The sequence below is a fragment of the Canis aureus genome, chromosome 23, assembly GCF_053574225.1.
Source record: "Canis aureus isolate CA01 chromosome 23, VMU_Caureus_v.1.0, whole genome shotgun sequence".
Lineage (NCBI taxonomy): Eukaryota > Metazoa > Chordata > Mammalia > Carnivora > Canidae > Canis > Canis aureus.
Genome location: NC_135633.1, coordinates 29,562,907 through 29,633,989, shown reverse-complemented (window position 1 = coordinate 29,633,989; position 71,083 = coordinate 29,562,907). Strand labels below are relative to the sequence as shown.

At 49.9% G+C, this 71,083-nt stretch overlaps 1 protein-coding gene across 1 annotated transcript; it reads left to right on the top strand.

Moving 5' to 3' along the window:
• The first annotated feature begins 27,765 nt into the window (after positions 1-27,765).
• LOC144295184 (guanylate cyclase D-like) lies at positions 27,766-67,626 on the top strand. The gene is made up of 19 exons (XM_077867628.1): positions 27,766-27,820; positions 29,517-30,275; positions 32,595-32,890; positions 34,910-35,264; positions 38,503-38,587; positions 39,211-39,307; positions 39,394-39,522; positions 40,830-40,910; positions 44,063-44,239; positions 44,470-44,626; positions 44,903-45,052; positions 48,579-48,727; positions 51,780-51,943; positions 52,355-52,547; positions 58,722-58,896; positions 59,898-59,996; positions 61,024-61,118; positions 62,881-62,966; positions 67,287-67,626. Exons 1-19 carry the CDS (start codon positions 27,766-27,768, stop codon positions 67,393-67,395), a joined length of 3,411 nt encoding a protein of 1,136 aa, XP_077723754.1. The 3' UTR covers positions 67,396-67,626.
• The last annotated feature ends 3,457 nt before the right edge of the window (positions 67,627-71,083 follow it).

The following is a 71,083-nucleotide window of genomic DNA, read 5'->3' as shown; positions in this document are numbered from 1 at the left end:
ATTGCAGTTAAAATCCATCTGGATAATCTGGGATAAGCTCCTTCCCTCAAGATCCTTATCCTAAACAGAAGAAAAAATAAACATGTGGGACTACATCAAACTAAAACCCTCCTGCGTAGCGAAGGAAACCATCAACAATGTGAAGAGGCAGCCACTGAATGGGAGAAAACATTTGAAGGTCATATATATGAGAAGGGGTCAATATTCAAAGTATATTACACATAAAACAACAAAATATATACCTCCTACAACCCAGTAATGAAATGAAACAAAACAAAAACAGTCTGATTAAACAATGGGCAGAGGATCTGGACAGACATTTTTCCAAAGCAGACCTACGGATGGCCAATAGACACATGAGAAGATGTTCTACATCACTCATCAGCAATGACATGAAAATCAAAACCATTGAAATAAACCATGAAATATTAGCTTGTACCTGTTACAATGGCGATCATCAAAAAGACAAGAAATAACAAGTGTTGGTGAGGATGTGGAGAAAGGGGATCCTTGTGCACTGTTAGTGGTCATGCAAGCTGGTGCAGTCACTGTGGATAATAGTATGGACGTTCCTCAAGAAATTTAAAATAGAACTACCTCATGAGCCAGCAATGCCTCTTCTGGGGATTTATCAGATGAAAACGAAAACACTAACTCGGGAAGATATATACGTCCCCTTGCTCACTGCAGCATTATTTACAATAGCAAAGATGTGGAAGCAACCCGGGTGCACTGATGGATGGATGGATAAAGAAGGTGTGGTGGATCTATAAAAAATGGCATATGTTTTGGCCATAAAAAAGGAGGAAATCTTGCCATCTGTGACAACATAGAGGGGCTTTAAGAGCATATGCTTAGTAAGTCAAAGAAAGATAAATACTGCAAGATCCCATTTATGAGTGGAATCTAATTTTTTCTTTTCTTTTTTTTTTTTTTTTCATTTATGAGTGGAATCTAAAAAAACACACCTCCACCCCCCCCCCCAAACTGAACTCATAGATACAAAGAAATGATTGGTGGTTGCCAATAGTGGGTAGAGGTGGGTGAAATGGGTGAAAGTGGGTCAAAAGATACAAAATTTCATTTATGAATTCCTGGAGATAAAATGTACAGCACGGTGACTATGGTCAATAAAACTGTACTGTATATTTGAAAGTTGCTAAGAGGATAGATCTTAAGAGTTCTCATCACAAGAAAAAAAATTTGTGACTATGTATAAGGAAGGATGTTAATTTGACTTATTGTGGCGATCATTGACAATATATACAAATACCAAATCATTATACCTGAAACTAATACAATGTTACATGGCAATCATGTCTCAATAAAAAAGCTTACTTTATAAATAATAAGATAAAAATAATTAAGGAGAGCCTGAGTGGCTCAGTCCATTAGACATCTGCCTTCTGTTCAGGGTCCCAGGATTGAGTCCTTCTTCGGTCTCTCTCCTCAGTCTGCCTCTCCTTCTCCCTCTGCCCAACCCACCCCCCCCCCGTGTTCTCTGCCCTCTCTCTTGGTCTCTCTCTATCTCTCGAATGAATAAATAAATCTTTTAAATATTTTATTTATTTATTTATTCATGAGAGACACAGAGAGGCAGAGACATAAGCAGAGGGAGATCAGGCTCCTCATGGGGAGTCTGATACGGGACTTGATCCCAGGACCCTGGGATCACGCCCTGAGCCGAAGGCCGATGCTCAACCACTGAGCCACCCAGGCACCCCAATAAATAAAGTCTTTTAAAAATTAATTAAACACAATTTTGGGATGCCTGGGTGGCTCAGCGGTTGAGCGTCGGCCTTCGGCTCAGGACGTAATCCCAGTCTGGTGATTGAGTCCCACATAAGTCTCCCTATGAGGAGCCTGCTTCTCCCTCTGTGTCTCTTGTGAATAAATAAATAAAATATTTTAAAAAATAGAACACAATTTAAAAAATAAGTTAAATTAAAATTGTAAGCAAATACATAATAATTTAAATAGGCAAATCATTAAAAACTGTGAATAATAATTTAAATACATCAGTGAATTTATGCCCTAGGTGAGAATAAAATAAAGATGTCAACTCGTGCACTTCTCCGCCTCTATCCCTGTGTGTGTCCTTCCGTGTCTACCCCTTGCACAGGAACCAAAGAAGTACTGGGTGAGGTGGGGCTCGAGTCACTGCTGTTCTTTTGGTAGAGACAACTGAATGCATGAAGTATGCACAGAATAAAGGACAGAGAATGTTTTGTTGGCCTCTGATGGGTCAGAAAGGCACATGTAGGGTCTTTGGGTAGAAGAGACCAACTGAACAAAGGTGAGGAAGATTCCTTCTCTCCACGGGAGCCTAAGCTTAGTGAGGGCCAGGGTATGTGAGCCCCAGCGCTTAGCAGAACTTGTGTACTATAGGTTCTTAGCAAATGCTGAAGTTATCAATGAATTCAGTTTGCCCACTGATGGCACTTCTCTACATTATCATGCCCCATTATGTTTTATCCTGATGTGAACAAAAGAAGGGGAAAAATCAGGAGCCTCTAGCAGTGATCTGTGGTAAGGGAACTCATTTCTTTGGATCCCAGTTTATTTTTTGAAATTATGGGATGGGATTTTTTTTAAAAAAGATCTTTATCTCATACTTTTCCATAGAAAGCAATATTCAGCTTTTGCCATATAAGGTAATATTTACAGGTTCTAGGGACTAGGAAGTGAATATGTTTTAGGGGTGGGGACATTTTTTTCTGCCTATCATGGGGACCAAGAAACCTGCCTGGACTGAAGGGTCAGGTGGACGGGAACAGGCCTTGACCCACCGCGCCCCATGAGACCTGACAGCTGGGGCGGGCCAGGCTCACAGGATATCTCCAGGGATGTTCCACCAAGCAGATGACACTTGAGGGCGGGGAAAAGGAGATGGAGTTGGTTGCATGCATGTGGACCCAGAAAATGACTGAGGTTAAGTTTTCATTGCACAGAATGGAGGTTTGTAGTACAAATTAAATTTAGTTAGAAAAATGCAGTTACCACTTTTTTGTGTACATCTGAGTGGTCTGCGTTTGGAACACATTATGTACACTCATGAGTACACTGCCAGTTAGGGCTCCTCTATTCTCTCCTAGGCTAATTTTTCTTAACTTAATAAAATGCTGTAAATTGCTTTCCATGTCATTAAGTATTCTTCTACATCATAGTTTCCACAACTACCTTTAACACTCCACCGATTGATACACAATCCTGTACATACCTTATCTTGTGTTTTTATGAAATCTTATAAGCCACTTTAAATCCTTTTTTTGCTTTTTGACATTATGAGAAATCAACATACTTATGAATATCTCACAAGGTTGTTATGAAGATTATCTATAATATATGTAAAATTTGAAATTGTAATCCACTCAAAGCTGGTCATACTTTTTTTGCCAAATTTGCTTTACTGTTCCTTTTTTTAAAAAGATTTTATTCATTTGTTTGAGGGAGAGAGAGAGAGAGAGAGAGAGAATGTGAGTGAGGGAGAGATGCAGAGGGGGAGGGACAAGCAGACTCTGCATGCTGAGCTCAAGCCCCCACCCCAGATCACAACCCTGAGATCACAACCTGAGCAGAAATCAGGAGTCGAACACTCAACAGACTGAGCCACCCAGGCATCCCTACTTTACTGTTTCTTATGGCAGTAAAGGTGTTGCTCAAATTAGAAAGCTGGGTGTCTCTGTGCTTCCCCTTCCTGCTTTCTCACCTTGTCCCCGTATCTAGCCAGATCATGCCCATTCTGCCCTTGAAACTTCTGTGGGATCTGCAGGCTCTCTGCATATTCACCGCCCTCCCTTGGGTCAGGCCCTATCATCCCTCCCCACACTGTTGCCTCAACTGCTTCCTTGGCTGTCTTAGCTTGGGTTCCTCCCAAAGCAGGCCCTGAGACAAGGACTTGGGTGCACATAGGTTATTTGCAGGGTGACCCTAGAAGTAAATCAGGCAGAGAGAGGAGAACAGACACTACAGTGCACTCCCCCCGGGTGCCCGGAAGTGTCTGCAGGGCCTAGCAGGCTCCTGGGAAAGCCTTTCTCTTCATGGGCAGAGAGTAGAGGGATCAAGGTGCTGGGGTGGGAAGCTGTCAGCATGAATGGGACTGTTTCCTGAGGCTGCTTGTGAACTTCAGTGGTCCAAGGCGACCCAGGGCAGGACATCCTAGCGTCTGTGACACTGTTCTGCCTCTGTGTCCTTGCATCTACACGGGTCTTTCAGAGACATGGTGTCCCAGGCTGAACTGTATGGAAAGGAGGAAGCAGGTGGAGAGATGGTGAGACAGCTTGGCTCCCACAGTGGGGCTCACTGAGGGATCGCCCTCTGAGTTCAGTCCAAGCTGCGCTAAGCTGGGCCATTCTGGAAGGGAACAGGCCACAGGTGTGTGAACAAGCCTCAGGACATCAGATTTTATTTGGTTCTCAGATTAAATGGGAAAGGTCGAGTCTTCAGGTGAGAAGAAGAAGTGACTCGGGAGGCCCAGGGAAGCCACCTGGGAGTCTACACGGGCCATGGACGATCCACATGCAGATATTTGAGAATTTACCCCGTGCGGTTTGACGATGGCATGAAAGGTATGAAGATGTATTTGAAGCAGCACTAATGACAATTAATATCCATATATATATGGATATCTACATTTTTCTTACCAGGAAAATTAAGTATGCCACCCTTGGATTATTGCCACTACTGGAAAATAAATGAATAAATGAGAGACTCATGTGTGTCATGAGATCAGCTGAGAAAGCAGCTGTCTGGAAGCCGGTGACTTTCCCCAATGGCCCCGTGACTGGCCTCACTGACGGGAATCTCAAAGCTGCCTGGGACTTGGTTCTCCATCTGACTGTTGTGTGGCTTTGAGCCAGAGTGGCCATCAGCCAGAGCAGCCCCTTCTGGGTGCTCTTAAACGAACAGCTTTCTTTACGTGCTAATTAAGTAATTAGTTCAGCAGCCGTTTCCTGGGCTGGGTCCTGGGACACAGATGTGGTTCAGATATGATTTCTGCTCTCAGAGGGCTCACCGTCAGGAGTAGCTGAAACGGGAGACAGAGTTTAGTACTGTGATAGAAGGAAGCACGGAGACGGCAAAGGGGCCTGATGAGTCAAGGGAGATTTACTGCAGGGGTGATGTGTCAGATGGGTCTTGACGAATGAGTAGAAGTTTACTGGATAGAAACAATGTGGGGGACAGGGCGAGGGAGCATTCTTTCAGAGCCATTTATGGAGCACCTGCTCCATGTATCAGACCCCCTGCTAGGTATTAAATGGATGAAAATGATGAACACAGGAATCCTGGTGTTAGGGAATCTGAAACCCTTAGAGGCAAAGTGACATGCCCAGTGTCACATAGCATATGAGGAGCAGAGCAAGGACTTAGAACTAAGTCCCAACCTTTCCTCACCCTTACTGGGGATGACTCTGGTGGACAGCACTGGGTGGCTGATGGGGACATGGTTCCTCATTCTAAGTGTACACAAGCCTGCTTGCTCCAGGCCACCCCTCTCTCCCCAACTCCTCAGCACAAATGGTGTTGGATATGCCTTGGATTTCTGTGCCTCTCTCCATCTCTCAGGTTGGAGACTGTGAAAATATATGTCCCAGGTAAGGCCAAGGCAGGCTTCCAGGCCAGGTGGTCCTGCTGGAGGATCTTGCTGAGACAACTGGAGAAGCCAAGCCCATGCAAATATTAGCATATCAGACTCTGAAGACAGAGTCTGAGCCGGAAAGGGCTCTGTATCACCTGCAAAGCACAGGTGGGGAGAGGGGGAAGCCAGAAGCAAGGGATGGAGGTTGAGGCGTATTTGATGACTAGCCCAGAAAGTCACATGGCATCACTCTGGCAGTCCCTTATTAGTCAAGGCAGTTACAAGAGCCTGCCAGGTCCAAGGGGAGAGGGTATAAAGTCTACTTCTTCTTCTTCTTCTTTTTTTTTTTTTTTTTTTTTAAGATTTTATTCATTGATTCATGAGAGACATAGAGAGAGAGGCAGAGACACAGAGGGAGAAGCAGGCTCCCTGCAGGGAACCCAATGCAGGACTGATCCCAGAACCTCTGGGTTACAACCTGAGCCAAAGGCAGATGCTCAACCACTGAGCCACACACGTGCCCCTAAACTCTACTTCTTCATGGTGAGGGGCAAGGTTCTAAAAGAGCACGTGGGATGGGAGATATTATTGCAGCTCTCTGGGGAAAATAAAATCTGCCACACCCACCCTGTAGCTTGCATTTTGACTTTATGGTATCTTTTGATGAACAGAAGTTCTAACGTCTGTGACAATCAGACTTATTGCACTTTTCCCTTTATGTCTGCATTTTTAATTTCTTGTTCCATAAAGGAAGTTCATAAAGGAATGTTCCTATATTTTCCCCCAAACTTAACAACAACAAAAAAGTTGGCTCTCATATTTGAACCCTCAACCCATCTGGAATTGATTTTTGTGTGTGGCGTAAAGTGCAGATTGCATTTCATTTTTTGCGGAAGGATAACCAGAAGTGTCAGCGCATTCAGTGAATAGTCCTTTGTTCATCTGTTATGCAGCTGTCAGATATCAAGTCTCCATACACACAGGGGCTTACTTCTATCCCATTTCATCGCTTTAGTTGTTTATCACCTGTGCCAATACCGACTTTCTTAATTTCTATCGTTTTATGATAAGTCTCAGTAGCTGGTAGGGTAGGCCTCTCTCCTTATTTTTCTTTTTGGGGGAGTATGTTGGCCTTTTTGCTTGTTGATTAAAAGCAAAAACATTAAAATCAACTTGCAAAATTCTCTAAAAGATTTGCTGGAATTTTTAGTGGGCTGATATGGAATCTACAAATTGATTTGGAGATAATTGATGCTGATAATTGGTCAGTTTTTATCTGTGAATCCTAAATGAGTCCCCATTTTTAAAATGTCTTCTTTAATGTTTTTCTTTTTTTTTATTTTTAAAGCTTTTATTTATTTATTCATGAGAGACACTCAGAGGCAGAGACATAGGCAGAGGGAGAAGCAGGTTCCCCATGGGAAGCCCGATGGGGGACTTGATTGCAGGACCCCAGGATTACAACCTGAGCCAAAGACAGATGCTCAACCATTGAGCCACCCGACGCCCCTAATGTTTTTCAATAGAGTTTAAAATCTTTCTCCATAACAGGGCTCGTATGTCCTTGTTAAATTGATTTCAAGGCACATTTTAATTTTTGTTATTATAAACGCATCTTTAGAAAAACTACCTTTTTGAACTTTATGTTGCTGGTATAAAAAATGCTGCTGCTATTTATGTATTTATATTCTTTGAACTCATCTTGCTAAACTCTGATTTTTATTATTTGAAGGTTGTTTGTCAATTATACATAGACAATAATATCTGTAAACAACAAGAGTCCTGTTTTTTCCCTTTGATATCTTTATACTTCTCATTTCTTCTTATTTTATTTTGCTGGCTAGGGACTACAGAACTCAATTCCACAGAAGCTGTGACAGCAGGGACCCTTATCTTGTTCCTGATCTTAAAGAGGATTTTTTTTTTTAAACATCTCACTATTGAATATGGTTTGCTGGTGGAGGCTTTGTTAGGTATTCTTTGTGAAGTTTAGGAAGTTTTTCTGCCTTCTGAGTCAAAGACACTCAGTTTTGTTTGTTTAGTCATGAGTGAATATTGAATATTACTGAATTCTTTTTCATCTACGGGATGAAAATATGGCTTTTCTCCTTTAATCTGCTATTGTTGAGTATTAGGCGAGATAATATTCAGCAGTGAATGACAGAAAGGCCAAAATAATAGCTTAAACATAAGAGGAGTTTATGTCTCCCTCACATACAAGTCTGGAGTGAGCATTCAGGGGTTGTAGGGCAACTGTATTCCAGGAAGTCCTCAATGTCCCAGGCTCTCCCATTTTGCACCCTGTCACCTGTCAACCAGGGTGGCCCTCATGACCCAAGATGGTGCCCCAGCTGCACAGGCTCCTGCTCAGGAGCAAGGGGCCAACCAACTGGCTCTCAGGAAAGGTCCTGGAGTGTGGTGCCCTACACTTTCCTTGTGTTTTATTTGGAATTTTTTTAAAAAGATTTATTTATTTATTTAAGAGAGAGAGAGAGAGAGAGAAAGAGAAAGCAGGTGGAGGGGGAAAGGGAGAGGGAGAATCTTAAGCAGGTTCCACACCCAGTGCAGAGCCTGTTGTGGGGCTCAGTCTCATGACCCTGAAATCATGACCTGAGCTGAACACTTAAACGACTGAGCCATCCAGGCACCCTTTAATTAAAGAAATTTTTTTAATTAAAAAATTTTAAAACAATGTTCACATTTACAGAAAAGCTGCAAGTAGAGTATACATAATATATTTTTTCCCTAATGAATATTTTAGTGTTTCCTACAAACAAGGGCATCTTCCTAGATAACCACAATAGGACCATCAAAATCAGGAAATGAACATGTGTACGTTACCATAATCTACCCCTTAGGCCCCATTCAGGTTTTCCCAGTTGTCCCAATAATGTCCTTTATAGCCAGAGGATCCAGTTCAGAATCTCCTGTTATGTCGTGTTTCTTAGTCTCCTTCAGACTGAAACCATTTCTCATGACTTTCATGACCTTGACACTTTTGAAGAGCATAAGCCAGCCATTCTTGCCCTGCCCTGGTAGGATGCCCTTCAATCTTGGTTCGTCTGATGTTCTTTCATGATTAGATTCAGGTTTTGAATCTTTAGCAGGAATACTCACAGAAGTGATGCTGTGTTCTCAGTTCATGCTATCAGGTGGCACATGATTTCAATTTGTCTCATTACTGGTGCTGTTTGATCACCTTGATAGTGTTTGCCAAGCTTCTTCTGCACAGGAAAATAACTCAGAAAATTATTCCCTTTCCATCTGCAACAAAAGAGTACTTTTGTGGGGAGGTATTTTTTATATATTTTTAATTTATTTATTCATGAGAGAGACAGAGACACAGACAGAGGGAGAATCAGGCTCCATTCAGGGAGCCCGATGAGGGACTTGATCCAGGTCTCCAGGATCATGCCCTGAGCCTAAGGCAGGCACTAAACCGCTGAGCCACCCAGGGATCTGTGGGGAGGTATTTTGAAATGATATAAATATCCCTTTCTCCATCAGGTTCTCCTTCCCCTCCTCCTCCCTTCCCTTCCTCACTGACAGCTTAGACTCATGGTTTCTTATTTTATTCAATAAGCTGTAATCTGTTACTATCATTATTTATATTGATGCACAAAATGTTCCAGATTAGACATAGTGACTTTTGTGTTTTTTTAATATATCCCCATCTTTAAGTACTTCCTCACTTTCCAGGACAACAGGCTTATCTTATTCTGGTCTCAGGAATAAGCCACTTCTACAAGGAGCCCTGCATCCTCTTAGAAGCCAAGATCTAGGTATTTAGGGTGCTCGTTGCTAATGGCATGTTACTTTTCCCAGGTCTTCTCAGTGGAGAGAGCTAAAAGCACATCTATCTATAAAACCATGAGTTCACCCCACTACCTCCAATTCCACTCCAATACCACACAGCTAATTCTGTATTTCTCTTTCCATATTTGTTACTTTCTCCTCCAACAGTGAGAAACCTAGCTCCCATTAACCTGATTATATTTACTTATTTGATATATATAAGCAATCTCCCATCATGATCACTGCCCCTTCCTTTGTGTGGATGGCTTCCTCAACCCTTTCTGTGCTCTGCTACCCCATGCTGGGCTAGTCCCCCACGTGGTCCCAGGGCCTGGCAATGGGGAAGTAAAGGTCAACATTTGTTGAATCGATCCACTCAATGCTCAGTCTTTGTTGAGTAACCCTCACCAGGAAATTCAAGCTGTATGCTACAAAAATCTTTTCTAATTTTGAATTGTCAGTGAACAAGAGATCACTTGTTTTCATAACTGGGAAGATAATTTTTTTTGTTTTTTTCTTTGTCTTTTAATCCCAGTATAGTTAATATGCAGTGTTAATTAGTTTCAAGAGGAAAATACAGTGATTCAATAATTCTATATATTATTCAGAGCTCATCATGGTAGGTGTACTTTTGATCAATTGGGAAGAGAATTTTTTAAATAATATAAAATAAGGAAAACACACGGTTAAAAAACCCCTTAGAAATCAGCGGGATGCCTGGGTGGCTCAGCGGTTTAGTGCCTGCCTTTGGCCCAAGACGTGATCCTGGAGTCCTGGGATCGAGTCCCACATCGGGCTCCCTGCATGGAGCCTGCTTTTCCCTCTGCCTGTGTCTCTGCCTCTCTCTCTCTCTCTCTCTGTGTCTCTCATGAATAAATAAATATAATCTTTAAAAAACAAACAAAAGAAATCAGCAAGGAGTCTGCTCGAGGTTCTCTCTTTCTCTGCCCCTCCTGCTGTCTCTCTCTAAAAATAGACAAATCTTGAAAAAAAAAAAAAACCTTATACCCTCAGAATATATTGCCAGACTCTTGATTTGAGACACTTTTCCTCAAATGCATGCTATATTTCCACAACTTTGTGCGCAATGTTCACTAAGGTGGGTTACCTTCTTGATAACTATGAATCACTGTGAAGCACACTCACTGTTAAATTCTGATGCTCCTGCTCTGCATGGTCCCAGAGCGGTAAACGTGGTCACTTCTGGCATCTGTTGTTCACAACTGTACCCTCCCCGACTTTGCTGTCAGCTGGCATTACTTAGACCTGCCAGCACGCCCACCTCCATGTGCTCCCTTCTGATAAGTCTATGAAAACGGATATTGTTGCATTGGTTTCTTCAACCCAAACCACATCCCCAGTTTCTCTGCCTACACCTGGTACTTGGGTCAGGCAGGAGATCCTTGGCTCCGTGGGCCCCTGCCGGAGGCCCCAAATGAAAGAGAGGTGGGTGTGCACGGCTCTGGGTGCTTGGGTCTCCCTGCTTCAGCAGCCTGGTCTGCAGCCATACCCCAGCCCCGTCACCCCCATCTTTTCTTGCTCCCTTCGACTTGGGGGCTTTTTGTCAGGCTCTCATCTTTTCTCCAGGTTTCTTTCTTCTTTCACCATCCTTGTCTCCTCTATGCTAAGATTGATTCTGGCACTGGCTTGCTGGGCCTCGGCTTCCTCATCGGGAAAATGGGGAGAGGGTTGAATGTAGATATTAAGGCCCCTCCTGGCTCCACCCTCTCCTACCTCCCATCTCTGCCATCTCTTTTTATGCTTCCTGTCTACTTATCGTATTCTCTTCTCTCTCTGCCTCTGATCCTCTGGGAGCCTCTCTCCTTCCTCTTTCTGTGACTTTATTCTCTTCTGTGACTCCAAACATTGACTTCCTATCTTAATTTGTCTTTCTTGACTGTGTTCTTTCTCCCTTCCCTTTCTCTGTTTCTACTGCCTCTGACTCTTTAGTCTCTGTCTCTCTCTGCCCTGCGCTCTGGCTTTCTACCACTTCTCTGTGACTTGTTCTGAATTCTGTTTCTCCTTCTGATCACTGCCTCCTGGCTCCCTGCCCCACATTGCTTTCTCGGCCTATTCCTGAGCCAATGTGTCTGGATCCCCACCCCTTTCTTGTCCCTGCTCCCACCCTGTCCTTGTCCCCTTTTCCATCCATGCCCTGGCCTGGGGCTAGGAGCCGGGCGCCGCTGCCACGCAGCCCCTACCAGCGCCAGGCTCCTCCCTATAATGGAAGAAGCAGCTGTGAGGCTGTCTCTGACACACATGTTGGGCCCTGTTGGCTGTCTCTGGCTCACAGAAGGCTCAGAAAGTCACACGCAGAGTTCAGAGAGGATGTCCAATCCCATCACAGCCCAAACCCAGATAGCGGGCATTGGCTGCACAAGCAATCCCAACTACACACACACACACACACACACACACACAGGGGTAGGGCATGAGCACTGGCAGTCATTTCTCATCAAGAACTGCTGTTTGCTCTCAGGTTCATGTAAACAGTGTTTTCTCTCTTTGAAGTCTATTCTGGCCTTAATTGCAAGCTTTCAGCCATTGGAATGTTCTCCATGTACACATGGATCAAGATTCAGTAGGGATAGAGAATTCTGACCAATAAGGGTTAGGATCTGGCTTCATTCCCCTCAAACTGACAGGTTTTGCACCTTGCAGTCTGGACCCATGTTTTCCAGAATCCAGGCCTTGCAGACATTCCCTTGGCACCTCCCTCCCAGTGCCAGGGCACTCGTCACCTCACTCAGGACTCAGCAGCCTCGAGAGGCAGGTGCATTTATGTCCTCCATTTCACAGGTGAGGAGGCTTAGGCTCCCAGGGTCACAGGCCCAACAGCCCCACACGAGTCTGACCTGCTATGTGCTCCTCTCCCCACCCAAAGACATGAAAGTGGCTGTGGGAGAAGCCGAGAGATCCTGTGGAGTAGACCTCAATGGCTGGTTCTAGTCCTGGAGAAGCCAGAATAGGGACGAGGCTAGTCAGATCTGATACCCCAGCAGCTGCCCTGATACTGTCAGAGTTCTGATGAAACGCTCGAGATCTATACCTTTAGGGGTGAGGGAGTGCTTCATTTGGGGTCGGGAGCAGGTCACATCACACGAAGTGTGTCCTTCAGGGAAGCAAGAAGCGCCAGAGTGGGCCTGGATGTCAGGGTGGGAAGTGGCAGGCCGCCCGTTTGGAGGCACCCGGCTGGTGGCCTGCCAGCATTAGGAGGAGTGGCCTCCTTCCTCCCTCCCTGCCCAGAGCCCCTCGACATGGAGCCATAGTGGTGAGCTCTACAGACACTGTGCCAGGCCCACCCTGGCTGGGGTACTGGGCCCACAGAGGGTAAGTCGACAGCGCTTCGCGCTGCAAACTCTCAGCCCCACACCCCCCAGGGCACTGGCAGCGGCCCATGTGACAAGGGTGCTTCACTTTGTCATCACACTGTTGTTCTGGCCTTCTGGGTTCTCCCATCTACTCCTCACCATTTGCTGCTGGCTGGCTGTCAGCAGGCGAGAGTCTCCGCCAGCCTGCCCTCCGTGGCTTCTGCTCTGCTCAGTCAGCTTGCTGGGGGTGGGGGTGAAGCAGTGGTGGGCAGGCTCGACAAACAGCACAGCATGAGGAGGTGGGGGCTGGGATCCACCAGACCACAAGATTCATTCCAGAGCATTGTTCCCACCTTCTTCTGGGCTCCTGTCCTCCACTAGGTAGCAACCCCCTGCCTCCCTCATGAGATGAGATTATAACAGGGACCCTGGCTTAACCACCCTATCTCTCCTAGTACCAAAGATGGAGCTGGCCCCGAGTGGGACAGCAGAAAATGTTGACGTCACGGGTGTGACTAGGATATGCCTGGAGGAACTTTATCAAGAATGAGTGCAAAGCTCCCGCTCAAGCCCAGGACAGGGAGTCCCGCAGCCAGGGGTGAGGCAGGCCCTCCGGGTGGCGGAGGCTGTGGGCTCACCCCCCCTCCATGTGGTGGGGCCTGTGGGAGCAGATTTACACCAGGCTGGCTAGGGTCCCACCCAATTCTACATTGGCCTGCAGGGCCTTGGAAGGTTCTATACGCTGCCTTACAAAAAGAAAAAAGGCAAAACAAAGCATCATGGCTCCACTTTTGGATCCTCTCCCAAAACGGGAGGCCTATCCTGTGCAAGCCACTTTCAGAAATAAGAGCACTGCAGCGTGGATAATATTCTTGCTCAAGATCAGGGCCACGGTCAAGGCCAGGGGACTGGCTTCCCACTGGGAACTCACTTGCTGTTGTGTTCAGGCCTGGACACTTCCTCAGTCTGGCAAGGCCGCTTGCTCCAGGGAAACACGGCATGGGTCTTCTGTTTATGTTTTTGAAACCATCTAGAGCTGGGTTTGGCTTTCTGCAGGGCCCGCCTGTCGTCAAGCTCAATCTCAGGCAGCTCAAGCCAGGCCTGGTCCCTGAGAGAAGTCTCTGGCAGGGATCAGGAGTGACAGCCACACATAAAATAAATGCCAACGGAAGAACTCCTGAAAGACCCGTTAAGATGGCAAATTCACCCGGCTGCCAGAGGATGTGTGAGTCAAGTTCCACATTAAAATCTTAATTTCCCACACTACCAAGATGCACCTGGAGCTCCTGGGCTGGCTGTTAGATGGGTATTGGTTATCCACCCTGGGTGGCAGGGGAGCTCCCTTAACTCAAGAGTCTCCAAGAATCTTCCTCAGCTTCTGAGCAGCTTCCCTCCCCACAAAACTTCCACACTCACCTAGAACTCACTCCCTTCCCCAGAACCACTTTTATCCTAATATGACTCCATTCTCATAGAAATCTCCTTAGGATCCTTAGAAACCACCTCATACTTGCCAGGTGGCCTTGGGTGAATCAGAAAAACCTCTCTGAGCCGAGGATATGCACACCGTAGGGTATGTCTCATCTAATTCTCACAAGCCTAAAAGTACACTTATTTTCGCATTTCACAAAAGGGAACGGCTCTGGGGTGTGAAGAACTCCCCAAGATCCCCGTTACTGGAGGTGGGCTCCTGGATCTGTCTCTAGCCTGACTCTACTCCTCACCCTTCACCCCTGGGACTCTGCTGTGGTCCCCTATGTCTGCATCCTTTTATCTGCCAGAGCTGCTAGCAAGCTACAGGCCAGGCCCCCTGCTGGCGACAGTGTCCTCCGGCGGGCCAAGCAATGCTCCTCTAGGCCGATTATTGAGGCCTTGGTGCCCTCTGCTGCACACAGACTAAAATACTAGCCTGAGTCCACAGTGCTACATTAACATCTTCAGAAGGACACTTACTTCTTCAACCATCCATCTGTCCAGCCTTCCATTCACCCACCCACGTGCTCACCCATCCATCCATCCATTCATCCATCCATCCATCCCAGTTTTACTGACATCCTGTAACATCCCCGTCACTCTCTGGGGCCCACTGAAGCCCCCCAGCTCCTTTTCTATACCTGGCCTTGCACGGCCTCAGCAATGAGAAGGAAATGAGGAAGCCCCACACCATGTCCTTTCTTGTTTGCAGAGCGCCTTCACATCCATTGTGTCCTTTGTCCCCACAACTACCCTAAGGAGGCTTAGAATCTGCATTAAACTGATGAGGAAACTGAGCCCCAGGGAGAGACCCAGCAGCAGGGTGCAGTAGAAACAGTCTTTTGGGAACAGAGACTGATTTCAAAGCAGGTCTCTATCACTTACTAATGCTGCCACCTTGGCAAGCTTCCTTTTTTTTTTTTTAAGATTTTATTTATTTATTTGAGATAGAGAGTGAGTGAGAGAGAAAGAGAGCAAGCAAGCATGAGTACAGTGAGAGGCAGAGGGAGAAGCAGACTCCCGCTGAGCAGGGAGCACGACTCAGGGCTCCATCCCAGAACCCTGAGATCATGACCTCAGCCGAAGGCAGATGCTTCACCCACTGAGCCACCCAGGTGCCCTGAGCTTCCTTTGTTTAAAAAACCAAAAAAACAGGTGAATGGGTGACGGGCACTGAGGGGGACACTTGACGGGATGAGCACTGGGTGTTATTCTGTATGTTGGTAAATTGAACACCAATAAAAAATTAATTTATAAAAAAATAAAAAAATTAAAAAACAAAAAATCCACACCTTATTTATTTGTTTGTTTGTTTGAGAGATGGGGGAGGGGCAGAGGGAGAAAGAGAATCTCAAGCCGACTCCTCTCCCTGAGCACTGAGCTGACATGGAGCTCAATCTTATGACCCTAAAATCGTGGTCTGAGCCAAAATCAAGAGTCAGATGCACAACTGACTGAGTCACCCCAGCGTCCCTGCCAACTCAGGCAAGTTTCTTAAGCTATATGAACCTCAGTTCCTCATCTGTAAAATTATCTCACACAACTTCTATTTATTGTGCATATGCTCTGTACCAGGCATAGCTTTCGGGCGACAGCAGTGAGCAGGGCTGGGACAGCCCCTGCTTCTCCAAACCCACACTGCAGAGGTTACAACAAGGCTTAAAAGAGATGAGGACACATCACCGTGCCATATAACTGCCATTCATGTCACATCATTGTCACTGCCTCTATGAGGAACAGGAAAGGATTTGGCGATGCTTTGTTGGAAAGAAAAAAGGTGAGAGGATGGTTGATGTTATGTTAAAAAAAAAAAAAAGGCAGCACTCATTAGAGTTGAGGGCACCCATGGAGGCTGGAGCTGGACCACCTGGTGCTAAATCCTAAATTGAAATCTCAGCATTGCCCCTTAAGAGCTGTGTGATCTGCAGCAAGTACTAAGTTCTCTGCGATTCGGTTTTCTCATCACCAAATAGGGATAGTAATTCAACATACCCTTATTATCTAGCTATTAAGTGCTGGACAGGGCCTTGGGGACCCAGAAATGAACAAGGCAGGGGAGATCTGTCCTACCTATAGGAGTATGATGATTACATGAATTATTACATGCCAAGCACCAAGAACAGTCCTAAACATAATGTGCACTGTGTTTGCTATTGTGATTATCCTGACTGTTGACTCTTTATTGACATACTTTATGTTTGGTGTCACTTCTTGACTATCTGTGACTGATGAGGGTGACAGGCAGCAGGCTTGTTCTGTGGGCAGAGTGTAGAACAGGGACCCAGGTGTTGAGGCCAGAGGGAAGCAAGACAGAAGGCTTACCCGCCATGCAGCCCACAGCAGGGCAGCTGGCCTGGGGCAGTGAGTGGCTCACCAGTGGACGTGAGCAAGCATGAATAGAGATACTGTCTGAGAGGTGGCACACAGGCCACTTACAGCCTCTTCCTCAGCTAAAGGCTTCCATTTTTCTGGAGGAGAGATGGTGTGGACTCTAATACTCCTGTAGAGAGTGCCCTAAGATAGAGAGGAACAGCCACCTCCTGGTCTCAACCCCAATGCCAGGCTTGTGACTTGGTCTCCACCAGGACCTGGGAGACCAGTGGAAACCTGACTGGCCTTCCCAGAAACTGCCTCCTGCTTCTAGACATGCCTCCACCCCTACGTGCCTCAGACAAGCTGCCCAGCTGATGCAATGTGGCTGAGAGATAAACCTTCCCTGCCAGCCTCTGCCCAAATTGCAGATGCATGGACAAAATAAATGGTGGTTGTCGTGGTAAGCCTTTACATTTGAGGACGTTTCCCAGCATTAGATGACTAGACCAGGAATTGAGAGATAGTATGCTTATAGAATGTATGGATGCATCTTGCACAAGCCAGGTCACTTTGTGCAAGTTACATACTTTCCCTGAGTGTCAGTTTCCTCATCTGTAAAATGGGGACAACAATAATAACATCTTGAAAGTACAAATGTACTTTCAATAGGAAGGTCTTGAAAATGCACTCTATGTACCACCTCCCCCCCACCTGCCCTTGTCTTCAGGGTAAAATCTAAGCTCTTGAGCCTGGTATTTGAGGGCTTTTTTCATTAGGTCCCTCCAATCTCTTCCCCTGCCATGTCCCCAGCCCCAGGAAGCCTGGTGTTCTCCATCTCCCATACCTCCAGACACTTATCTCTGCTGGTCCCACTACCTCATCTACCTTCCTCTCCTATCCACCTGCAGAACTACTGCAGACACCTGAGACCTAGTCGGGTGACACCTCCTCCTGGAGCCTTCCTAGCCTCTGCCCAGGCAGCTGGTCCCCTCCCAGGGCTCTGTGTGCACCTTGCACTTTCTTCTGTCAGGGCTATGATTGCCACAAGACTTTCTCTCTGGAGGCAGACACCAGACTATGGCCCCATTGGGCATGGAGACCTTGTCCGATGGCAGGGCTGGGCAAGCAGGACAAATTGGTTAAAGACTAAGTTGGTCAGATGAGCCCTGGTGAGAGCAGGGTTGGAAGGCTGTGGATTCTGGGTGGACAGCAGGGCAGGACGTGCAGAGTCCTCGCTGGAGCTATCAGTCCTGTGAGCAGAATTTCCTGAGGTCTCTGGATGCCTAGTGCAGGAGGTCCCCAACCCAGAAAGATGGACAGACTCCAGAAATAGGAAGTCTTCCAGATGAATGGAGATTTGAGCCAGGCCTGCCCGTGAGCTGTATGTGTTGACCCCGACCCTCTTTCTAGGTACACAGCCAACATCTGGTGTACCTGGCACTCTCTGGTCTCTGTACATTTGCTTGTGTTACTTCCCTCTCCTTGTGTGCTCTCCTGTGATCTGCTCCTGGGCAAACCTCCCCTTCTTTGAGGCCTAGATGGACTAAAGCTGCCTGCCCCTGACTCTCTTGGGGAAAAGTGGCTGTACCGGTGTCTTCCATTCACCCACCCAGATCAACTCTTTACCTTACCCACCCCTTGGAGCTCCAGAGGACTGGCCTGTATCGACAATGTCACCAGGGTTACACTGCTCCTTGGATTCCTCCCTGACGGGGTGCTGCAGTCTGGGTGTGCTCTTTCACCTTTTAAGGCAGCCTGCTTGCTTCTGGGCTCCAGAAAGCTCTCTCCTCCCATTTCTTTGGGCCTGGGGAAGCAGCAGTTCTGCTACCATTGCCTCAACTTATCGCAATATTCCTTATGATACTTCCATCTCCACCTTTATAATAGGTCCTCAAGGGATCCCTGGGTGGCGCAGCGGTTTAGCGCCTGCCTTTGGCCCAGGGCGCGATCCTGGAGACTCGGGATCGAATCCCACGTCGGGCTCCCAGTGCATGGAGCCTGCTTCTCCCTCTCCCTGTGTCTCTGCCTCTCTCTCTCTCTCTCTCTGTGTGTGTGTGTGTGACTATCATAAATAAATTTTAAAAAATTTATAATAGGTCCTCATAAAGGAGCCCTCCTAGAATTATCCTAATTTGAGTGTGCCTTCAGTTTCCTGCTGGGACCCTGACTAGCACCAGGAGCTGCTTTAGGAAACAGACCCTTCAAACAGGATTCTGGAATTCGGTTGGTCTTGTATTTGAACGACGCAGGGATAATCTTGCTGAGGCAAATAGGATGCAACTTGTGGCATCTTGTAGTATCACCATGACTCAAATGATCATTAGTAGTAGCATGGGATGCAGTGCAGGTTGGAAGGCCAGTTGGCATAGCAAGTGGCTGTGGCACTTGGCACTGTGGCAACAATACTCATTATAAAGACAGTGGAAGCACCTGGCTTCTTCTTATGGCCCAATAGAAAATATAGAGGAAATAAATGAAAAGCCACATAACTGAGAAGATGCATGAATAGCAGAAAGCATCTATGAGAGCTTGAAGGAGTCCCTTATGTTCTGGGGCTACAGGAAAGGTGTAGCTGGACAAACCCAGGTTCAGGTGGTAAAGGCTGCAGGGTCACGGCCTCCCCAGCCCAGGTGTTATACCTTAAATGAAGGGTACTAACAAGGAAGTAGTGGGCATTGGGGAGATATGTTTGGGGCTGAGAATTTCGACCTGCAAATTCCCCTGGACCTCCTCTGCCAGCAGAGGCAGCCCCTCCCTTCCTGTCAGAATGCGCTCCCTCCTCTGCATAAAAGCCTCCGGTGGTCCAACACGGAGCAGTCCTTCCAGAACCTCATCCTACACTCCTCAGAACACACTCTCATCCTTCTTCATAGCCTTCAAGCCCTTAACTGGAGCTTGATTCTGGCGTGGCATAGAGAGAAATACAAAGCCTACACCTCAGGAAAATTGTCCATACAGTGAAATTCTTAGAAAGCTTTGTCAATCTATATTGGCAGGAACCTGTGGGAGTAGATTCCAAGGATGTTAGACCAAGGGGAAGAATTATAAGACTCGACTGGACGAAATTCACTGACAAATGTCCTAGCCTGGGATTTGGGGTTTAGTTTTCTCATTTGATCACCTAGAAATAATTTTAGGAGTAGTTTTAATCTTCTGCTAGTTTGCCTAACTGAAATTTGAACACAATGATGGCCTCACCAGATGAGGTTGACATGCCAGAAATTCCTTGGAATTCTTGTAAGAAAGAGCCTAAAGCCTCAGGAAAGTAAACATGTAGAAATGGATCTATTATATGCAACCAATTCACACCCCTAGGAGAAGCTGGGGTGTACTTCCTTCACTAAAGCATAAGGGATGCATTCATGGCAGGGGGTGCTAGTGGTACAGTAAAGCCATATTCTTTTCTGCAGACAACTTCTATCCATCTAAGAAGCAATTTATGACTTGTTCCTGACCCTGGTACAGACTGAAATACACTGTAAACACCCAGTGACTACACCATCAGAATTGACATGTGAACTGAGTGTTATCTGATCCACTGAACCATAATACTGACATGCACAGAAGCATTCCTTAATAAAATAGAGGTGGCAAATAGGAGACCAAGGAGATGGCTCAGACTCCCATGGTACTTACCCCTGCTTTTTGCCGCTTCTCCTTCAACCTGTACTCATGACCTTATTAGGAATTCCTTGTCATAGTTAGTGGAGGAGTTAAAAGTAGGCCTGGTTTATGGATGGATATTATGATACACTGGAATCAGCCAGGAGCAGATGGCAGCTGCATTACAACCCCCAGCAAAGGCTAGTTTTGAAACACAAATGATGAAGGAGACCTTCCTAGTGGGCAGAACTTTAGGGGGTCCCTCTTGTTGTCTATTTTGTGCAGGAGAGATGGCCTGAGGAACTAATTTGCTTTGACTCATGGGTAGTTGATAATGGGTCATCTGGATGGCCAAGGTCTTAGTATATTCATTTATACTGTATTATTTCATTATAGGAAAACTGGTGTCAATGAGGTCTGTGGATAGTTCTCTCAGAATAGGCACAGGGTATGAAGATACACATCCCATGCAAATGCCCCACCAGAGGGCATGCATGCCAGAGAAAGCCCTCAATACTTAGACGGACAAGATGAGCTGTGGTTATCAGTCAGCTTCTTCCCAGCCACTCCAGGCACTTGTTTAATGGGCTCATATACAAAGTGGCCATGGCAGCCAGAATGGAGACTGTGTGTGGGCTCCATAACATGGACTTCTGTGGCTCATCTGACCACTGCCACAGCTCAGTGCCCAACCTGCCAGTAGCAGAGGCCACGCTAAACACACAAACTAGCACCATTTCCCTAGGAGGCTCAGCCACCTACCTGTTATATCAGATCTTTCCCCTCATAGAGGATGCAATACTTTTTTCTACTCACAGAGATAGGACTATAACTGTATATAGATTTGCTTTCCTTGCCCACTTTGTTTTTGTCAGAACTGTTATTCCTGGTTTTACTGTAGTGACTTCTACAACAGTGATCTGAGAAGGGGAGCATCTGACTGCAAAGAAGCAGCAGTGGACTTGCTGATTTAACTTCAACTCTCATCATCCAGAAGCATCTGGCCTGATGGGACTGTGGGATGGTCTGCTGAGGCTCAGTTACAGAATGAGCTGGAAACGCTGGCTTGTACTTACAGGATGCAATATATGCTTTATACTATGACCGAGTGTGTTGTCTTCCTGTGGACAGAATGCACAGTTGGAAACCAAAATAAAGAGCAGTGGCCTCTCTCATTCTTAACCCACTGGAAGAATGTTTGCTGCCACTTGTGCTTGATCTTGGACCTGGCAGTCTGGAACATTTATTTTCTAGGAGACAAACAGTTCCACTGGAGAATGCAACAATTCATCTTAAGGATTGGAAGCTGAAGCTGTCCCTTGACCATTTTGTCCTTATGACCCTGAATCAACAGGCAGTGAAGGGAATCACTACTATAGAAGCCAAGTGATGGGTCCCAGTTGCTATGAGGAAATGTCATTTGTTGCCTCACAGTGGCAGGGAGGACTGTAACCAGCACCCAGGACATTAACTGGGGACCCTGTTAGTCCTCCCTTGCCACTCGGTCCTGATCAATAGTAAATGGGGTAAATCAGTAAAGAGCAGGCCACTGAGGACTCAGTTCCTTCAGGAATGAAGGTTTGGATCACTACACCAGGTAGAGAAGCCCCACCTGAGATGCTGTAAGAGGCTAAGGGTACATAGAATAATGGCAGATGGAGGCAGCTCTGATTGGTACCTCAGATGACCAATAGGCTTTGGAGATGGGGACTGTAGCAGCCATGTGCTATGTAAATTATTTCTTTTGTACCCACTTTCCTATACAAAGAACACTAGTAGTGACTAATGTTTTAGTTTCAAGTGGTTGTAGGGTGAATTGACAGTCCCCTAATATAGTAGCTGAAGGGACTTCTCATGTCTTCTATCTAAGTGACAACCTCTCCTGGATGAAGGACAGGTGGGCTGTACCACACACTTTCCCTTTGCCTGCCAGGTGATCTCTCCACCTCCCTCACTCTGACCTGGGAAGCGGGCATGTGTGAAAACACCATCAAACCTCCGTGCCTGCTGGCTTCTGCCTGGGTTTGACCAAGTAGAGACCTGGGAGATCAAAAGGAGCAAGGTCAAGATATTTATTTCCATTGCTGCTTCCATGCAGGGTTGTCTCAAACTGGTTGTATCCTTCAACCAAAGGTCATTGCCTCCATCAAGGCAGCCTTCTCTCATGACTTTATCCTCCTAGGGGCTAGTAACTGTGCCTCCCCTCCCTTTGCAGCCAAGAATGGTAGCAGCTCACTACTGCTATATCCTTTTGTGAACAGTTCTTTGGTAAATAAATCATCCTTGAATTATCCAAATTTGTGTGTACCTCTGCTTCTAGCTGGGATCCTGACTGATATAATCTTTCCTTTCTTTAAACACCCTCCTCTCCTGTATGACTCAAGGGCACTGAGAACTTTCTATTTTTCTATTTTATTTTTTACTTTGTATTTCTTGCACTTTCTTTTTAGAATTATGTGATCTGTACCTGCATCTAGTAAGTGCTTGGTAACGGTGATGATGGTGATTATTATCATTATTAGTGTTCATCGTTTACCAAATGCTTTAACATTCACCTCACAGCTTCCCTGTGAGATAGATACTATAATAGTATCACAGTTTTTAGATAAGGAAACTGAAGCTCAGAGAGGCTCAGTGACTTGCCTAGGGTTACTCAGAAAGTGAATGATGGGTTGATGATTTTAACCTAAGTCTATAGACCTCAGAGTTCCTAGTTACTGTGCCATGATGGGTTTATCCACTCTTAAATCGTAACTGATTATTTCTTCCATCCCAAAACTCTCCCCAGTGATTATTTATGGTCCCAAGTGTCTAAGAGTCAACCTTAATTCTCTTGGAGCAAATCATCTTGTTGCCTTATTGTCTGTATCAGCCCAGCAGATACCCTGGGCTGGAAATCCTAGTAAGTCTATATTTACCATCAGTCCCTTAGTGCGAAAATGACCTTTATGTCCTCCTAAGAGAAGATTTTAGACTAGAGAATGGGGTCGTGCATGGAGCATGGCAGGGAGCAAGAGGAAGATGATAGAAGTTAGTGGTGGAGTATGGAGGGAAGGAAAGAAGATGGTTCTGGCTCTCCCCTTAGCAGAATCATAAAGCTAGTGATGATGATTTTCATAGGAAGCATGGGTTCTAGTTCTAGCCCTGACCCAGTTTGCTGTGGAAAGAACTCCTTGAGGCTCTCAGTTTCTTCCACTATTATATGCCTGTGGTGGACAGATTCTAAGGTTGCCTCCACAACTCCTGCCTCCTGGTATTTGTGCCCTTGTATAACTCTCCCTTTGAGTGTGAGTGGAACCTGCAACTTGCTTTGAACCCAAAGAATATGGTAAATAATATAGTATGATGCTACTCTGATGATTCTGTTGCATTAGATTTTGTTATATCTTGTAAGACTATCTGGCTAGCAGACTCTGTTGCTGGCTTTAAAGAAGCAAGTTCCCATGAATCCTATAGACAACAACCTGAGGGAGTTTGGAAGCAGATCCTTCCCTAGCTGAGCCTCCAGATTACCTCAACCTTGACCAATATTGTGATTGTGCCCTGTGAGACCTTAACCTGAAGTCTCACTAAGCTGCACCCATACCTATGACCCACAGAAACTGAGATAATACACATATGCTGTTTTAAGTCACTAAGTTTGTGGTAATTTGTCATACAACATACAAAACTAATACAATGTATGATTTTTTTAAATGCTAGTTGAATTTTTAAAAATTAGGGGTGCCTGGGTGGCTCAGTCGGTCTCTTGATTTTGGCTCAGGTCATGATCTCAGGTTTGTGGGATCAAGCCCCATGTCAGGCTCTGCACTCAGCAGGGAATCTGCTTGGGATTTTCTCTCCCTCTCCCTCTGGGCCTCCCTTCACCCTACACTAGCTCTTGCACTCTCTCTCTCAAATAAATAATAAATAAATAAATCTTTAAAAAATTATTGTACTGAATGCTGAAGAGGATTTGGTGAAACTTGTATACCTACATTGTTAATTGGTATTAACACTACTTTCTCTTATTATGCAAGTTCTCAAACACAAGCAAAAGTAGGAAGAATATTTATAACCAACCCAAGTACAACCATAGCCTACATTAAAAAATTAAGATATTTTCATACTTTATCTCTCCCAATTTGTATAATAATTTCAAAACAAATCCCAGAAATCATGTCGTTTCCCTCTACATAATTCAAATATGCATAGTTGAAAACAAATGGCAAATTTCTTTACATAACCACCTTGCCATTATTACACCTAAAAATCTTAAAAATAACTGTGTATCAGTTGAGGCTCAGTCCATCTTCAAATGTCTCCAATTATCTGAAGAATATTTTGACAATAATGTTGACATTAATACATTACAATATGAAGCAATATGTAGTGAGTCCCTTAAAAATGTTTCTTTGAGCTAGTCTGGCTATTCTAAGTTTTATCATAAAGAAAAATTAAAAAGATGATACAGGAATGATATTTATTAAAGAATTATTCATATTGATGAGAAATTGCAAACAACTCAAATATATAATATATGAGTCATGGTATACTCTGGAAAACACACTCCTCATCAATAGTGGGAAATTAGAGTAGGAGAGCAATTACAAAAGTGTTGGGATATGAAGCAGTTCACACATCAGCAACAGCAGAAAACCTCTACCACCCCTACTGGGGAAGGGGAAAGGGGGAAAGAAAGTGGTATAGTACCTGAGCCACATCAGGAAGGATGTTTGAAGAGGCCAGGACCAGAGAGACACAGCCATTGCTGGGATATCCTCTACATGTGGGCGTGGGTGGGGGAATCTCTGGCTTCTCTCTTTCTCCTTTCCATCATTCTCCTTTGAATGTCTCCTCTTGGCTAGATCCAGCCAGAAGCCAGAGGCAAGGGATGCTGGGAGTGAAGTTTTCAAGTCAGCTCTCTGTGGGATAGAGCTGCCTCCTTAACCTCCCTACTGGGAGCCCAGTCGGGTTTGGGAAAGTCAGCAAATGGATCTGAGAGCAAAAAGCATAAGTCGGGCACATCAACAAGGGCCCTAAAATCCTTCCAGAAAAAGATTAGGGCTAAAAATATACAACAAAAAGATAATTACTGACTTATGACACATCCACCCAGTGTGTTCCTTGACCATTAAGTTTATAAATATGAAGATTGAGTAGCAATATATAAAATACTTATGTTGAATTATACTACATTGTTATCTTTCTTTACTTTTTCTTTTTATACCAACTATCACTATGTAAAATAAAAAATAAATCTATTTACCATGTTTATTGTTTTTTAATAGCTTACCCCTGCTACAAAGTTAGTTCTGTGAAGGGGAAAATTTTTTTTTTGCTTTTTTTGTTTGTTTATCTTAAGTGAACAGTGCCTGAAACATAGTAGGTGGTAAGTCAATATTGTTAGTATGAATAAAGTGATGTGAAGTAAGGAAAATACAACACCCACTTTATAAGGTTGTAAAAGTTAAATGAATTGGGATCACTAGCACATGGTAAATACTTAGTGTACTTAGTCAATTTCACCTAGGTAGGAGAGAACAGGTAGAGAAGGAAAAGCTGAAAATCCACTGGACTATAGTATCTATCTTCATAAAAAGACTCACCCCAAAAAGGAAGATAGAAAAATCACCATTATAATCCCAAAGAATCAATGTGGTGTGAGGAGCAGAAGCCTGGACATGTAATTGGCCCTGCCACTTACTAGCTCTGTGCCCTTGGTCAATTTACCTAACCTCTCTGGGTAGTATTTTCCTTATCTATAGAGTGAGAACAACAATAATACCTGTCTCACTAGGTTGTATAAACGCTGCCCAGCACAGGGCTTGGCACATACTGGATGCTCAGTAATGCTGCTTTCTTTTTTGCGGCTTGCCCAGCCTTCCTTCCTCCAGGCTGGAGCTGTCCGGAGTGCTGAAGACATCCTCCCTCCTTCCCTCCCTCAGTTCCTTTCTCCTTCATTCTCTCCTTCCTTTCTCTGCTTGGCTCCCCAGAGCCCTAGCATCTAAATAGATTGAATTTTCCAAGTGGCTTCTTCAGGCCCCTGAAGGGGACAGGGAGGAAATGAGCCATATATGAGGCGCTCCTTGGGCAAGAGCCCTGGGAAGCTGACAGGCCACTGAAGCTGGAGTGTTAACTGTGGGGATTGTGGTGGGAATGGGGGCTCCCCAGGTCAGAGCCAACTTGACATCTGAGACCCTGGCACAACAACCTTAGGATCCACAATGAGATGGTGAGTCAGTCCAAATGGCACAGCATAGCAGCTGGGAAGACAAGAATGGCCAGGCTGGGGGCAGGGGTGGTGTGGGGTCCAGTCATGAGGATGACCCTTGGCTATAGGAGCTAAAGGAGCCCTGGCTCTAACAGGAATCCTCCATCTTCCTTCCTTGTGTTCCCATTACTTTTTAATTTTGCTCATTTGTCTTTTAATGCAGCCAAAGGCATCTTTCTCTTTTTGAATTATGATACTATGAGTTGACTAATTCCATGGGCTTGGCTCTATGAGCCAAGAAATCTGTGCCTATTCATCAGCATCCATCTCCTAGAGTCTAAAAATACAAATGGTTTTCCCTAGGAGGGTGTTGAATTAACCCATTGTGCTGGAGGCGGAAGCACTGACAGCTCACACACTCCTGGGGGAAGGGCTGGGAGATATGGCCAACTTCAGAGACAAAAACCACTCATTTCCTGATTTTTACTGACAAGGAGAGCATTAGAGCTGAAGGATCTTTGGAGACCTACACATCTAAACTAAGTCTTCCTTGTACAGATGGGAAAATCAAGGCACAGAAAGAGGTGTGGACTCTTGTTCCAAACGTCAGCAGCAGAGCTGAGCTAAAAGTAGCTCTGGGCCTGAGTCTACTCTGAGTCCCTGCATGCCATCAGCTGCAGGATTCCTGGGATGCTGAGTGTAGCCAGCAGGACTGTGTGCCATGGGAGCCTGCTCCTGATTTTTGGGACTAAAGGAAATCCATATGCCTTCTGTACCTCAGTTTCTCCATCTGTACATAGAGGAGTTGGTTTAAGTACTTAGATCTTCAAGGATCCTTCAGTTGTGATATTCTAGGCGTTTGATAAAAAGTTGATTTTTGTCTTTGGTTGGGAGGTAGGAAGCCAAGCTCCAGTCCCAACACAGTCCTAACTTTTGGCAAGAGCTTAGACGTATTGCTGTTCCCTCGGAGTCAATTTTCTGCTCCAGAAAAGAGGGTAAAAGGTTTCTTCTTGGGGTGTCTGGGAGGACAAGGCAAAGTAGTGGATCACAGGTGCTTTGGAAAGTACAAATTAGGGGGAGAGGTGGCTGTCATTAGCATCAGGCATATATGCTGACGTTTCCAACCGGAAACAATTAGCTCTCTGTGAGCCCAGAACAAGCCCAGCTGCTCAGAGGGGTTCATCCCGAGGGGTGGGGATGCTAGGAGACCACTTGGTGCATCATAGCAGAAGAGGACGGAGGGCACAGAGCGTGCTCCTCAGAGGCTTGCAGGAGAGCAGCCTTCCCCAAGTCACTGAGTCCTGAGCTGAGAGAACAGCAGCATCACAGGCCTGAAGAGCTCGAGGTTGGCTAGCACTGCAACCTGGCTACTTTCACAGACAGGGAGGCGGAGGCCTCAAGGAGGGCAGGGGCAGGACTGGGGCTGAAACTCAGGCCTCCACCTCGCAGTCCAGCTCTCTCTACACCATACTAACCTGCTGCTCCTCAAAGATCTCAAGATGGTGATGATCATGGCGATGACAGTGCTGGTGATGATGATAACTATTCCACATAGTAAGTATCCACTTACTTCCATTTAGCGAGTACTACTTACTACTTCTTACCTCCCTACCATTGTAGGTACTCTACGCATTTTAGTCTTTGGCACAATATCTGCCAGATAGCTATTGTCGTCTGCACTTTACTGATGAGAAAATGGAGGCCAGAGAAGTTAAGCATCTCATCCAGGGTTAGGGACAAGGGAGTGATAAAATCAGGGCTTATTCCTCTGTATGATTCCAAGGAACTTATTCCTCTGCACTGAACATAATATCTTTTTTAAAAATTATTTATTTATTTGAGAGAGAGCGAGAGCATGAGCAGAAGGGGCAGAGGGAGAGGGAGAGAGACTCTCCAGTGGGCACTGAGCTCACACAGGGCTCAATCTTGTAACCCTGAGATCATGACCTGAGTCAAAACCAAGAGTTGGATGCTTAACCTACTGCGCTAGCCAGGTGCCCAGGAATAAAATTTCTAAAGACCTCCTCTGCACAGACCATTGTTATTGGCATTGAGAAGGCATCCCCTTACTCTCCTGACCTGCACTTCCAAGTATAGGCTGCTTCCAGCCTGCCTCCTCTGGAAAGCCCTCCATGAGCTCACAGTACCTCTCTACTGGTCCTGCCTACTGCCTGCACTTGTGGTCAGCTCTTCATTTGGCTGGAAACTACCTCCCTATCGGCCTGGCAATTTCTTAAGGGTGAGATTGGATTTTACACCTTCCTGGGGCACCCATAGTGGAAGGCTGCTGGCTGCATGAGGGAGGTGGGATGACTTGGCTGAGTGCCATGGATCGGGAATGGGCCACAACAAGGCTGTTGGCAGAGGCTAAGCAGAAGTGGTAGGGCTTCAGGGTGGACATCAAAGTCGGGGACAGTAGGATGGAGTGGGGCTGCTCTAGTCTGAATATCCTTGTCAAGGAGGTCCTGCATGGGTTGGAGGATGCATTGGAGAGACTTGTCCTTATCCTGTCTCTCCGCCAACTCCATTCATCTCCCCTAGTTTCCTCACCTGTACAGTGAAGATAGAAAGATCGTTGTCTGAACAGGGCCGAGGGGATTAGAGATGGGACTGTGCATGTGCATTGTAAACCCACTTGCTGCAAACACGATGAGGTCCCTGCCCGTATCCAGGCCCTGGTAGCACTACAGAGCCCCAGAGTCCAGCAGAGTCAAGTGCTGTGGGATGGTGCTGGGCTGGAGGGGAAGGGCAGGGGCAGGCTCAGAAGGGCACCCGAAGAACTAGCCCACCTGGGATGATGAGTGCAGGAAACAAATCATAGGTTGAGAAAAGCAGGATTTATTGAACACCTAAGGACCAGAGATTATGCTAAGTCATCACATAAAGTAGGCTTTGTTTTCCACATTTTTACAGGAATAGGGAATGAGACTCAGAAACCTCAGGGATTGGTCTAGGGCAAGAAGGATGGGAAGCAGTGAGCCAGGGCTGGCACATTCTGAGTCCAGAGCCTGAACTTCAGCCCAGGACTGTGCGTGGGCATCACCAGGCTGTGAGACAGTCTCAGAGAGGATGTTAGGCCCCTCGAGTGGGGGCAGCAGGGGATGTCTTCAGATATCATGGGCCCAAATCCCTCATATTATCAATGAGGAGGCTGAGATTCTGGGGGAAGGTGCTGTCTGCTTCAGAATCATGCAGGGAGTAATGGCAGAAAATGCTAGAAAGCAACTTTATTCTTGTCCCTTTTTCCCAGGACTAGAGGGAGGCTTGTACCCTGAAGGTTGGTACTGGATGCTGCCACATGGGAAGATGTGCCTGCCTTGCCAGGGCCCATGGGGGTCCACGTTCAGTCATCTGAGGACAGCATTTTTCCGTCCTCTTCTCTCTGTGGTGCTTTGGGGTGCTCTTCTGTGGGCCGGCTCCCTCCCTGATCTGGCCCTGGGGGCAGGAACCTTCACCTTAGGGGTGCTGGGTCCCTGGGACTGTGACCCCATCTTTGCCCAGGCCCTCCCCAGTGTGGCTGCCCAACTGGCTGTGGACCAAGCCAACCAGGACTCCTCCCTGGTGCTGGGCTCAAGGCTGGTTTCCGTGGTCCTTCCCACAGGCTGTGACACCCCTCACGCCCTGGCCACATTTCTGGCCCACAAGAATACCATAGCTGCTTTTGTGGGTCCCGTCAATCCTGGTTACTGCCAAGCAGCAGCCCTGCTGGCCCAAGGCTGGGGCAAGACCCTCTTCTCTTGGGCGTGCGGAGCTCCGGAAGGAGGAAGTGAGCTGGTGCCCACCTTGCCTTCTGCTGCCCATGTGCTGCTGTCTATCATGAGACACTTTGGCTGGGCTCACGTGGCCATTGTGTCCTCCCACCAGGACATCTGGGTGGCCACAGCCCGGCAGGTGGCCATGACTCTCAGGACACATGGGCTGCCTGTGGGGTTGGTGACCTCTCTAGGACCTGGAGAGCAGGGGGCCACGGAGGTCCTGGAGCAGCTCTGCAGCGTGGATGGCCTGAAAAGTAAGTGTACATGGGTGCCTTCCTCCCGCGGGCAACAGGGCCTCATATGGCCGCTGATGGGGAGTTTTCTCTGCCTCAGACACTGGCCTGAGCACTTGATGACAGCCCTGCGTTTAATCTCACAGCAGCTCTGTGAGCTAGTCCTGTGGAGCTCTGCACTTTGCAGCTCAGAGAAGGTATGTAACTTGCCCAAGTCACACAGCTGGCAAGCCGTGCAGTCAGATTTTGAGCTCTGACTCAAGCTCTGTGGAGTGGGAGCCAAAAGCTTTCTCGCTTCCTGCCTGGTAAACTGAGGGAAATGAGAATGTAGCAGTATTTGAGCCCAGGAAGGCAGCTAGAGTCAGAATCACTTTTTTCTTAAGATTTTATTTTTAAGTAATCTCTATACCCAACGCAGGGCTGGAGTTTACAACCTGGAGATTAAGAGGTGCATGCTCCACTTACTGAGCCAGCTGGGTGGCCTGATAAATCTCTTCTTGCATTTATCAAGTCCCTGCTGTGCTGAGTGCTGGGTCGCATGGGTGAACAGGACAGACAAGGGGGAGGGTCTCTGGGGAGACTATCTAATAGAGACACAGGTATATAAGCAGGTGGTTATGACAGAGAGGTCAAGGCCGTCCAAGGGAATAGAGCTTGGAGAATCAGAGGAGGAATAGAGCTGGGCCCTGGAGGTCTCAGGAGGTAGCAGAGGAAAGTGTTTTCTGAAACCCCCAACTGTGTCCTCCATCTGAGCGAATCAAAGCCGTTGCACGGGGAGGGTGGGTGGGCGGCCCCCGAGCTGGTGTGGCCGCATCCGGAGCTCCTGCCAGGTGGGCAGTGAGACCTGGCCCCAGTGAGCCTGCTGCCCATGAGGAACAGGACCTCGCTTCTCTGAGCCCTGGTTTTCCAACAGGTGAAATCGGGATAATGACACCTCTCTCGCAGGGTCATGAGCAGCAGATGCTGAGCACTTTGTAAACACTTTATTCAGCCACATTGAGTGCTACTCGGGGCCAGAGCCTGGCTAGGAGCCTAGGGAGGTGGAGGGGAGAGGGTGCCCAGGGAGCTGGACGGGAGCTGCTTTACTCTGGGGGAGGGAGGGCTTCACAGAGGAGGTGGCACCAGGGTAGGGCCTGAGAAGAAGTTGATGGCAGGCGGCAAGGAAGAGGAAGGTGTTCCAGGCAAAGGGCTAGAGAAAAGGAATGGAGGAAACATGTTGATGGGACTAGGAAAATGGACAGCTCAGTTCTGTGTGGCCAGAGCACCGTGGCAGGAGGTGGGGGACACCTCATCAGACTCCTCCTCCACCCCTGCTGCAGGTTATTGAGTTCCAACCAAATTGGGGGCTTTCGGGGGCCAGGAGTGAGACTGGTTCAGGACACATTCCCTGAGGTTGGATTGCCGGAGTCTCACTCCTGGCCCCACCTCCTACCAGCTGTGTGACCTCCGGCAACTCACTGAACCTCTCTGTGCTATAGTGTCCTCATCAGTGACCTGAGGCTAATAAACCCCCTCCATCATAGGGTTGTGGAGATGAGAGGCCTACAGCACATAAGGGGCTTACAATAGTGCCCAGCATCAGTGACCACCGCTTGCCATCAGTGTGGAACTTGCCCAGTCCATGCTTCCTCCCGGATGTGGCCACCAGCTTTCCTTTGTGGCCAACTGCAGAACAGATCCCCCAACTTATAAAACAAAGGCTTTTTTGGGGTTAGAAGCCAGAACAAGCACAAGGCAGAAGAGTTGGGGCAAAGGAAGCCCTGGTTCTGTTTCTTCCCAGTCTTAGTGAGTGAGTCTCTGAGGGTCCTCCCTGCTAAGCCAGGACAGGGAGCAAGTGGCTCGTGGTCCGTGGCCCACACAGCATCCAGAGGCTCCGCAGAGCCCAGGGCTCCAGGCTCTGACTCCCACATGACCAGAGGGCCTCAGGCACCAGCAGGGGAACCCCTAGCCTTCCTTGGTGGCTCCGTTTCCCTGGATTTCCTAGAGAAGGGGATTGCAGTAGGAACCTGGACCACGGCCAAGGTGAGTGGTGACCCTTTGTTGGGTGAGGCTGTAGCCCTGGCCAGGGACCCAAGTGGAGAAGAGAGGAAAGACCCAGGGGATCTCTACCTGGGAGAGGTGTGTGAGGCCCTTGCCTTGGACAGGGGCTCTCTTCTGTCCTGGGTGCCTGGGGACAAAACTGGCTGCCTTATCACCAAGGCCCTATCTCCTTCACTAAGGTAAAGAGCAATGTGTTCATGGTAGGGGAGTGGACCTGAGAGCCATGAGCAGCTCTCCAGGGCCACAAACCTTGGGCTTCAGGGAAGGCCTGCAAGGTAAGCCTGCCGCTTCTACCCCTAGTTGTGGTGCTGTGCATGCACTCGGCACTCCTGGGGGGCTTGGAGCAGACTGCCCTGCTAAGCCGAGCGTGGGCCCAGGGCCTAGCAGATGGGAGGCTGGTCTTCCTGCCCTACGATACCATGCTCTTCGCCTTGCCCTACCGCAACCACTCCTACCTGGCCCTTGGCAACAGTGGGCCCCTGCAGGAGGTCTATGATGCAGTCCTCACCATCAGCCTGGAGTCTGACCCTGTGGACAAGGCCTTTGAAGCTGCCAAGGCCAGTGGAGAAGTGGCTGCCCACCTGGAGCCAGAGCAGGTAGGTCAGTACCGGCCCTCACAGGGCCCAGGGTGTGGGGCTGCAAGCAGGTTACGTGCATTTCTCACCCACTCTAGGCCTTCTTGGCCTTGGCCAGCCAACCACCTGGCCAACCAGTCCCACCTCCACTGTGGGTACATGACCTGTCCCTTGTCGGACCAAGTGTCTCTCCCTAGTCCCTAGATATATGTTCTCCAACTCTCTCTCTCTTTATCTCTTTCTCTCTCTCTCTCTCTCTCTCTCATGTCTATGTGTGTGTGTGTGTGTGTGTGTGTGTGCGTGTGTTCAGGCATGTGTGTGTCTATTAATTGCTCTCGGCCTGCTTTGTCAACTTTCCTTCTCTTGTGACTTTATGCTTCTATTTTTCTATCTCCAACTCAGTGCCCGGAATTTTCATTTCTGGCCCAGCTGTTCTTCTTCTCTCAGACACTGTCCCTTGTCTTCCTCTGCATCTGCCTAGCAAATTGTGCAGATGGGTAGAAGAGATATTGGGGTGTGGGAGAATGGGAAATTTTTCCGGAGTCACTGCTATAAATCTGAGGAGAGCCAGTGGTGGGGGTGTGGGTGCTGGCTCAGCTTTGATGTATAAGACTCAGCTGCTTAAGTCCCTCTTGGGATGTCTATTTCTTGGTGACAAGAAGGAAACAGTGTCTGGAGGTGGTGACAGGGATGCAGATGCTGATGGAGGGCCTTAGAACCAGCCATTCATCTGACAGACGTGAACTGAGTCTTTCTGCTGTGCCCCTGGGCCAGGCGTCAGGAACACAGTGATGGATAAGACAGCCCTGGCCTTCAGAGAGCTTCCATTATATTGGGGCAAACAGATAATACCCAAGCAACCATATAGCCAAATTCAAATCACAATAATGTTGCCAAAAAAATTAAACGGGATTAAATAACAGAGAGTGGTCGGGATGGAATAGTGGGTAACAAGCTTTATAACAGGCAGGGATGTCCACTGTGAGGAGGTGACACTTGAGTTGAGTCCTGAATGGGAAGGAGCAGGGAGGTGAAGATCTGTGTGAGAGTGACCAGGCAGGGCAAGTGTCAGGTGTAAAGGCCTGGGGGCAGAGTGAGCTTTGGAGGCTAGAAGAACAGGCAGAGGGCATGGAGAGGCTGGATTGTCATGAAAGGTGGGAACAGGGGTCTGAGATGAGCTTGGGGCCAAGCCACGTGAGGCATTGTATGCCAGGGTAGGGAGTCTCAACTTATAAGTGAAACGGGAAACCATCAACAGGTGTTAAGTATGAAATCATTTGATTTATGTTTTTGAAAAAGATTTTTTTGAGAGAGAAAGAGAGTACAAGTGGGAGGGGCAGAGAGAAAGGAAGGGAGAATCTGAAGCAGACTCTGTGCTGAGCACAGAGCCTGACCCAGGGCTCCATCCCACAACCCTGAGATCATGACCTGAGCCAAAACCAAGAGTCGGCCACCCAACTGACTGTGCCACCCAGGAGCCCCTAGATTTATGTTTTTAAAAAAAAAATTCTTTGGTTGCCTGAATGTTTTGAAGAGACCCAGATGAAGCAAGGAGGCCTTTAGGAGTTTCCTGTGTGGGCTGGGTGAGCAGTGAGGGAGCAGAAGGGGTGAGGAGTCAATTGGGTTGGGAATAAATTCTGAAATAAAACCAAAAAGATTCAAAGATGAACTGGACAAGAGAAAGAGAGGAATTGGGAATCAAACCTAGACTTGAGACACCAGATAGATGGTAGTTCCATTTCCCAAAGTGTGGGAAGAGTGGGGTTTGTGTAGCAGAATCAGAGAGAACCTACCTCAAAGAGGGTTCCGATTCAGACATATCAGGCAGATTTGAGATGCCTGTGAGACATCAGAGTTGGTGGTGGCCTCGGAGACTGTGATACCACTGAGTAGGGGACTGAGGTCTGTGGGACCCCAGAGAGGATTGTGTTGGGGGCCTGGAAGGGGTAATAATCCACCCAATTGCTGCAGGTGGGGCTCAGAGATGTCTGGGAGCCTGTGCAATGGGGTTATAGAGTTGAGGGACCTTCTCTTCCACAGGTGTCCCCGCTCTTTGGGACCATCTATGATGCTGTTGTCCTGCTGGCCCACGCCCTGAACCGCTCTGAGAGCCATGGTGCAGGACTCTCAGGGGCCCGTTTGGGGGACCATACTGGGGCTCTGAATGTGGCTGGCTTTAGCCAGAGGATCCGGACAGATGAGAAGGGCAGGAGGCTGGCTCAGTATGTCATTTTGGACACAGATGGTCGGGGAAGCCAGCTGGTCCCCACTCACATTCTGGACACAGGCACATGGCAAGTGCAGCCCCTGGACAGGGCCATACACTTTCCAGGAGGGGCCCCTCCGGCACGTGACTCCAGCTGCTGGTTTGACCCCAAAATGCTATGCGTGAGAGGTAATTCACCATTCATCTATCCATTCATCTCTCCGTCCATCCATCCATCCATCCATCCACCCAACCAATGCATTTTCCTCTTCCTGGAGTGCTCCCCACCTTGCCTGGTTAAATCTTACTTGTCTTACCTGTTAGGGCTGAAGGCCCCTCCTTTGTGCTCCCCACAGCACGTGAGTGAATTGCTTTATGTTCATAGGGTGTGTGTCCTATGCTGAGAAGGACCAGTGTCATCTGTTCCCCAGACTCATGAAGCTACATTCACCCAATTGTTTCTTTGCACCTTCTCTTCCACAAATACTGCTGGAGGACCTCCCAAGTCTCAGGCACTGTGCACAGCCCCAGGGCTCTAGGAGTGAATGAAAAGATGTCCCTGCCCCCATAGAGCTGATGTACTTGAAGACCAGCCCCAGAGCCTGCTTTCCAGGGGCTTCGGTCTGGTGGCAGAGACAGGGACAGCTGAAAACAACATAACACAGTGTGATCAGAGCTATGAATAGGGAAGCCAGGGTGATGGGAGGCTGAGCAGCAGCACTGGCCCCAGGATGGGCCTTATCTCAGGGATCCAAACACGGTGACTTACACTCTAGCCCAGGATTGTCATGATCATCCCCAATACAACTGATCAGCCACCATGGATTGAGAGAACAGACGGCAGCGGCATTGGAGCAAATGTACTTACGGTTACAGCTCAGTGCTGCTGCCGACCAGCTGTGTGACCTTGGGCAAGTTGCATACCCTCTCTAGGTCTCCATCTCTGATACATAAATAGGAACAAAAACCTAGCACCCTCAACCACCTGTCCTTGCACGAGGGGCAAGGCCGAGTCCAGGAGCAGGTTCTGTCTCCTTGTACTTCAAGGAGACAGAACGGGCTGTGTGGTCAGGTGTTCTCAGTGAAAACCACTCCCCCAGGTGACACCTGGGAACCCTGGGGACCGGCTGGACTGTCCTATCCAGGGCTGGCTTCTCTGCTGCCTGAGTCTCAGGGTTCTTTTGGCAAGAGGATATGCCACGTTCTTTGTTTTATCTGATTCTCTTGAAATATTAACCTTAGAGATTCATTCATTCGTTCACGTCTCCTCTCAGCCCAAGCCATATTCCTTGACTCCCATTGGCAACAAGATTCCTTGAAACAGCGTCCATGCTAAGTGGATTAAATGTCACTTCCCCTCTTCTCTTCAATCTTCTCCACTGACTCTGTCCACCATTCTCTTAACAGGAGCAGCCATATGGAGGCCACCAATGGCCTCCATGGGGCTGAGGCCTAGGGCCAACTGTCATGTCAGTCTTTGCCTTGCTTGGCCAGGGCCAGGGAGAGCTCAGCTCCACTGCTCATGCCACTTCTCAGTCACCTTTTCTGTCCTCCTACAGTGCTGACCTGTTACCACCGACTCCTGTGGGCTCGGTGCTTTGAGCCTTTCTGCATTCTCTCTGCGCTCGCTCCCTTGGCAACTTATCCATTCTTATGGTCCCAGGTTGACATCTCCATCCTTGTTAGCGCCTGAACTCCATATCTCCCCAATCTCCTACTTGACAGTAAAGAGCTACCTGGAGGTCTAGTAGGCATCTCAAACTTGATGTTGTCTGAAACTGAACTCCTGATCTGCCCCCAACCTGCCTCCCACCATCTTCCCCATTGCAGGTAATGGCACCCCCAACCTCCCAGAGGCGCAGGAGCCCTCTGTCTCCTCATACCCCACATCCAGTGGGTCAACATACCCTGGGGGCTCTATCTTTAGAATTTGGCCAGAAGCAGAGCCGTTCATCATTCACTGCCCCCACCCTGGACCAGGCCCCTGACATCTCTTGCTGGATTATACCCTGTTACCCCTGGTCCTTGTACAACCTGGCAGGTTGGAGGATCCTTTAGAAACATAATCAGGTCTGACACTCTCCCAGCAGAACCTGCAGAGGCTTGGCCTTGCCTGGAGTTAAGCAGGAGTCCTGGCCTCAAGCTTCACAGCACCCTGGCCCCCTGGGCTCCTTGGCATGTCTTCTGCTCTGCTCTGCCCTCACGTGATCACACCAGGCTGCTCCTGCTTCAGATCTTGGCATTTGCTGCCATCTAGGCCTGGAATGCTTTTCTGCCACATACTGTGTGCTGGCTCCCTCCAGAAAGACTCAGAGCTTACCCCCTCGGACCCGGGGTGAGAGCCAGATTGGTGCTCTGGTTAGAAGCCCAGATGCCAGAGAAAAACTGCCACTGGGTTTGAACCCAGGCTCTGCCACTCATAGACAGTAACTTCTCTCTGTTTTCATCTTCTGTTTTCAACTCCTCTGTTTCAAAATTGTGATCATGACCATGCCTACTTCCAGAGGTCATTGTGCAGAATAACTGAAATGAAATACATAATATCCTCAGAATACGTGCTTAATGCAATACAATAGTATAATAGGATTGCAGGGTATTCACTGCTATTATTATGATGGCGTTAACTCAGATTGGGGCCTCAGCAAGGGGCAGACAGCAGTGCACCAGGGAAGGGAGGAGGCATGGAAGGAAGAAGGGATGGCTCCCTTCCTGTGGCAGCAAGAGGGCTGGGCATTTAGCTTCCTTGGCAGCCTAAGCTGAGGCCAGGGTTGCCTGAGCAAAGTAGCCCTCCCAATCTTGCCCAGTGATCCTTAGCAGACTCTTTACATCCAGCTCCTGACACGAGGGCTGGAGACTTGGATTCAGTGTAAGGAGGGCTCTCCTAACAGTCAGAGTGAAGGACAATGAGACTGGCTGCCAAAACAGGTAGTGAGTGGCCCATCACAGCATGGATGTAAGAAGTAGGACAGCAATTGACTGGGTTACAAAATTTTTATTCAGTACCTGCCTTGTCCAGGCCCTGTGTTGGGTGCCAGGGACAGTGTGGCGAATAAGACACAGGCCCTGGTATCCAGCTACTCTGTCTAGTAGGAAGGGACCTGATAAGCCAACAGACAAAAGACCATAGTATGATCAGGACTGTAAAGGGATCTGGGCAGGATCCATGGGGACCTGGGGACAGGGAGCCCAAGAGCCCAGCTGGAAGTGCTAGGAATTAGTATCTGTGTGTGATGACCAGGCCACAGATCGGACCTTCCCACTTGGAGGCCGTTCTGAGCCTCATCCCTGGGGAGGGTTTGGATAGGGGTTTGTGCTCCCATTTCCCAGAGGAAGGACAAGGAGTAGGTGCAGGAGCTGGGGGAATGGGGTTGCCCTCCTTGTGTGGTTGTTACTGTTAGGACTCACATGCGCCCTGCTTCCGCCACAGATGTGCAGCCCCCGGGCAGCCTCATCGCTTTTGCCCTGGCCTGTATCCTGGTACTGGCCGGCGGGGCCCTCACTTGCCTCATCAGGTGAGACTCTGCCTGTACGGGAGCCTCATCCTTCCCTACCCCACAGGGGTAGGGACAGTCTTGGCAACCTGCAGGAGGCTTTCCTACCCTCCAACCCAGGACCTCAGGACCACCCAGCACTCCTGTCCATCCTAGAGCCTCCCTCAGGACCCTGTGGAGCCTGGGGTGCCTCTAGGAAAGGTCTATTTGAAAGTTGGGGAAGAAGCCTGGGACCTTAGACAAGACTGTCCCTCCCTGAGGGCAATGAGGGCTTAACCACGATGACTCCCTGGGCCCTTTAGCATTGAAAACAATTCTTCCTGGGTCTGAGCCCCAGCCACAACTGGGAGGGGTTGCACTCCGCCCTCAGCCCTCACCCCAGGCTCTGACTCCCCAGGAACCTTCCCAGGCAGTTTGGGAACTTCCAGGCTAGGGACCAGCAGGCATATCAGGTAAGGGGCCGAGCCCAGAACTGAGGTCAAGGCCTCTGCAGGAGGCAGTGCTCAGCGGTGCCATCCCAGCCCAGTTTGGGACTCCCGGGGAGACAGGAAGAGAACTCTGGATCAGCGTAGGTCCAAGGGGCCAGATCAAAGTGGAGTGGCGTGTGTGCCATCCCTCCATCCTGTACTTTCTCTTGCCTCCAGATTGGGCATCCAACAGCTGCGGCTGGTGCGGGGCCCCCACCGGATCCTGCTGACAGCCCAGGAGCTCACCTTCATCCATCGGCCCCCGAGCAGACGGGTAGGCGGGGCAGGCCTGGGGTTGGCTGGGCAAGGCGCTGACCGCACCCTGCTCCAGGGGCTTGACCATGCCTGCCCCCCCTCCAGCGGCTGCACATGGACAGTGTGAGCGATTCAAGGAGTGCGGTGGAAGGTGGGAGCCTGAGGTCGGTGGCCCAGGGGTCAGCAAGGAGCCTGCTAGCTCCCCAGGAACCCACCAATGTGGCCCTGTACCAGGTGAGGGCCTCTGCCACCCATGTCCAGGCCCAAGGAGCTGCAGTCAGTTTGGGAGAAGCCGAGGGAGCCCACAGCCTCTTGGTCTTCCATATGTCATTCTTCCTGTTACGGAGTGAGAAACTGAGGCTTGAAGAGCACCAGTGACTTTCCTGGGTCCCACAGCATATCAGTGGCCTGGGAGGAGTGGGGAAGCAGGACTCCCAGCTCCCAGTTCAGCATGATTTGTGATCTGACCTTGGGAATGGCCAGGCTCTGGCCACTTGGGGCTGGGCAGTCCCAGCATGTGGGCTTCGCTCAGCACCAGGGCCAGCCTGGGTCACCCTCTTGCCTGGTTCAGCAAGGGACAGTGAGATCGCAGGTCCCTGGGGCCCCGAGGTGTGGGGCCACGCACAACCCCAGACAGCCTGTGGGCAGAGCCTCAGCACCAGCTGATAGGGAGGCTGCAAAGTGGGGGATTAGACCCGCAGGATTCTAAAGCTGCTGAGGACACCGCGGCTCCTCGGGTGCTGTGTTCTTAAATTCGACAATCCGCTGGTGCCCTGATTCTCATATTCTGTGACTCAGTAGTTGATGAGCCGGGCTAATCACTCGGGAAGCGGCATGAGGCTCATGCTCCTTCTTTTCCACCTTCTCCCCAGGGAAATCGCATCTCTTTTATTTCTTTGATGCTGAAAGGAGGCTTCCGCGATGTACACAGTGTGTTTTGTCTCTCCTCTGAGTTAGCTGACAGGCTGTGGGTGAGGCTGAGGAGACAGAAAGTCATCAGTGACAGAGCACCAAGGGCTCAGGCTGCAGCCAGCTCTGGGCCAGGTCAGCGAGGACAGAGCCCCGGCCCGCGCTTCCTTCTCTCCCGCCCGCCCCTCCCCTGCAGGCCCTGGGTCACCGAGGCCTGGTCACTTCGCGGGCTTTGGGGTGTTGTGGGTGCCCGAGGCCAGCAGAGTAAAGCTGACCCTGAGACCGGGAGCTAACATGCGCTCCATGCACCCATTGTTAGTTAGCCCTTGGCAGTGTGGGTGGGGCTCTCATCCTCGCTTTACAGAGTTGGAACACGAGGCTCAGAGAACCAAAGTCACTTGTCCGAGGTGACAGAGCCAGACAGTGGCAGAGTTAAGACTGAATTCGGGTCTGTCAGCCAAAGCCAGGCCCCTGGCTTTGCCCCACCAAAGTGAAAGTCTTTGGTTTCTGCTGGCCAGGAGCACACAGAACGGATACATTGATGGGGAAGAAGGAGAGGCCGAGGGACACTGAGGGATTTACCCAAGGTCGCATAGCAAGTAGTGAATTCTTTCTTGTTCTTCCTTGAACAGGGGGAGTGGGTGTGGCTGAAGAGGTTTGAAGCGGGGACTGCCCCGGAGCTGCGGCCCAGCTGCCTCAGCCTCCTGAGAAAGGTAGGGCTGCAGGGGGTGTGGGGAGTGGGTTGTGGAGGGGGTGCTGTCAGGAGACCCCTAGTGGGATGGAGTAGTCCCCACTCAACATAGAAGCTTCTAGTCTCAGCAAGGAGTCCTTCTTCTTCTTTTTTTAAAAAGATTTTATTTATTTGTTCATGAGAGACACACAGAGAGAGGCAGAGACACAGGCAGAAGGAGAAGCAGGCGTCCCACCAATGAGTCCTTCTTATTGTCACAATCACTGTCCCATGGCTGACACCTCAACCACAGTTACATACCATCACTGTCATCCTTACATACCAGCATCCCTAAAGTCACATCACCACCCCAATATGGCCATCACCATGACCACCAGGAGCACCGTCCCTTCCGTCAGTATCATCAATACCCCCGAAGGACCTTATCTTGTGCCCTCCATCCCTCCATCCATATACCCATTTATTCACTGTGTATTGAGCACCCCCTATGTGCCAGGCCATGTTCTAGGTTTGGGGCTACAGCTGAGAAGAATGAGGTTCCTTCCTTCAGGGAGTTTCCACTCAGTTGTTATCACTAACCACATAAGCCCCTTCACCCCTGAGATTGCCATCATCCTGAGAGGCACTGTGGGTTAGGGGACACTGCAGAGGATTTGAGTCAGGAAGGTCTCAGGTAGGGACACTTGGGTGGCTTAGAGGTTGAGCGTCTGCCTTTGGCTCACGTCATGATCCCGGGGTCCTGGGATGGAGTCCCACATTGGGCTCCCTGTGGGGAGTCTGCTTCTCCCTCTGCCTATGTCTCTGCCGCTCTCTGTGCATCTCTCGTGAATAAATTAAATAAAATAAATTTAAAAAGAAGGTCCCAGGTAGAAATCTGCCTCCATGAAATGCTTAGCTTTCCTGTAAAATGGAGCTAATTAAGTCCACTCCTGGGGAATCATGAGGTTTAGAGAGAACATATGAAATAACCCAGAACTGTCCCTGGCCAGGAGTGGGCCTTTGATAAATGGTGAATTTTATTATTATTATTTCCCATATGACTATCATCTAAAATCAAGTTTGGAAAGATTAAGTGACTAGAGGCGAGGGTAGGCATTTCCCAGTGGGCATCTTGCAACCAGAATGAGTAGATGTTCCTTAAAAGAAAAGGTCTTATATGTGGTCAAATTTCCAATTTTGGAAATTGCTTAGGTTAGCCATTGGGCTTTTCAGAATCTTTAATATGCTCTGATTATCTCTGACTGTGTAACAAATTCCCCAAAATGTTGTGGCTTCAAACAACAATCATTTTTATGATATAATTGTGTGGGTTGGAAATTTGGGCAGGGCTCAGCTGAGCAAGTCTTTGGTCCTACTTGGCATTGGTTGGGAGTCCCTCAATGGTATTCAGCTTGTAAATGGCCTGTCAGAGGTTGGCAAACTATGGCCTGTGAGCCAAACCAGTTCTACTGTTTGGTTTTATAGAGAAAGCTTTACTGGAACTCATGCTTATTCCTTTACATATTGTCTATGTCAGCTTTTGGCTTTGGATGGCAGAGGTAAGAAGTCTTTGTGACAGAGACAGTATGGGCTGCAAAGCCTAAAATATTTACTAACTGGACTTTTACAGAAGAGTTTGCTGACCTCTGGTCCAGAGGGCCTAAAATGGCTTTACTTACATGCTCGGTTACTCACATGCGTGGCAGGTCATTTGGAAATGTCTGGAAGTCAGGTAGACCTGACTTTCCACTCTGTAGTCCCAGGCCTCTTCACGTGATCCCTCCAGTGTGGTGACTCTGGGTAGAGGGATTGTTTTTTTAAGATTTTATTTATTTATTTGACAGAGAGAGAGAGAGAGAGAGAGAGAGAGAGAGAGAGAGAGACAGCACAAACAGGGGGAGTGGCAGGTAGAGGGTGAGGGGGAAGCAGACTCCCCGATGAGCGAGAAGCCTGATGTGGGGCTTGATCTCAGGACGCTGGGATCACAAACTGAGTTGAAGGCAGGCCCTCCTGGGGAGAGGGACTTCTTACAGTCATTCAGGGTTCCAACAGAGAGGGCTCCAAGAGACAGGAAATAGAAGCTGCCAGTGTCCTAAGAACCAGACCCAACATGCACAAGGTCACTTCCACCATGTTCTGTTGGTCACGGTCATCACAGAGCTCACTCATATTCAAGGGGAAAGGACAGAGGTCCCACGTCTTGAGGTCAGGAGTGTCATAGGATTGATGTCATTCTCAATTCACCGTGTATATTAATATGATTGTGACTTGTATTCAGGTCTCCCCCACTCACTTGACTCGAACTGTTTCTGTGAGGAAAGCCGCATCAAATAAGCCTTCTATCTTTCCTGCTTGAACAAATGTTAAAATTGCTGGGTGGGTTGGGGCTCTCTGACTTGCTGGGCAGCCATCAAGGAAGCTGTTTTCTTCTTGAGACTGACCTCTTCTGATCTTCTTCCTCTCCTCATCAGGCCTTAAGTTTTGGGGGGAGAGAATGTACAGTTTTCAGGCACATTGTGCCAGTTAGGTTGGGAAACAGGCCTAGATCCCTATACTGTGCAGTTGGTTACAACTTATTCACTTATTTACTCATGATGCTTCCACTCACTTGTTTTTTTTTTTTAAGATTTTTATTTATTTATTCATAAGAGACACAGAGAGAGAGAAAGAGAGAGGCAGAGACATAGGCAGAGGGAGAAGCAGGCTCCATGCAGAGAGTCTGATATGGGACTTGATCCCGGGACTCCAGGATCATGCCCTGAGCCAAAGGCAGGCGCTTAACCGCTAAGCCACCCAGGCATCCCTCCCCTCACTTGTTTACCTACTCATTTATCCATCCATCATCTATTATCCATCCATCATCCATCTATCCATCATTTATCATCCATCCATCATCCATCCATCCAATCACCCATTTATCCATCCATCCATCCATCCATCCATCCATCCATCTATCCATCAATAATCTATCCATCTATTATCCATCATCCATGCATCCATTCACCATCCATTCATCCATTCATCATCCATGCATCTATGCATCCATCCATCTACCCAACCATTCAACATTTCTGGTGCCTCTCTGTGCTCTGCCCTGTCCTGGGTGCTAAATATTGGAGGCCCAGGTGTGGATTGTACCTGGTCCAGCCTTGGACAAGCCCCTGGGGGCTGCTACTGTGCCTGTTGCCCCAACAGATGCGGGAGCTGAGGCATGAGAACGTTGCTGCCTGCCTGGGAGTCTTTGTGGCCCCTGGGGTCAGCGCGCTCGTGCTGGAGCACTGTGCCCGGGGCAGCCTGGAGGACCTGCTGCGGAATGAAGCTCTGCGGCTGGATTGGACCTTCAAGGCCTCTCTGTTGCTGGATTTGATCCGTGTGAGAACCGTCCCTGGGCCTGGAACTATGGGGGCCATGGGGCGGGGAGGGAGACAAGAGATGCTCATATTCCCAAGACCTGGTCTCTTTCCCCTTTAAGAAAAATTTGAATAGGTGGGAAAAGGTAAGAGCAGGCAGGAAGGGTTTCTGAGGTCTATGGGATTCTGAGAGGATCAGGGGTCCCTTTCATTCATCACAGCCCTCATGGACCACCATTATGTCCACTCCAGGGCATGAGGTATCTGCACCATCGGCATTTCCCTCACGGCCGCCTCAAGTCCCGAAACTGTGTGGTGGATGGACGCTTTGTTCTCAAGGTCACTGACCATGGTTATGCGGAACTCCTGGATGCTCAGCGGGCTCCCCGCCCCCGGCCAGCCCCAGAAGGTCAGCTCAGGGGGAGGCAGGGGCTGCCAGTAGGTTTTGAGGCCTCTGTTTAAATCAGATGCTTATGAGGCAGGGGAGGGAGGAGATGTCTGATCCTCCAGCACTTTCCATGGTGTGACCTTGAGGGTGCCTCAGGCCCTTTGCCTGTGAATGGGGCAGAACCGAAGTACCTACCTCCTCCTGGGCGAGGACGCCACCCGCGTGAAGCACCGCCCATCTCGGCCCAGCTTGGTGGTCAGTGGGTGAGGACGGCGTGGCCCTGCCCTGTGACTGCAGAGCTGCTGTGGACGGCTCCGGAGCTGCTGCGGGCGCCGGGGGCGCCTGGGCGGGGCACCCTCAAAGCAGACATCTTCAGCATCGGCATCGTCCTACAGGAGGTGCTGACTCGAGGCCCACCCTACAGCTCCTCGGGGCTCTCCGCAGAAGGTACGGCACCCCTGTCCTCCCTCCTCGGCCTTTCCCTGGCTGGAGTCCCCATGTAGCTGGGGAGCCCTGTGGCCATCAGCGGAGCGAGGCCTGGAAATAACCACACAGACGCACTTGCCCTGTGGTCACTTGGTTTGACCACGAAAATTGAGTTTCTCTGGCTTAAGCCAGGCAGCCTGCAGCAGCTCGGCCCAAATGGCAGCCGACCAGCTCCAGGGCCGAAGACATTGGTGTCTGGAAGGAAACCTCCACTCCCTTCTGCCTTTGCCAGCCAGAGTCATTGCCGTGTCTGCGGGTGCTCATGCCCTAACTAGCCCCCTTGCCCAGTGTTGACTTTGTGCTTTTACAGACCTGTTTTCCCCCTCTGTGTCACTTACTTACTACACGGTCTTACACAAATCACTTCCCCTCTCTGAGCCGCAGTTTTCTCATCTTTAAAATGGAGATGGAATAAAAAAGAATGGGCCAGACATCTGGTCCGTGTCAGAAGGGGCCAGGCTGCTCAGTATTGCGGGACTTGCTTCTCTGCCCAGATGGGGCTCCTTCAGGAGCATCTCAGTCCCTATATTTTAGGTGTGCAGGATTGTCACTCACAGCTTCCCCATCATCACCTGATCTTAGACGTTTTCTTTTCTGGGTCAGTTTCAGGGCCCAATTTCAGAAACATTTTCTCCCCTTCTGTTCCCTGTCAGGGTGACCCAGACTCTGGGCAGTTCTTCCAGCCATCCCCACAGCCACCCTAGCTTCTCAGCCTCAGTCCAGGACAGCGATGGAGCCGAGCCTACTATCCCCTCCCACCCCCAGTGGATAATCTTTAACTCATGGGAGGCCTGGCTCACTTCCTGTCTCCACCAAAGCACTGCTCAATGAGTAATGAGCATTCCAGGCCCCAAATTTATGAGGTGGAGGAGTGAGAAAGAGAGGGGCCTTTGTCAGGCCATTTGTTCAACACTCCTCAGCAGCCCGGCCCCCCACATTTGCCCACCGAGAGAGGGAAGACCAGCCAGATGGGGTGTGCAAGCCATGCTGCCAGTGCACAGCCCTTTGGGCCTAGACTGCATGAGCCTTAAGGGGAATGGACCAGGCCTGGAATGCTCGGATGGTCACCACTGGATTGGGCTGTCTAGGGCCTGCTACTTCCTGGGGAGTGCCTTCCCTGGTCTCAGGGAGTTAAATGCAAAGAGCACCGGTACTGGGGGACACCAACCTCAGCCCAGCTCCATGCCAATCCACTTCATAACTGAGTAAATCCCTTTCAGGCAAAGAGCCTCGGTTTCATCATCTATAAAATGGGGACCATGTTGCCGGCCTCCCAGAGTGGTTGTGGGGATTCAGTGAAATTCTTTATACAAAGTGCCTGACACATGATGGGCATTCCATACATATTTGCCTGACTGGTTTTAGGGATGTGCTGATGGGGGATCCCACATTCTCTCCTGACTTCCCAACTTGGAAGCAGACCCTCGGGGAACACTTGCAGCCCCTGTGAAATGGGTAGTGCATTCCTCATAGGTAGTCAAGTGAGGCTCAGAGATGTGAAGGGACTTCTCATTCAGCAGAGAGCAGTGGGTCAGTGCTCTTGCCCTAAAATCTCCTGGAGTCATCCATGGGGCATGTTCCCACATTGCTGGATGCGTATAGCCTCTTTCCTCACCCACTGGCATGGCTGGTCAATCACGGTGATGCATTGGGTGTGGACAGTGGGCCTGGCACAGTGAGGGAACACGAGATCTGGCCTGGCCTGGGCCGGCGGTTTGCAGCACGTTCACATATAAGGGCTCCATTTTAATGTCAAAAACGTTTGGGGCCTCACATGCCACTATTTGATTTTTAATATCCGCTGACTGAGACAATACCCAAAGACAGAATCTGCTCTGAAATCAGCAACACTTGGAAATGGATTTGTATTTTATTCATCACAACACCATCCGGACACTCTTGAAAAAAAGTTGTACGTGTGTGTGTGATGTATTATTGATTCCATCTGCCCACACTCTTTTGAAAGCACATACAGCTTTCCAGACCCTTTACTCAGAGGCCCTCAGGGTCTGATGCCTGCAGGCTGGAAGCCTCCAGGCAAAGAAAATTATGCAGGCCAGGAGATCAGGCTCAGATCTAGAGTTGGCTTTTTACCAGCCCTGTAGCTGTAGGTGAGCTACTTCATTCCCAGGAGCCTCAGTTTCCCTATCTGTAAAATGAGACAGGGGCTCAAGCAGTATTCCTGACAAGGAGGCCAACAGAAGTGTGTGTGTGTGTGTGTGGGGGGGGGGGGGGTGCGTATTGAAATCCAGAAAGAAACTTCTTCTTACTGGTGCCAAGGGCTCCCACCTCCTCCGCCAAGAGAGGAGGATCCCAGTCCTCCTCGGAGAGAAACCTGCTGTAGCTCTGACAGCTCTGGGTCTGTACTATTTTATGCCCTTTTTATATGTGAGTAAACTGAGGCTCAGGGAAGTGACATAACTTAGAACATGATCTAAAAGTCCCCTCCGGATCCACTGCAAGTCTGAGCTTGGTACCCAACCTCACTTCCTCACAGTGCCCTTGTGAATCTCTTAGCTCCCTCAGTATTCCCAACAGCTTCCTAAGGCAGAGCTTTATTGGGCAGTTGTTAGATGGGGAAACTGAGGCACAGAGTGACAGCGAGTGGCTGAGCCAGAACTAGAACACTGATCTGTTGGACCTCAACTTGGTCTGGTAGTCTTTACCACAGGGAGTGGGGGCAGGAAGATCATGGCAGAGGCTGTCTTGGGAAATAATAATGTTGATGGTAATGAAAGCAGACGGTCCGGTTTCTTACATGGGGAATTGGCACCAGAAAGTGTCTGGGTGGCAGAGCTGGTGGAAAGAGCCACAGTGTCAGGGTTTCAAGCACATGGATGGGCATCACTGGCAAGCAGCAGCAGTTGAGTTTGGGGTTAGGGGAGAGCCTGCTAGGTGTTGGCTGTCTAACATCCATCATCTCTTCCCTCTACACCCCTCTCAAGAAGGCAGTTAATTTTTTTTTAAGATTTTATTTATTTATTTGACACAGAGAGAGAGAGAGCACAAGCAGGGGGAGCAGCAGGAAGAGGGAGAAGCAGGCTCCCTGCTCCATGTGGGGCTCCCTCTCAGAACTCTGGGATCATGACTTGAGCCGAAGGCAGATGCCAACTGCCCAACTGAGCCACCCAGGAGCTCTAAGAAGGCAGTTTATTAAGTTCATTTCACAGATGGGAAGACTGAGGTTCAGAGAGATCACTCTATTGTCCACCAGCTCCTAAAGAGATGGTGGGAGATCCAGAAATCAAAACCTACTCTTTCAGCCTCTTAGCGTGAGACTCTTTCCCTGGCCACATCCTGGGCAACCCTGGCTCCATTAATAGCTTGCTCTGGGGTACGGAACAGGGGAGCCGAGAAGTACCCTCAAGGCCCGATCCCTGCACCCCCAGAGGCCTCCCTGCCTTCTCTCTCAGGACCCCAGGCCAACCGCTTCCCACGAGCCTTCCTGGGAACCTCGAGCCTGTCATCCACATGGTGTTTATTGCAGAAATCATCAGGAAGGTGGTATCACCCCCTCCCTTGTGCCGGCCCCGGGTGTCTCCTGACCATGGGCCACCCGAGTGTATCCAGCTGATGGAGCAGTGCTGGGAGGAGGCTCCAGAGGACAGACCCAGCCTAGACCAGATCTACACCCAGGTCAGTGCTTCCCAGGCCACTGCTCACATGAAATGGCTGATCAGTTCACCTCACTTTGCCCAGTAGGAGCCAGACTCTACCTCTGGGGCCTAGAAACCCTGTGTAATAAGGGGGCACAGGCCAACACCATCACTCTTGAGGGCTGGGCCTGAGGTCTACCCCCTGAGGAAAGCTTTCTCAGAACCCCAGGTTCTGGGGATGTTGGTTGAGTGCCTTCCTAAGTGTCAAGCCCCATGCTAAGTGTTATGCTTACTTCATTTGATCTTATAACAGCCCTCCAAAGAAGCACTATTATTATCTTGGCCTCATAGGAGAGAAACTGAGGCACAGAGAGGTGAAGGGCTCACCCAAGGTAACTCAGGGAGTGAAAAGTGGGGCTGGAATCCAAACTCGGGTTGGCCTCTCTGCAGAGCTGGTGCTGTACACCTCAACCCTTACTGGCCTCCCGGCACCGGAGCACACAGGCCCTTTGTGGCTGTGGAGGCAGTGCTGGTTCCCTTTGTCCGTGAGTGGAACCTGTGAGGGGCACAGGTGCCTCCCCTTCCCCCCACCAAAGTCTGCCTTGGGACTTGCCACAAGAGGGGTGAGGCAAGTCTGTACGAGTTTGCAGGGCGGTGGTGGAGTGTGTGGGCCTGATCGAGCTGGCTCAGGCTCCCACAGGACCAACCCATCAAGCCTGCGGTGACAGCTTCATGCCTCCCCTTTCTGCCCTCCACTCCCCAGCCGCAGGGAAACGTTGCCAAGGAGAGGCTCAGCAAGCAAGAGGGGCGTCCAGACAGGTGATGTGGGAGCGAGAGCCAGGAAGACAGACAGGAGGAATGCACAGGTGTCCTCCGAGAACCGCCACCCCTGACTTCCCACATCCTCTTTCCACCTCAGCTCTGGCATCAGGGGTGGTGTCCCCCTTCCACAGATGAGAAATCTGGGTCTCAGAGTAAATGAGCTCTCAGTGGCCACAGTGAGGGTGGGTTGCTGAGCTGGGACCAGCAGCCAATTCTTAAAACACGAGCCTGGAGTCTATCCAGGGATCAGAGATTGCCATGGCCAGCGGCAGGTGACTGTGGGGACAGATCCTGCCCAAGGCTCTGGGGCAGAGAAGTCAGGGACAGACATGAGGTAGGGTGAGCACCATGAGGGCTCCAAGAGCTCCAGGAATTGCATCACATTGCGGGGGTGGGGGTGGGGGGTGGAATGGGGGGGGGGGATGGGGGGTTGGGGGGAGGGCTCTGCTAAGAGCCAGAATGCCTGCATTCACATCTATCTGCAATTTACTTCCTTGCCCTTGGGCAAGTTGATTGCTCTATTGAACTTCAACCTCCCTAAAAGTGGGCCTGGAAAGACTAACTCTGGCCTGACTTGCCATACTGGAGTGACCATCAAGTGGGATAACTAAGTTAAAACGTGGTGGTTCTCTGAGAAAGAGATAGTGGATGAGGCATTAGAGAAAGAACACTGATGCCAAAATCAAAAGGCTTGGGTTCATGTTCACTTAACATTGTTCTGGGATATGTTAATATTGCTAATGCAATTAAGCAAGAAAATGAATATCAAAAGGGGAGAAGAAAATGATTGCTATCTGTAAATCCTATGATTGTGTTCCCGGGCAACCCGAGAGAAACAGTGGAAAACACATCTAAAATTTTAAAATAATTCAGTGGCGTGGCTGATGATAAAATTAACATATGGAAGATCTCAATTTGAAACTCAGTCCCGCCATTATGAGGTCCTTGGCAAGTTATTTTACCTCTTGACCTTGATCTTGGTTTTTTCATTTGTATTATGGGAGCCTTCCTTGCCAAAGTGAACCTCCAGTCAGCATTGTGTCCTTGGAGTCTCAAGGTCAGCAGCTGCCATGCCCACCCTGAGTAATCTTTAAAGCTTGCACCCCTGCTTTTAACAGGCAATACAAAATAGATGCACGTTAGCGGCTGCTGCCACTCCCCACCTCATAGGCGTTTGGTTGAGAGAAGTGGTACTAATGGAGGTAAGATATGCACATCTACACACATGCACACACATGCATATACACACACATACACACACTAAGCTGCTGGATTTAGCAGGAATGTACTCCTTCACTTTGGCCATCATTAATTTCCTTTTCTCACTGACTGCACTTTGGGAAGGTGTGAACCAGATTGGGGAAGGTTCTAGTAAACCTTTTTTGGGAACACACTGCTATATTTCCTGTAAGCTTTTCATTGAAGGTATGATTGATGACCACACATGAATGTCCTCCTATGGAGACCTAAGAGAGGTATTTCTCTTTGTTCAGCAATCAGCAGTAGTTGTGTTTCTTTTGAGCAACCAATTTAATGCTCCACTGTCTCATGGACTCTGGATTGTGTAATCTATATTTCCCTCTTTGTTGCTAGGAAGCTCATGTCCAAAATTGTGAACACTTCTAGCATGCATTTTGCTACACCAAAGTAGAAAGCATTTATTCTCCTTTTGTCCCAGTGTTTTATCATTTTATTTTGTAAAACAAAATTTTTTTGAACAAGGAGAGAAATGGAGAGGTAGAAATGATTATATACATAAATAATCTACTTATATCCTTTCTATAGATCTGTTTATCTATGTATCCATCCTTCCAACCATCATATCCACCCATCTGTGTATTTAACTATTCATCCAATCATCCATCCATCCACCTGTCTATCATCTATCATCTGTGTATCCATCCACTCATCTGTCCATCTATCCATCCACCTTTGAGAAGAACAGAGAATGTCTCTTCTATAGTGTTGTTGTGAGAACCAGAGCAGTAGGATCAGTGTTTGTTAATGGTAATGCTATGCTGGGCACAGTCCCCTTTGTAAAGTCATCTCCCTGCCTGCCCGCCCCATACAGAACTAACTCACTTTTCCTCCCATCTGTCTGTGCTTTCCCTTCTCAGAGCTGCCATCCCTTGTCTGTTCCATATCTGCTCCCCACCAGCAGAGCTCCTCCAGCCAGGGATTATGTCTGCTTCTTTCCCGTGGCCCAGATTTCCAACCTGAGAGTGTGTTCACCTTCAAGGATGAATGGGGATTTTTGTTCTATTTTTCAGTTCAAAAGCATCAATCAAGGCAAGAAGACCAGTGTTGCTGACTCTATGCTATGGATGCTAGAGAAGTATTCCCAGAACCTGGAGGACCTGATCCAGGAGAGGACTGAGGAACTGGAGGTGGAGAAGCAGAAGACAGAGAGACTGCTCTCTCAGATGCTCCCTTCGTGAGTGGCCCCTTAGGGCTTGATTGGCTCTGAGCATGGGACCTGGGACATAGTAGGTGCTCAGTAAATCTAGGTTCTATGAATTCATTCAATTTATTCATTATTTATCTAATATATTTTCATAGAGTCCTTTTATGTGCCAGGCACTATGTTGCACTTTTAAGTATTAATTCTGCTACCTCACTCCCTTGAGAGCAAGGAGAGAGCATGGTGTCCCCCATTGGATTTCAGAGGAAATAATGTCCAGAGAGAAATAGGTCTTTGTTGGGGGGTGCCCAGCACACAAGCAGACCTGACCCAGATCCCCTGTTTCTCAACCCAGAAATTTCCCCCCAGTATCCATCCCTCACCTCCAAACTGTGGGAAGAGGGTCCTCCCACCTCGTCACTCTGGTCCTTCCCATTATTTCAGGTCTGTGGCTGAAGCTCTGAAAATGGGGGTACCTGTGGAACCAGAGTACTTTGACCAGGTCACCATATACTTCAGTGACATTGTGGGCTTCACCATCATCTCAGCCCTGAGTGAGCCCATTGAGGTGGTCGGCTTGCTCAACGACCTCTATACACTGTTCGATGCTGTTCTGGGCAGCCACGATGTGTATAAGGTGAGAAGACCAGGAGGCTGGCATCCCACCTCTCCTTTCTTTACTGCTGGGTTTGTGGTATACATTCACTTCTGGTCATTTATCTGTGTGTTTGTATCAGTTAGCTATTGCCATGTAACAAATAACACCAAAACCCAGTAGTGTAAAATTATAAGCATTTATTATGGCTCACAAACCTATAGGTCAACTGGAAAGTTCTCTGGACTCAGCTGGACCACTCTATGGGCAGTTGTGGGTGAGATAGGAAGTTCTGCTGATCTTTGCTGGGCTCTCTCACATCTCTGGAACCTTGAATGGAACAGTACATGGTCTGTTAGCCTCAAGCAGCCTGGTTGGTATCGTTCACCTGGTGTGGCAGGGTTCCGAGAGAGAAGGCAGAAGCACAGAAGCCTCTGGAGGTCTAAGTTGGGATTGGATGTGTGGCTGTTTCTGACATATTCTATTGGTCAGAGGAAGTTAAAAAGTCAACCCAGGAGCACCTGGCTAGCTCAGTCAGTAGAGCATATAATTCTTAATCTCAGGGTCATGAGTTCAAGCCCCACATTGGGCATAGAGTTGAATTAACAAAAAAGGCCAACCCAGATTCAAGAAAGGGGAAATAAAATCCACCTGTGCTAGGCAAGGGCCAACAGATGATTCATCTCCTATGCCTCCCGTCAGGGAGCTCTCAGTGCTGTAGATGAGAGAGGAAGACAATCCATAGTAAAAATGATGATCAGGGCAGGCAGAGGAGGCGAGAGGGCCCCCAACCCGGCTAGGGATAGATATGTACAGTAAAAAGCAAGAAAGGCTTCCCAGAGGAGGTGCTGTCTTGCTAGTGCTGTCCGATCTGGGTGTGGTTGCTCCAGGCAAGCCATGGAGGAGCAATGTGCCAAAGCTGGAGCCTTGGGAGGATGGGCCCAGTGAGTATGAGGAGTGCTGAATGGGTTGTAATGGCTGGACATGAAGTGGCCCAGTGGTGGAGTGGGCGGTGGCTGGCTGTCAAGACCTTCCATGATTGAGTTCCTATTCATCTCTCCATCCTGGGTCTGAGTCCCAGCTTGGCCACCAGCTTCTGTGTAGCTTCGGGAAAATGGCTTCCCCTCTCTGGACTTCTGTTTCCTCATCTATAAAATAGGAATGATGATCCCAGCCCTAGGCATTTACAGATGATGGTGGATCCTGTCCCCCTTGAAGAAGTGCTGTGTAAATTGAGACTGTAAAAGTGAATAGCATCCTAGCCCTCTGTGCCTGCTGTGTGGACCCCACCCTGATCTTGCCCCTTATGCTGATCCAGTTGCTGGATCTTGGGTCACTCCAGATACAGTGAGGGTGGGGTTGGGAGAGAGCTCCCCAGAAACCACCAGACTCAGACTCCACTGACCTTAGCCTTCTGTTGTGACCCACCAGTCACCTTCCAGCCACAGCCTCCAGGGAGGCAGGGACAGGCGAGGGTCAGGCCCTGGAGCAGAAGCCAGGACAGACAGGAGGCCTGGGCAGGAAGTTTCAGAGGCAGTCTGCTGATAGCATTATGTACAGTATCCCAACAACAATAATTGCCGGTACTTATTGAGTGCTTACTGTATACTAGACACTAGTCTAAGTACTTTTATATGTACTAGTTCATTTAACCATCGTAACAATCTGTGAGGTAGGAGATGGTGCCCCTAATGCATAGATGAAATGGGTGATTAACAGGCTTATCTAATTACATATTTCCAACGGGTTGTGAAGCTGAGATTTGAACTTGGGCATTCTGATCCCAAGACCCCCTCCAGGGGGCTCACCATCCTCATGACATGGACGTCCTTAAGATAAAGCCCAGGTTCATAGGGGCCCACAAGACCCCCTAAAAGCTGGCCCCCTTTACCTCTCCAACTGTACCTCTGGCCACTCCACATAGACCTCTGCATTCCTCACACGTGCTTTGCTATCAGGACCACCAGGCATTTGTATATGTTGTTGCCTCCTCCTGGGACACTGCTCTCCCACCTTTTCATCTGGTTCCCTCCTACTCATTCTTCTGGCCCTGGGGTAGCCTCCTTCCCCTCCAAGACATGGTTAGGAGTTCCTGTGTGGTGCTCTCCTAAGTACCCCTGGGCAGCATAGCCACACTTTATGGCTCTAACCCAAATCACTCTGTCCCTAGAGCATGGCAATGTCCAAACCATAGTAGGTCCTCTGGAAATATATATTGACTATGTGAGGAGCTTGCTGAAGCCCAGAGAGGAAAGTGACTTGCCCAAGGTCACACAGCCGGTAGGTGGTAGAGACAGGACAAGATCTGCAACGTCTACCACCACTGCCCGGCTCTGTCTGCTACAGTGCACAGCCTCACACTGGGCCTCAGAGACCTGAGCCCCCAACACTGCATGGACGTGGCTTCCCTCCTGCTCCCTGCTCAGGAGCCCACACTCCCACCCCAGCCCCTGGTTTGGAGGTGTCGTCTCTCACACTGGCTGCATGTCCGTCTTACTTCCAGAGCCGCCCTGGCCCTGTGGGCCCCAGGAAAAGATTCTTCATCTCATCTTGCTCGGCCCTGCAGCTTTGATGTGCCCTGAGTCACCCCTGGCCTTGTCTCTTCTTCTCCTGCTAATCTTTTCTCACACATGTGTCCCTCCCAGCTCTGAATCATGCTTTCTGATCTGCTCTGAACCCTGGCCAAGAGGTCTGCATCTTTCTGGCAGAATGAAATGAAATAAAACAAGGCCCACACGCCCCTCCAGATGTGGGGGAACAGGCAGCCTGTTCCTGACGATGTGCGAGCGCGTCTCTCATCACTCACGCCATCCGCCTCGGTTTCCCCTCCGTCCCCAGCAGGATCTGGTTACCGCTCTCTAATCCGGCCTGGGTTGGGAGGCAGCCAGGCGATCATTTCCTGGTTCCGCTGGGGTTTGTGGTTCCCTGCCAGCACGCACTGAATAAGTACTTTATGGACATCGCCCCAGAGCAGAGCCCAGGTGGACCACGGGGGCAGAGAGGACTTACCCCAGCCAACAGCCCCAGTGGGCGAGACTGGCCTTGGCCACACTGCCAAGCGACCCTGGGCAGATCACTTGGCCTCTCTGAATCTCAAGCTCCCGTTTGTAAAACAGAGACGAAAGTGCCCATGGCTTAGAAGCGTTTCACAGATTGAGCAATGCGAGAGGACGTGCTATGGTTCATTCATTCACCAACTTCAAGCCGAGCACCACCATGTTCAGGGGCTAAAACAGAGTGGGGCAGGGGCTGGGGGTGGGGCCCAGTGTCAGTCAAGCATCTACAGAGGACTGGTGCAGCCTAGGGACTATCACAGGGATGTCATTAACCCTCCCAATGGCCCGCAGAAGAATGGGCCATTATCCTTTCAGATGCAACACAGGTTCAGAGAGGTAAGTAACTAGGCCAAGGTCACAAAGCAAGTCAGTGTCTAGAGTTGGAATTCACATCTGTGTTTGCTAGTGTGGAAACCTTTGCCTCACTCCTCTGGCCGTGTTCTCCCATCTGCAAAAGGACCGCAGCTGTGTATACCCTTGTTTGCAGCTGAGTGCCCACTATCATAGGGGTCTTTGAGTCAGCATCACTATGGGTCTGAGCTCCTAGGGGCCTGTGCCTGGTCGTATTTTTGTCACTGGAGTTGTAGGGGTGATTGTTAATGACACCAATCAGGTGAGCTCAGGTGGGAGGCAGGCGGATGGAGGGCTAGAGGTCAGTTTAACAGCTTAGAACAACAACCATGTTCCTCATCCCCAGTCTGGGTCTTAGGTCACCTAACAGAGGCAGCGTTGGGTCCCCAAAGTAGACATACTCTCTCTGAATGGCAGCTGTACACTTGGCGGCTAGAAGTGGGGTCAGCGAGCTGTAGGTCTCCAGGGCAGCCCCTGGGAAGCAGGAGGGACCTACAGGCACGTGCTTACCACGTGCAGGGCAAGAGCAGAGGGAAACCCCACACCGCAGCCACTCTCCCCGAAAGAGAGAGGGAAAGGGCCCGAGCCATGTGTAATCAAGAGGCAGCACAGCATACAGGCTCTGGAGCTGGACTGACCCAGTTCAAGTCTGCACTGCGTGACGTTGGCAAGTGACTTCATTCTCTGGCCAGCTGCCCCCCTGCAAAGTGGTAATAGAACCTACCCCGCAGAATTCTTGTAAAGGTCTACGCGTTAATATTTGTGAAGGGTTTGGAACAGCATCTGGCATGTAAGAGCTGCTGTCCAAGTACTTAAGTGCTACGTCCTTCTTCCAAACTTGACAGATCATGTGTTCTTCCTCCCATGGGGGAGAAGTGGGTGGGCAGAGGGAAAGCCGGGCTTGATCATATTTTTCCCTCCTGGGATATGGGGTGGGAGGTCCTCCGTGGAAATGTGCACAGAGGGGAGTAGCCATGTCCGTGCCACATTTGTTGCCAGCCCACCAGTGCTGGGTGGGCAACAGCTGGTGATGGAGAGCAAGGTGGAGCTCACAGCCCGGAGGAGGGAAACATCTGGTGACCAGGGAGATTTTATGGACATGATGAAGTGGGAGCCGGGCTGATGGAGGGCTTGGATCTCAACGAACAGGGACTGAGAGCGAGCATTTTGGGCAGAGGGACCAGGCCATCAAGTAAGCACTGGGTGTCTCTGCGGACAGCAGAAAGGTTCCCGTGGGCAGAAACATGGGGAACCAGGAGCAACTGTTAGGAATTATTCAGGAAATTCTCCAAATCATGGGAATTCCTGATTGCCAGGGCCCAGGGAGCAGATGAAGGTATCTGAACAGAATGTGGCATGATTCAGGCAGGTCACTCCCTGGTTGGGGTAGAGATAGCCTGGGTGAGGGAGAGGTTTGGAGGGTGCAGGTAATAGGGCACAGTCCACAGCAAATGTGTGAGAGATTTATTGAATTACAACGCCCCCTATGGGCAGGGATATTATTATTTTATTATTATTATTACCCACCAGGTGCTGAGGAGAGCAGATAGGCCAGGCCAGGACTGCTCTGCTCCCCGGGTCCTGGGGGTGCCAGCATTTGCTGGCTTCAGGAGAGGCAGTGCAGGAGCTGGGCTCTTTAGCCTGCAGAGGGGAAAACTTGGGTGGGGCCGGTGGTGGGTAGAGTTGCCATCTTGAGTGGCCTGGCCCATGGCAGAGAAGAAGGCCACAGTACACATCTGTGTCCCCAGTACCTGAAACAGAGAAGGAGCTTGGGAAGGGTTTGTGGCTGGAGTTCAGGAGGTGGAGCTGAAACCAGCGGGTGAAAGGCAGGTTTCAATTCAACTCAACTTTTGAAAATCAGAGTTACCCAAAGGAAGAAGCAGCCACCTCTAGAAGGGGGGAACTTTCCTATCACAAGATGTAAGCACGCTGGGCCAGCCACTGAGGAGGCAGGAGGCAGGTGGGTGGACTTCAAAGCCCATCCAAGTTCTGAGATTCTGGGATTCTTTCATCTCCAAAACCATTAGCCAGGGAAATGATGATGATGACCGTGGTGGTGACAGGAGTCTCCTATCCATTGAGCATCTATGATGAGCCTAGTTCTTTAAAAAAAATTTGTTTAGGTAATATACAGTGTACTATTAGTTTCAAGGGTGGAATCTAGTGATTCAACACTTCCATACAACATCTGCTGCTCATCACAAGTGCCCTCCTTAATCCCCAACACCTGTTTCACCCATCCCCCCACTTCCCCTCTGGTAACCAGGGCCTAGTTCTTTCAATACTTTATCTTTAATATGCATTCCACCTAAGAGGAAACTGAGGCTCGCACAAGTGGGCTGCCCAAAGTAAATGGCAGAGATGGGGATTAAACCCACATTTATATGATTCCGACCCTACATTTTTTTCTAGTACATTTTGGAAAGCCTACTAGGTGTACTCCTTTTCTAAACCCCCCAGGGTATATATGGGTCCAATGTACACGCGCTCCTCTCCAGATGAAGAAGTCCTGACCTGTCGCTGTGGCATTGTGGAGACAGGGTGCCTATGTCTCCTGCCAAGGCGCTCGTGGCCTGGGGCCGGTGGACAGCAGATAGGCACGGTCACCTGCAATTCAGACCAAGGCAATTTGAAGTGTGCAGATCTAACTGTTGCTAGAGCACTGGGATGGGAGGCCTGGTAGAGACGGCACTGTGGGCCAGAGACTTGAGGGGTGGGTCAGGGGTCCTCAGAAGGGCCTTGTGCGGACTGTGGGATAGTCCAGGGAGGACGTGTTCTTGCACTGGAACATGAGGGCTGTGACTTCTAGGTGGAGACCATCGGGGATGCCTACATGGTGGCGTCGGGGCTGCCCCGGCGCAACGGGAGCCGGCACGCGGCTGAGATCGCCAACATGGCCCTGGACATCCTTAGCTCTGTGAGAGGCTTCCGGATGAGGCATGCACCTGAGGTGCCTATTTACATCCGGGCTGGCCTGCACTCAGGTATAAACAGGGGTGTGGGGGGTGACGGGCCAGACCACCCTCCCAACCCTGCCAGGGGCACTGGCCAGGGCAACCCCAGTGGTGTGCTTCTGGAATTCTGAGATTCTAAAACTCTATGATAGAAAATTTGACATTTGTTTTTTCCTTCTAATTATTTGAAGCTTCTGAGATGTTATAAGTCAAAGAATCTGTGATGCTCAGTTTCATACACACACACACACACACACACACACATTTTGTCTCAGCATCTGTCAAAGTCATCTGAGGCCATGCTGAGGAGCTGATAGTCTGATGGAAGAGGCAGGACAGAGACCTTCTGTGGCTTTGCAAACAACTAAATGTTTGCTGGGATGAGTCTAGGAGAGATCTCACAGTCTGTAATACAGGCTTCTCGGGCCCCCACCCCTTCCTCCCTCCATGGTTTCACCTGCAGGATAAAGTCCAAATTCCTGCCCCCCCCCACAGCTTCCCAGATTCCATCCAACCTCGTCTCCTGCCACCTCCCACTTGCCACTCCAACCCCACTCAGCTGCTTGCAGCTTCCCACAGACATGTGCCTCTCTGCCTCTGTGCCTTGGCACCTGCTGTTCCCTGCCAACTCATTCTCTCGTCCTTCTCGTCATTACACTACCTCTTCCAGAAAGTCCTCTGGGCTGGGTCAGACTCCCTTTTCTGGGCTGGCACAGCTCTGGTGCTTCCGTCTTACAACACTGATCACAGTTTACACGTCTCCTCCTACCCCCAGCAGGCTGGGAACTCCTCAAGAGCAAAAACTGCCTCTGATCTATCTGTGTCCCCCTATTGCTGGCCCAGAGCCTGGCACAGATACATCTCTTCTCTAGGTATAGTTGCAGACAGCATATAGCTTTATCTTCACCCCCAAGCTGGAGCCCTGGAAGTGGGGCCGAGATGGTAGGGGTTGGAGGGGAGGGCAAGACTGTCACGGAACCTCTCTTGGGTCCAGGACCTCCTGGAGTTCACTGGGCACATTTGAGTTTCAGGGCCCTGCGTGGCAGGGGTCGTGGGCCTCACCATGCCGCGGTACTGCCTCTTTGGTGATACTGTTAACACTGCATCCCGGATGGAGTCCACAGGACTGCGTGAGTGTCTTATATTTCTATCTTGCCTGGGGGAGGACGCTCAATGACCCCTGCAGCCTGGCTATTTGAAATAGTGCTTAGTAACCAAACCACCACCTGGTGGCAGTGTACCTCAGCTGTCAGTAAAACAATTATATGGGGATAACCTATGTCACTGGTTCTTTTAAATTTCCGTGGGGCTTTTGCGATGATCTCATGAGGGAAGACATGACTTGAGAGGCAGGAAGCCTGGGTCCTAGCCCTGTCTGCCACTGGCTTGCTTAAGTGTCCTCGGGCAAAATACTCTTCCTCTAGGTCTTGGTTTTCACATCTTTACAACTAGGAGATCCCCTCTCAATTTTTTAAAAAATATTTTATTTATTTATTCATGAGAGACACAGCGAGAAAGGTAGAGACACAGGCAGAGGGAGAAGCAGGCTCCATGCAGGGAGCCTGACGTGGGACTTGATCCTCGGACTCTAGGATTATGCCCTGGGCTGAAGGCAGCGCTAAACCGCTGAGCCACCCAGGGATCCCCCCTCTCAATTTTTTAATGCCATTTTAGGCCCTTGCTGGCAGCAGAGGCCACTCTGATGGCTTGGTTAGAGAAGGTATAAAAATTGAAGTCCTAGGACCTCTGCTTCTGGCTGTGTAAGTTGTGTGCTCTGTTGTGTCATTTGGTACACATCCTGCCTGACTAGATGTGCTGGCTCTGGTGGGAGCCCAGCTCTTAAAAGAAAAATAACTGCTTATCTGCTCTGACTCAGCCTTCACAGACTTCCTTATAAATGAAAATTATGTTCCTAGGAGTTCTGATTTCATCTTGAGTTCCTCTTAACACTCATTCTGTATAATTTGTTTTTCCTCAAGGCCTCTAATTTAGTGACCAACAGTCTACCAGAGGGACAGGAAGGTCAGGTGAAGGGCATGTATGGACCAGAATTGTGTATGTCACTGGCTGGAACTGGGGCTGTTACAGGTCTTAGTATTACCAAACACCAGGTATGCTGCCACCAGGTGGTGACTTGATTACTATCTTTCTCATCAGCATACAGAATTCACGTCAGCGGAAGCACAGTCCAGACACTGCGCAGCCTGGATGAAGGCTACAGAATTGACATCAGAGGCCAGACTGAGCTAAAGGTAGGGGACTTTCTTTCCTGGAATTGATGGAAAAATCCCCCCCGAATCCAGTTTCTGTGGGCAGCATGAGAGATTCTTACTCATCTGACTGATATAGAAGGAAATGCCTGCCTGTAGTTGAGGTTGGAGCTGATCACCTTACACATCCTCATCACTCCCCAAACTCTCAAGAACTGTTTCTTCCTGGAAACCACTCCCTCAATGACTCCTCATAGAAAGAAGGACCAGGATTGAGAAGTTACTTTTTTTTTTTTTAAGATTTTATTTTTTTATTTGTGAGACACACAGAGAGAGGCAGAGACACAGAGGGAGAAGCAGACTCCCCACAGGAAGCCTGATGCGGGACTAGATCCCAGGACCCTGGGATCATGCCCTGAGCCAAAGGCAGATGCTCAACCACTGAACCACCCACGCGTCCCTTTGAGAAATTACTTCTACTGATGACATACCTGGGCGGCAGGCTGGTGCTCAACATTAACATATTTATTGCCACAGTAATAATGAAAGAAGGATCAATGGCCCCATTTTATAGTTGAGGAAATGAAATTAGGCAAAATCATTCGCCCAAAGTCACATAGCTTGTATGCCAGATCTGATGGCTCTAAAGCTTGTGCTTTCTCCATAACATGATCGGGTTCCTACTCATCCCTCAGAGCCCAGGAGCAGATCTCACCTGTCACGGAAGCCTGCCCTGACCCAGGTACACCCATCTTCCTTCTCCCCAGCAGTCACTATCATGCCTTCTCTCTGTACACCCCACCGGTCCCATGATCGCCCTCTGCTGCTGCAGGTGTGTCACTGGGTTACACCTGCCCATGAGCACCTCTGCATTTTTAAAATGTTAACATTCAATAACGGTAAGGGCTCGTATTCCTACGAGTGAGTGACTTTTCTTCCTACCCTACCACCTCTCATTCTCCCATTCCTCCCAGTCAGGCTGGTGGTATGACAAGAGCAGCCTAGGCATTCAAGGCCCAGAACTATGAGTGAGCCCTAGAAATTGCCTGCTCCCTGGAACTCACTTCATCTCGCTGTGAAATGTCAGAGCAGGAGGGTGCAGCTCAGAGAGGAGCAGCAACTTGTCCATGGTCACACAGCCCCTGAGGGCTGGCATGTGTGGAATCCTTTGCTCTGGAGGTTATGGCAGAGTGAGCCGGAATGAGTCTTGTATGGGGGGAGCTGGCACGAGATGTCCTGAGGAACAGAGGATTCTGATGCCAGAGGGGAATGCAGAGAGGGGGTGGGGAGGGCAACAGGCCAACCTCACATTCTTCAAGATGGCCTGGGGGCTCCGCAGGGCAATACCCATCCCTGGCCAAGGGTGGGGTACAGAATCTATAGCCAGCCAGCCCTGGCCCCAGGGCCCCTAATGCTCTCTCTACTCCTAAGTTCCAGGCAGTCGTACCCTCATTCCAGGAAGCAACCAGGTCCTTCCCAACCAGTTTGGGAAAAATCACAGATCGTAGCATCTTGGGATCTGAGTTTTCCAGATCTGCTGGTCATAGAATTCATGATTTATTATTCATTTACTTCTCTAATAGATAAATATTAATTCACATAATCCTCACAACAACTCATGAGGTATTGAGGAACAGAGAGGTGCGGGAAGTTGGCCAGAGTACACAGCTAGCCAGGGATGGAGCAGGATTTGGACCCAAAGAGTGTGGCTCCCGCTCCCACCGCTCTGCTTAGAACTGAGCCCTTTCCTCTGGCCTCGCTCTGCCCAGGAGGTGCGCTCAATCCCCTTCCCTCTCTCCTCCAGGGGAAGGGCGTAGAGGAGACCTACTGGCTGGTGGGCAAGGCAGGCTTCCCTGGGTCCCTCCCCACGCCTCTGGACATCAAACCTGGGTGAGTACCAGGAGTTTCCCCCCAAAGCTCGGCCCCCCTTTTGTTTGAAATTTGATATTCATTCTTTCTTTTCTGATTATAAGAGTGTTATCTGCCCAATGCGGGAAACCTGGAAAACACAGGATTCTTTAACGACGAGAAAGTCGGTCACCTCTCTCCGCTGCGAGACAGCCTGCTGCTGACGTTGGCGTGGGGAGGTCGGGCTGCCTGGCTAGGGCCTCGCTGACCTGCGCGCTGGTCCGCTGGTCCGGGCCGGGCCGGGCACTTCAGAACCGCGCATCCCTCCGGGCTTCGGATGGCAACACGTGGGTGCGCCGTGGGCGGCTCGGCCTCTCTCGCTGGGCACGACGGCACGAGTCCAGTCCTCCCACTCTGAGCCGGTCACGGGGCATGCATGGATAAAAAGTGACTGGGCCACTTTTGTGGTTTGTCGCCATTCAGGCTATTTCTGCAGATGAGGAATTTAGAGATCAAAAAGCAGGCACGCTTTCAGGGCCAAGTGAGGCAGATCCACAGAGAGCCTGTGCCTGCCTGGCAGTTTGGCTCTTCCCCTTGTCCTCTGTCCTTTGTGACCCTATGTCCTTCCCTGAGGGCAGTGAGGATGGGTGGCAGGAAAAGCTGTTGCACTGCCCCGTGCTCTTCTCAAGCAGTAGACAGGACAGGCCACAGGGGGCCCAGCGCAGGGCGTCTGGGGGCTGCCGATGGCTGAAGTGACAGCTTCCCCGCAGGGACCCACAGACTCATTGCAGGTGTAGAGGCTGAGCCCCACGAGTGTCCCACAGCACCAGCGCATCAGAGCTTCCAGCCCAGGGTTTTCCATCATCAGAACTTCTGACTGGCTTCTCTCAACTCTCCCAGGATGACCCCCGCCCTGCCCCGCCCCATCTCTTAAGGACAAGATGTATGCGGGACACACACGTGTGTCCTGGGAAAAGACCAGCACTAAAGCGGCCCAGGAGGACGGGCTGGTGTGGGCAGGGGCTCCTGGCAGGGAGATGCTCATAGAGGCCGTTTCCTCTCCACCTGCTGTCTGGGGGGCCCAAGGGAATCTCTTGAGTACCCTTCCCCAGCACGGAGTTGGGGAGGGTTCCAGTGCAGCAGAGCTGGGGGGAAGGGGTGGACGGACACACGCTGGTGTACTGGCCAGGGTGCAGGACACACAGGGGCACCCTTTTTATAAGGACACCCCAGCCTCCTGGGTACAGAAAGCTTCTGCTTACAGAAAGGCCTCCACGCCGCCCAGGGTCCCTTCCACTTTGCAGACTGCCTCTGTGGGGACGGTTTGCTGGGGCAGCAATGTGGGGTGAGGAGCATGGTATGGCCTGGGGCCTTCCCATGTGCCATAGCACCCTGGCTCACCCATCCCCAGGAGAACAGCTCCAGCCCACTGCGTCCTTCCCACTTCCACCAAGGCCCTCTGCTCCAGCCCACCTCTCGTGCCCCTCAAGGAGCCTCCCTGGCCTCCCGGCCTCCCGGCCCCCCAGCCTCCCAGCCTCTCAGCCTCCAGGTGCTCCCAGGTTCCGCCCCCACAGGGAGCTGCTCTTCTCAGAAGGCCTGTCTGCTGACGGTGACTTCACTTCCTCACCCACTGCTCCCTGCCCAGCCCCCGCAGTCTGACTTCTACCCCACATGCCCAGAAGGTCTCCAGTGACCTCCATCCATGTCACTAGGTCCGTGGGCAGTTTTAGTTCTCAATCCGATTGACAGCTCGGCAGCATTTCCCCTTTGCCCTACCTCTTCCCAGAAATCTGCCCCAGGCTTCCCAGCTGTGCTCCTTCCTTCCTCTCCAGCTCTCAGCTCTCCCTCCTCAGGCTCTGGGCCAGCCAGCTCTGCTCCTCTCCGTGACCCTGCAATGCGGGAGTGGTGGTGGTGGGGGGGTGGTCCCTTTCCATCTGGATGTGCTGATGACATCTGTCACAGGCTGATCAGCCTGGCCTCCCCTCTGGAACTCTGGGCTGTAGAGCTCATGCTGTCCCTCACCAGACCCTTCGGGAGCTCCACCTGGCAGCCTGGCCCTCTTTCAGAGCTCTCTCCTTGTGGGTGGCCTTGCCATCCTCAGTCAGAAAGGTGGAGGACGCTGTCCTAAAGTCCCCAGGACCCCTGCCTCCAACACACCCCCGCCTGAGGGCTTCACCTTGGCATCTCTCTTCTGGCCCGCAGCAGGGGCTGCTCACCATTCCCCCTTCCACTGTGCCCCTCCACCCAGACTACCTGGCAGTTGGAGCAAGGTCTTTTCTTTTTTTATTTCATTTATTTATTCATGAGAGACACAGAGAGAGGCAATGGCATAGGCAGAGGGAGAAGCAGGCTCTCTGTGGGCGCCTGATCAGGACTCTATCCCAGGACCCCAGGATCACACCCTGAGCCAAAGGCAGACACTCAACCACTGAGCCACCCAGGTGTCCCTGGATCGAGGTCTTAAGTACAAAGTTACCATGATCCATAGAAGATGCCCTGGTTGACACCCTCTAGGGCTTCCTACTGCTCTGAGGCTCGAGCCCAAACTCTTTCACCCTAGCCTGGAGGCCTGCTCCCCTGGGCCTGGGTCTGCTCCTGGCCTTGGCTCTTTGGAACACAAGCACACTGCCTGCTTGGGACCTCCTTGCAGTGGCCTTAAAACACCCTGGAAGTCTCTCTAACTCAGGGCCTTTGCTCCTGCTATCCCCTGTACCTGGAATGCCCTGGCCTGCTCCCTTCCACCCTGCAGGCCTCAGCTCTGATGCTGCTCCTTCGCCAGGCAGCTCTGATTGCACGTGTGAAAGGAAGCCCTGGTGTCACCTCCTTCTCATCTCCTAGCACTGCATCCCCGTAGCACTTGCTGCTTCCTGACACTTCTTTTTGATTCATTTTTGGAACTTTCCCCTGCTTGCATCAGCCCCAGGAGATATGGCTGCTGATGCACCCGCAGGTCTTCCAGCACCAGCAGCCTAGGGAAGGGGCTCTCTGAAGCTCCCGCTGCCTCCCATCAGCGCCCTGGCTCACCCCATCCTAGGAGCAGGAATAGCAGGTCTGGGAAACATTTGTCATCTTGAGCTCCCTCAGCTGATGACTTTTCCACTCCCTGATGGAAACTTTAGAAAGTGCCAGAAACGTTTTCATCGTCTTGGCTCAGGGAGAGAAGAGAGCTGAGATTAGTCCCAGTGAGCTCCGCCTGACTTGGGAGCCCCTCAGGCCTTCAGGCAGGCAGGGGAGAATCGGCACCCACCTAGCCCACGGACTCAGACCTAAGACAGGGCCCACAAACGGAGGTGTGCATCCATGTGTGTACACCCACATCACATCTGTCGTGGGCATCCAATACATGCACAATACATGTGGCAAGGCCACCTGAGGCCCCTCTGCTTGCCTGGAGATGACGTCTTTCTCTCTCTCTCTCTCTTTCTCTCTCTCTCTCTCTCTCTCACACACACACACACACACACACACACAGAATCTCTGCAGGAAGGGCTTAGGGAGACTTATCTTGGAGTTGTATTTATAAGGCAGTTACCAAATTTTTACTTGACCTAGATGCTATAATATATTTTCTTAAAGTAGAGTTTTCTAAAGCTGCTTTTATCCTCACTTTCTGTACTTGCCATACCTGCAGAAGTAATTTAGCTTCATACTTTGGGATGTTTGGGGAAGCTGGTGAAGATCAGGGCAAGGACCAAAGCCCCCCTCCCATGTCTTGGTGTAGCCACAACAGAAGTGCCCATGGAAGTGCCTTCTGTCTCATGTCACAGAAACACTCCACAGAATGGTCCCTTCTCTCCCCACCTACCCCTGCCATACAGGCTCCAAAGTGCTTCCTGCCAGGATGATGTGACGCCCTGGCTGTCAGTCAAGCCTTGCTCTCTTTTCCAAGCAAGGGACATAACCCTAACCTGCCCTCCTTTTTTATTTATTTATTTATTTATTTATTTATTTATTTATTTATTTATTTTCTAATCTGCCTTCCTTTAGGCACTGAAGAAAAGCAAATAAGAAAATGAAAGTGTGTGCAGGGTGGGGGCCCAGGGTCCCAATCCCAGTTATACCTCATGCCCCAAGAGTCACAGAGCCCCCTCAGCCCACGGCATTTGGCTTCTTCAGCTCACATGTGGAGCAGGGGATGGAACTGGGGCTGGCTCTCCATCTCCTGGAAGGCTGCTGGGCACGAAAGCCCCACATGCACATGAGTCTGTGACACTTCACCTCTCTGAGCCTGGTCTGGGTATGCCCCTGGAGGGACTGCCGCAGGGATCAGGAGAAGCCCAAGCAGAAGGGGCTCCTTACAAGAAGGGCACCCTGTTGTTCTGGGTGGTGGTATTATTATCCTTGTTTCTCCTTCTCCCCTAGGGATCCCTGGCAGGACCTGATCAACCAAGAAATCAGGGTGGCCTTTGACAAAGCACGCCAGAGCATGGCCAGGCCTGGGAGCTCGAGTAAGGCCTTCGCTGGGCCCTGAGGAGGACAGAGGGGCAGAGGCCTGTGCCAGCCCAGAAACTCTTGTGCCTGGATACCCCCAAACCCTCTCCCTGCTGCAATCCCCACAAAGAATTCTCTTGCTGAGCAACCTGGCAGCCAATAGGGTACTCATTACTAAGTGCCCTAGAGCGATATTAATTGATGCATTCCAGTATGAATCCTGTGGGTAAACTTGCCTCTTGACACAAAAACAATAAAAATAGAAATATTCCCTCCCTTTCACGCAGTGCTTTGTTCTTGACAAATCGTTTTGACTCTGAGAGCTTGTTATCATAGAGCTGATTATTCCCCACATCAAGAACACTGTTCCCACTGTGTAGCTGAGGGGCCTGGGCCCCGAGGGAGGAGGCCCTGTGCCCCAAGTGGCACAGCTGTCACAGGGAAAAGCAAGACAAGGACCAGGAGCTAGAGCCAGGCAGATGAGGGTCCCAGATTTAGATGGATAGCCTACTGACGTCACCATCCTTCTGGGAGACTGTCATCTCTAAAATGTGTTGACAAGGCCCATGTAAGACCTGTTCCTGAAACAGGGCTCGACCACAGCAAACACTATAAGTATGTTGCCTCCTTCTCTGCCTCTCCTGCCCTCGCCAGCCTAACCCTGTGGGTACCTGTGAGCACTGTGTTGGGAGTCCAGGTCTTGGGCTCCCAGAATCTCAGGGGAAGGAAGGGGAGTAGAGTGATAATACCTTAGTTCTTAGGAAAATGAGACTTCTGTCTTACAGAAAAAAAAGCAAACAAACCCGCAACCAGCTCATTAAACTGGCTTCTCACATCAAAGCGTGCTCACCAAAGCCCCCAGGCTGATTTCAGAGCGGGCAGACAGACGCAGGTGGAATTCATTTCCCTGACTGAGGGCAGAGGGCCAGGGGCCAGGGGGCCGGGCCAGCCCTAAACAAACTTGTCCTTCTTCAAAAGACCCCTTGGGAAGCAGAGCTGGCACGATACCGAACTGGGGGTCGTTGGAAAAATGTTCTGGCAGGGGCTGCGCTCACAGAAGCCAGGCTGTGTGTGTGTGTGTGTGTGTGTGTGTGCGTACACCCACGTACTGGAGCAAGAGAGAGATGTGAGAAGCCTGTGGATGATGTGTGAATGAAGCCACAAACAGCCGTGTGGTGGAAAGTGCTAGACTCAGCTTTGGGAGATGCCACTGCCGGTCCTGACCTGACTTTGGGCAGCGGGTCCCTCTGTGCCCCGGGCTCCCGACCGCACATAGGGACCAGCCCCTGCCCTGCCTGCCTAGTGTGGCTGCTGTGGGGCGAGGGCGGCACCGCTGGGAGGCACGCTGCCACCTGGGGAAGGACTTGGGGCACACACGAGTGTGAACAGACCTGTGTGGCTCTGTGTACATCATGTGGATGTCTGAGGTGACAGGGCTCCCAGCGGACGAGTGACACTGTTCCTGTGCAAGGGTCCGCGTCTGTGTGCGCGCGCTTGTCTACGGATGCGTGCGTCAGGGCACCTGTACGTGCACTTATGTGTCTCAGTGTGTGTTTGTGTACATGCCAGCCTTGGGGTGTCTGCACCTGGACCACGTTAGCCGGGTATTATGGGCCCCCGTGTGTGTGCATCTGGGCACCAACATCTGGGAGCAATGGCAGATCTCCATATGCTCGTGTCCGTGCCCACAATGTGTGTTCAGCATTTGCGGCGCGTGTCCAAGTGCATGCCTTGTACATGGGGGTGTATGTCCTGTTGTGCCTGGATCCAGCCGTGGGGGGGGGGTCCTTGCTCTCGGATCCTGCAGAACGGTGTGGGGAGAGTACGCCTTGTCCTGCTCACCCTCTGAGCTGCCCACGTTGAGAACAGACGCTCCAGGGCAGAACTTGGGGGTTCTGTGGGGGGGAGAACTCTGTCTCCAAGGCTGACACACTGCATATGAATAGATGCTCCCCACATTGGGGTCCTTACCTTTACCCAACTTTCCCTCATCAGCTGGGGACAAGGTCACGGAGGACAAATGCCAGCACCCACCTGGCTCCTGCATCGTGCCTCTGACTGGGGCTGGGCTGGTTTCCTTGGTGCTGGGAGACATTAGGGCTTCTTCTTTCCATACTCACCCACTACCCAGCCTGTGCCTGGAGCCTCCAAGTACATTGTCTCAATCAAGACACAAGTTATTGGCCCACTTTCCAGATGAGGAAACAGGCTCAGAGGGGTGAGGTGATTGTCCATGCCAGCCTCTGTCTGTCTTCTGATCCAAGGTGGTTACACAGCATGACAAAAGCCCAGAGAAATAGCAGTGGTCTCTGGAAAGCTCCCAGAGGAGGCAGCAGCAGGGGGGCACACGGCTTTTCTGTGAATTGAGGGAGGGTAAGGACAGAACTTTCCTGGTGAGGCAGAGGAGGCTTTGAGGAGCTCATTCTCCTCTCACCAGGAGCCAGCCTGGCATTTACCTGGGGTTCCACGCATACCCCCAGGTGGAACCCCAGAGATGGGTTCATGACTTGGGGCCCCATGAAGTCCTCCATCTTTGCCATCAACCTTGTGCTGTCCTCCTGTCCCTTAGTCCGTTTCCAGCAATGGGCTTCTCCTGGCACCTCTAAGGAGTGGAGTTCTCACGATGGCAGACAGAACCTCAGAGCTCCAGAAGGTCATTGCCCGGCCTGGTGATCTGGAAGTGTTTGGTGCATGGTACCAAGGCAGGCACAGTTTAGGTCGGACTCCTTGGAAAAACCAAATGCTTTAGCCTGGCATTCTTTTTTTTTCTTTAAGATCTGCTTTTCTTTTTTTAAATATTTTATTTAAAAAAAATAAATATTTTATTTATTTATTCATGAGAGACACACACAGGCAGAGGCAGAGGCACAGGCAGAGGGAGAAGCAGGCTCCATGCAGGGAGCCCGATGTGGGACTCGATCCCGGGTCTCCGGGGTCACAACCTGGGCTGAAGGCAGGTGCTCAACCACTGAGCCACCCGGGCTGCCCTAGCCTGGCATTCCTCTTCTCATGCTGGCCTCACCTCATCTGCCCCCTTCCACTCAACTCTGGTCCTGGCAGACTGACTGCTTCCTCTTCCCCAAGACCCGAGTGATGCCACTTCTTAGTCTTGTTGTCTACCTACATGTCTTTATCTTTTTTCAACATTTGGTGAACTCCCAAACATTGTTCAAAGCCCGCCTAGAGGCCACCTCCTCCTGAAACACTTTCCCAAACCACCCTCTATACGTAATTTGTCGTTGCTATGCCTGACCCTCACTGGATGGCAGGAGTTATATCTAGTTCATTCCTTTAGTCCAATGCCCAGGAGGAGGTGTGCAGTGGGAAACTGAATGGATGAACTAACAAACTAAAGAACTAGGTAGCCCGAAGACTTGCAGTGAACAGTCTCCCCTCTGCAATGCCAGCTCCCACGCTCTCCTGTCTAGTTTCTCCTCTGCTATTCTCTGCATTGGGCTTGCTTAGCCTAATGCTTATTTGGGACCCTGCACGCCAGGTGTGGGCAATGCATCAGTCCACAGCTTCTCCTGGCTGCCCTGTCTCTCCTTACCACCATCTCTCCTGTGGCTCTCACCTCTACCCCTGAAGTCACCTGGATGGTCTTCCCTAACCTCTAAGCTTCCCACCCGTTCTGACCAACTCCTCCTCACCCTCCACACTTCTGTTCCTCTTCTGCCTCTTCCAGGAAGCCTTCCCTGAAACCCTCATGTCACCCCTATTACTGCAAG

Excerpts from the sequence above, each read along its gene's own strand:
- LOC144295184 (XM_077867628.1), top strand. The coding sequence starts at position 27,766 with ATGGTGATGATCATGGCGATGACAGTGCTGGTGATGATGATAACTATT. Across the intron at positions 32,891-34,909 it reads CCCACCTGGAGCCAGAGCAG|GTGTCCCCGCTCTTTGGGAC; the intron begins GTAGGTCAGTAC and ends TCTCTTCCACAG. Across the intron at positions 39,523-40,829 it reads CCAATGTGGCCCTGTACCAG|GGGGAGTGGGTGTGGCTGAA; the intron begins GTGAGGGCCTCT and ends TTCCTTGAACAG.